This window comes from Dermochelys coriacea, chromosome 6 (genome assembly GCF_009764565.3).
Source record: "Dermochelys coriacea isolate rDerCor1 chromosome 6, rDerCor1.pri.v4, whole genome shotgun sequence".
NCBI lineage: Eukaryota > Metazoa > Chordata > Testudines > Dermochelyidae > Dermochelys > Dermochelys coriacea.
The window spans coordinates 7,484,783-7,555,753 of NC_050073.1; the positions used below are offsets into that span (position 1 = coordinate 7,484,783).

At 46.3% G+C, this 70,971-nt stretch overlaps 3 protein-coding genes and 1 long non-coding RNA gene across 7 annotated transcripts in view; 2 read left to right on the top strand and 2 right to left on the bottom strand.

The window, feature by feature from the left end:
- LOC119857569 (macrophage-expressed gene 1 protein-like) overlaps positions 1 to 2,769 on the top strand; it is a 5,169-nt gene extending 2,400 nt beyond the window's left edge. The window contains exon 1 of the mRNA XM_038406672.2: positions 1 to 2,769. This exon is cut by the window's left edge and continues 2,400 nt beyond it. Within this exon, the coding sequence (XP_038262600.1) occupies positions 1 to 101 (101 nt within the window). The 3' untranslated portion in view covers positions 102 to 2,769.
- Positions 2,770 to 8,719: 5,950 nt separating this feature from the next.
- On the bottom strand, positions 8,720 to 13,013 carry CNTF (ciliary neurotrophic factor). The gene is given in 3 exon segments (XM_038407367.2): positions 8,720 to 8,923; positions 8,925 to 9,232; positions 12,900 to 13,013. Coding segments are annotated over 3 exon segments (582 nt in total). The 3' UTR covers positions 8,720 to 8,763.
- A 2,347-nt stretch (positions 13,014 to 15,360) lies between these two features.
- On the bottom strand, positions 15,361 to 46,185 carry ZFP91 (ZFP91 zinc finger protein, atypical E3 ubiquitin ligase). Of its 4 annotated transcripts, none has more exons than XM_043516003.1 (11): positions 45,681 to 46,185; positions 44,256 to 44,281; positions 30,239 to 30,451; positions 29,905 to 29,941; positions 27,910 to 28,002; positions 26,880 to 27,008; positions 21,179 to 21,229; positions 20,627 to 20,705; positions 19,923 to 20,037; positions 19,253 to 19,352; positions 15,361 to 19,043 (listed from the first exon to the last, which is right to left on the bottom strand). In XM_043516003.1, the coding sequence occupies exons 5-11, from the start codon at positions 27,981 to 27,983 to the stop codon at positions 18,533 to 18,535; spliced, it is 1,059 nt and encodes a 352-aa protein (XP_043371938.1). In that variant the 5' UTR covers positions 27,984 to 28,002; positions 29,905 to 29,941; positions 30,239 to 30,451; positions 44,256 to 44,281; positions 45,681 to 46,185; the 3' UTR covers positions 15,361 to 18,532. The 4 variants fall into 4 exon arrangements, with proteins under 4 accessions (XP_043371938.1, XP_038261905.1, XP_038261904.1 ...); XM_038405977.2 differs by having other exon boundaries at positions 27,910 to 27,999; positions 45,100 to 45,838; XM_038405976.2 differs by having other exon boundaries at positions 45,100 to 45,838.
- A 7,161-nt stretch (positions 46,186 to 53,346) lies between these two features.
- On the top strand, positions 53,347 to 57,814 carry LOC122460537. Its single transcript, XR_006281905.1, has 2 exons — positions 53,347 to 55,454; positions 55,678 to 57,814. It is a non-coding gene; the product is annotated as an uncharacterized LOC122460537 (long non-coding RNA).
- The last annotated feature ends 13,157 nt before the right edge of the window (positions 57,815 to 70,971 follow it).

Below are 70,971 nucleotides of genomic sequence, written 5' to 3' on the forward strand. Positions count from 1 at the left end.
AGAGCAGAGGGTACCAGGAGGTACAGCCCCCCAGCCATCTAGTAGAAGAGCAAGGGAGCTATGGATCCACCACAATGTCTCTTGGGACTAGCTCAGCCTGAGAGCCTGGGAACTGGGCCAAGGACTCTCCCTGGGGTGAGTTCTGAATGGCTCACAGCTCCTGGGTGAGGGGTACGGGACGTGGCAAGGCTGGGGGAGCAGTAGCTTTTAATCACATGAATGCATTATTGTTGCAGGCTGCGCTCAGGCAGCTCTCTGATGCACCCAGGGACGGTAGCGGCACCTTTAAGAGAAGCCCATTTGTCTAGAACAGCCCTAGGAACCCCCTATCAACTGGAAGGAAGTTCCTATGTTTAGCCAAAGGGGGGCACTGTTCCACCAACCAACAAGGACAAAGGAAAGTAGGTGTCTGCCAGTGAGAAAATCTACCTCTTAAAGGGGAAGGGGCCACATATATATATGGATCCCAGGATTGCCAAGCCCCAGGTTCAAAAATCATGAGATTGATTAAAATAACGTTTTGAGGGATTTGTTTTTCTTTTGTCTTCCTGGGGGTTGCCAGTGTTGCGGGGTCACGGTTCTGAGCACTTCCCCGCCACCCACAGGGCTGGAAACGTTATTAAAGAAAGGAAAGCTGAGAATCTCAGGGATTCGTGGGCCTCGATAAATGTACTAAATAGCGTAATGAAGCCAGTGAGCGTTGGCCAGGTGAGGATCCTGCCCGCCCCTACCAGCCCAGAACAGCCTCTAGGGGATTCTGAGCCTGGCCAGAGACCTTCATCCCAGCTCAAAACTTCGTCATCTCTCTTGGGGCTGCCATTCTGCCCAACAGCTGCCACAAGCCTCTGCTGTGGGCCAGGGCTGAGCCTGCAGACCCTTATAGCAATACTGAGGTTCCAGATGGAGGAAACCTGGGCGGATTTGGCAGCTGGGGGGAAGATTGTGGGATGGTCGGGGAGGGGTTGGGGATCAGGGTTACTTGTCAGTAGTTTACAGGAAGATTGGGACAGTGCTGGGGAGAGGAGGGGGTTAGGGGCTGTGATGGAGGTTGCATTTTGTGGGGGAGGGGGTGGGGAACAGAAGGATTTTCAGTTGCTTGCGGATAACTGGAGGAGGTAATGGCGAGTCAGGGAGGCGGGGGGATACGAGCAGCCCGTAACAGAAGAGCCATCAGCTTGGGGTAGGTGGCAACCAGCTATGGGGGCTTGGTGGGGAAATGGGGAATTTGCAGCAGGGGATGGTGGGAGACATGGACGCTGGTGGGATGGGGAGCAAGTTAGCAAGCCTGAGGAGGCCAAACGACAGCACTCTAATGGTTAATGTTCCAGGCTCACCCAACCACGCAGTTTCAGGGCTTTCATTTCAGTTCTCTCTCTTCCTTTTATGTTTGGTTGTTTTTTCTTGTGTGGGGGCAGCAGGGACAAATGGATGCTGTGGTGTAATTTGGGGGTGGGGTGAACAGCTCAAAGCCAATTACATTGCCATACACCCGCCCTTATACCTCTTCCCCCACAGAGGTGAGTGTGTGTGGCTGTGCCTCTCTCAAACCCATCATTGGGTCATGCATGGTTGGTTTTTTGCTAACCAAATAAAGGCTGCATGCACACGGATGTATCCCTTTAAGTTACTGCCCCCTCCCTGGCTAAGGGAGGGTCTGACAGAGGCCCCAACCACAGGCAGGCAGCACAGGTCGTGACCCCCTGCCAAACCCTTTCCAGGAGGCTGCAGAGGCTAGTGGTTAGTGCTGAGAAGCAGGAGTTTGCTTCTGGTCCCAGCTCTGAGTTGCTCAGCAGCCCCTTGACTGCTAACCTCTGTGCCTCTGTTTTCCCCATTAATCACGGGGTGATACTTGGGCAGGGCTATGAGGCAGATTCACTCCGTGTAGTTGTAAAGTGTTTTGAGAGGTTGCACTGCAGAAATATTTGTCTTTTCCTCAGCACCCACCAGGGCAGTGATCCTGGGGGAGTGTAACCCCTGTGAATATGGCGCAGGGCGGAAAATTTTAGAAACCACTGTTCTAGGCTGACTATTCTGCATTCCCATGTGTAGACAGGGGACATGGCAGGCTAAGGCAGGCCAAGGCAGGCCCAGCACTGCGGTCTAGGGGAGGTAATAAGACCCTGCCCACCTGTATTTTGCCCACCTTCCTTTCCCCAAACTACACTAAACATTTCAACTCCTGCTAAGTCCAAAATATTGTATGTGTCCACAAAAATTAAACCCCCCCAAAAAACAAAAGTACTCTGTCTCTAACAAAAATTGGTAAAGCAATGTTTTGGGGAGTGAAAAAGCAAAATCATGATATGCCATTTAGGTTCAATTTCTTTCTGAATCTGTTTGTTACATTCAGGAAAAAATAAGACAACATTCTACAGGCCAAAACAAATCACTCCAAGATCCCCTCTACGAGAAGCAGAGATCGTGAAGTGAGATTGTAAAATTACAGCGCGCCAAATTTCATGGGTCAGTATTAAAATTTCTCCAGTCACAGATTAAATTATTCCTTCTAATTTTTCAAAAGCAAAAAGCCAATAACCAGTCAGATCTAGACCATCTCACATCTGTCAAAATATTTCACAGAACAGTTCAACCACATAGTACAAACCCAGCCATGGTAGAAGGACAGTGGTTAAAGGTGAGAGGAGAAGGAGGAGAGTGGGCGAGTGAATGTGTGGCAAGGTGGTATGGTCTCTTTTACTTCTTTGTAGAAAAACCACATAGTAGCACATTGTAAGGGATGAAAACTAGAGAAAACCCTTTGTTAGATACATAGATTTAAAGGCCTGTGTCAAGGTTCCTTCCCCACTCTGAACTCTAGGGTACAGATGTGGGGACCTGCAACCTCCTAAGCTTACTTTTACCAGCTTAGGTTAAAACTTCCCCAAGATACAAGCTATTTTACCTTTTGCCCTTGGACTTTCGCTGCCACCACCAAATGTCTAACTGGGTTTTTGATTAGAAAAGAGCCGCTTGGAAACGTCTTTCCCTCCAAAATCCTCACCAAAACCTTGCACCCCCCTTCCTGGGGAAGGTTTGGTAAAAATCCTCACCAATTTGCATAGGTGACCACAGACCCAAACCCTTGGAACAATGAAAAAAAAAAAAGCATTCAATTTCTTACAAGAAGAATTTTAATATAAGAAAAGGTAAAAAGAATCACCTCTAAAATCAGGATGGTAAATACCTTACAGGGTAATTAGATTCAAAACACAGAGAATCCCTCTAGGCAAAACCTTAAGTTACAAAAAAGACAGAAAGACAGGAATATCCATTCTATTCAGCACAGCTTATTTTCTCAGCCATTTAAAGAAATCATAATCTAACGCATATCTAGCTAGATTACTTACTAAGTTATAAGACTCCATTCCTGTTCTGTCCCTGGCAAAAGCATCACCCAAACAGACCCAGACCCTTTGTTTCTCCCACCCTCCAGCTTTGAAAGTATCTTGTCTCCTCATTGGTCATTGTGGTCAGGTGCCAGGGAGGTTATCCTAGTTCTTAACCCTTTACAGGTGAAAAGGTTTTTCCTCTGGCCAGGAGGGATTTTAAAAGGTGTTTACCCTTCCCTTTATTTTTATGACAGCCTGAAAGGGCTGTTTTTCCATATAAAGAAACAACACAAAGTTTATTTTTCTGCTTGTGTTTTGCCTTCCAAATATCAGGATCAAAGTGGTGTACCTGATTGGGCACAATAGCTGGAAGGAAGGCGCAGATTTGGATTTCCAGCTCTCAGCCCTCAGTTGAATTTATTTTTAACAGAGCTCTTCTCTCCTACCTGTTTGCAAAGCGCTTGAGTTAAATGCATGCTTAAAACAACAACCCACAGTCTGGATAAAAGTCATTTCTCTTCATGATTAATCTGGATCTTTCATGCCAGATCCTACCCCTGTTCACCATCTGTTCAAGGAGGCAGTCAGGAAAACCAGGGCAAATAAAACAGAACATGCTTTTCAAGCCTTCTATACACATTGGGAGGCTGCTCTTGCCCCATCTCCAGAGCAGATGCAGAAGGGGGTGGGGGTGGGAGAGGGGTATAGGCTGAGAACAGTCTTTCTGGGAGCCTCAATGGAATTTACTGAGGGCTACACCCACTTTGGGACCCTGAGGGCTGCCCAAACCAGACACAGCAGGGCTATCCTGGCAGTTGCTCCTCCCTGTTCACAGCTCCCAGGTGGGAGTGTCTGATCCCAAAACAGCCAGATCAATCAGTCCAGTTTTGTGGGTCACATGGTTAAGGGGCAGATCTCAGCTCCCCTCCTGTGGCTGATGCAAGCTTCTAGTGTGACTTTGCCCAATGCCATGCCTCAGTTTTCTCACCTGGAAAATGGGGATCAGGGTCTGGAAAGGGTTTAAGGTCCTAGCCAGACAGGTCTCACTGTTCAGTGAGCCAGCTCCTATAGCATCTTCAGCCACCTGCCCTACGTCAGGCAGAATGGGTCAGCTGCTCACTTGACTTTCACACCCTTTCGCATCCACCTCTGGGTTTTATCCTGCTATCCATCACCATAGCATCTGGGCACCATGTCAAACCAACAGCAACAGTGCAGGCCCTAGTGGGTTTCATGGAGTATCTGCTGCAGCGGCACATGGCCCCCAGCTCAGGAGCGCCACCGGTCTTGGGCCCCCGTCTCCCCGTTAAGCAGGAGCCATTACTTCCTGGTTAGCTCTCCAAGTGCCAAAAAACTGGTTAAATGCAGCCAAGGCTGGGAGGGGTGGGAGAGGAGACCCCAACTTTCATGGTCGGGGGGGGGCAGTGAGATGAAGAAACTTGTCTGGCCTTCTTCCCTTAAGAGCTCAGCCCCCAGTAGCAAGACCATCAAATAGAGCAACTGTAATCTCAGGGCAGGGAACACGTGGTGCTAGGTGGGTACTCGGTGATGGCCTCAAACCACGTGGCAGGTGGGTAGGAGAACTCCCTGCAACAGCTCCAGGTTCCTCCCCAGCCTTCTACCCTTCTCCCTCTGTCTCAGAGAAGCCCCACATCTCTCTCTCACTGCCCTGGAAGACATTGCTTCCCACCCCCCGGGCAGAGATTTCACTCCACTCCCTCCTATATCCAATCAGTTCTGAGCTGTCTCTCCCCCCATACCTGCCTCCCCAGTGTCAGGGCTCAGCCTGAGCCCATGGCTGGGATCAGCTGCAGGGCAAGCTGCGTTTTCCCCAAGAATTGAAATGGGGGGGGTCAGAGCTGATGAGGGGTGAGACCGTGAGGGTGAAGGGGGGCTGTATGGCACCATAGTAAAAACTGAAAAATGTTTCATGACCATTTTATTAGATTTTAAAATCATCACACAAATTAAAGCTGGCTACTCAAGCCTTCTATGAAGCTTCTACATCCTTCTTGGTTTCTTGTTATAATTTTGCACAACTCTCTTATTGAACTTCTTGAATGCAATGCATTCATCTTTGGTGGCTTCTTGTGTGTCTGGTACTTCCATTCCTTCATAGAATATCAGGGTTGGAAGGGACCTCAGGCGGTCATCTAGTCTAACCCCCTGCTCAAAGCAGGACCAATCCCCAATTTTTGCCCCAGAACCCTAAATGGCCCCCTCAAGGATTGAACTCACAACCCTGGGTTTAGCAGGCCAATGCTAAACCACTGAGCTATCCCTCCCCATTTAATTTATATGTGCATTAATTTATTCACATGATCAGGCAGAAGGCGACTTCTTTCAAAACACAAAGTTGTATTCAATGATGAAAAAGAACGCCCAACTGTAGCTGTTGTGACTGGGAGTAGCAAGAGATGAATTCCTACTTCTTTCAGCCCAGGAAACACAGCATAAAGAACGGGTTGAGATACTAGTGATGATAAAAAATGTTGAAGTCAAATCTTAATTCGTTCGTCTTAGGATATTCCACTCTGTGTTCAAATTCTCTATTCTGTCCTTAGTACCTGGCAGCCCCATTGCGGGTAGTGCCTCACTCCACTCAACTGTCAGTGTTTTATAAGACAGGGATCTGTAAAAGCTACGGAGCGGTTGAGTAGAATCTAGAAGTCGCTGTTGTAGATTTTTAAGAATCAAGTCTGTGTACTGTTTCAGTTGTCTTAAACACTTCTTGTCCTCTTCACTTAAGGATTCAATATAAATCCCTTCATTAGTCAACTTCTGGACTGAAGTCTTTGCTTCTTCCAGTTCTTTTTCCAATGATAGCTCTCTGATTGATCCAAATATAGTTTCTATTACTGGACAAAGATCTACTACCATTGTAGCAGACGCCTGGATGGCTTTGTTTAATGACCCAAGTGGTTTCAACAGTAGATTTACAAGAGAGAGAGAGAGAGAATGTCAATAATCTTCTCTGAATATAGTAGCAAAAGTAATCCACCAGCCTCATGACTTAGATCCATCCCATCTTGGTAGATACTTTCCAAAGCTAGTAATAATGGCTGGAGTAATTTTAAGACAACAGCCAAGGATCGCTCGTGAGAAAGACAGAGGGTTTTCCCAGGTTGGACTAATTTGAACTTCAGTCCCAGTGTATCTTCTAAATTTTCCAAGATAGTCAGCCTTTTTGGACTCTTGTTGAAAAAAGAATATAATGAAGACATTACATTTATAGCTTTTTAAATGCCTTTGAAGAATCTGCAGCTCGTACTAGCGCTAGTTGGAGCAGATGGCCTCTGCAGCGTGTATAGGAGAGACTAGGGTTACATTTTTCTCTGAGCAAAGCTTGTGCTCCACCATGTCTTCCAGAGAAGTTTGCAGCTCCATCAAATGCACAAGCAGCCATCTGTTTGGGGTCCAATTGACAAGCATTTAACACTTCTAAGATGTGGGTTGTCACTGATGCAGCCAATCTGTCTTCTATAACTTGAACATCTAGAAATGCATCTACTGCCCTACCACTGACATCAAGATAACGTACACAATGACTTAGTACTTGATGACCATTTGCATTAGTGCATTCATCAGCCATGTTTGCAAATTTTTTGAATGTAGTGAGAGAGTTCTTCACTTTTTCAACTGTTGAGTCTTTCACTGTTGCACCACATGCGTCTAGCCAGTCTGTTGAGTTTCTTGCAGAAAGATAGTGAGCATTTGCTGGTCTTGTTCGGAACCAGTGTTCAGCTTCAGGATGAACAAGTGACAATGCACTTAACATTGGCCTCCAGTTTGTAGTGTGTGGTATCTCTTGCTTAAATATGATGCCACGGCCATGTTTGTTCGCACGAACTGTGTTGTGTAACAGCCTCATTAACACTCACCAGTGTTGTCCTTGGTCAGTGGAGACTCAGAGTTCAGAGGTGCTTTCTCATGAGTTCACCTCCCAGGTGGGGGGCAAGCAGGCACTTTGCTCTTTCCTCCAGCTGCCTACTGTTCACTCTGGCCACTGTTGTTCATTGTGCCACCGTTCACTCCATCGCTCTGTTGCCAGTGGCCCTGCGCCCTCACCTTCTGCTGCCACCTGCCACTGTGACCTCTGCGAGTTGGTATCTTGAGGTTCCACCCAACTCTCAGTGGGGGAACCTCACTGCTAGTGCAGGCTGGGCGATCTCTTCCACAGAAACACTGTCCCACAACAGGTCTAAGCACTTAGACCTGATTATCAGTGATTTCAGCTGTAGCGGTCACTTAACACAACAAAAGACTATCTATGGAGCCTAATCAGCTCTGTCTTTAAACAGTGGAGAGGGGCAGGTCAAATCGTACATGTGACTCAGGCAGACCATCAAGCAAAACACCTGCCCCCACCCTCTCTCTTGATGCCCTCCATCAGCAAAAACTAAGTACAATTCTACTGCCCTTTACTCATACAATAAGAACAACAACATTTCTTTACCCCCCACATTCAAGTGATTTGTAACCCAACCCCAGCCAAAATCTATCACTTGGGCAACACAGTTCTGTTTGCTGGATACCTAGGTAGATTGTATTTACATTCACACTTAATCTGGCCCTGAAGCCTTTTCCCCCAGCTCATCACTAGCTGTCAGGGAGAGCTCATTTAGACTTTGCTTATAAATCATAATTTGAAATTATTAGCTTGGCCAACACCATCAAAATGAATGCTCTGAAATTGTCATAAAAAACAAGAGTTGTGTAAAGAAGCTAGTCTATGCTCATACTTTTCAAATCTATTATACTTTTTCAGATGCACATATTTTATGACAGGTTTCAGAGTAGCAGCCGTGTTAGTCTGTATTCGCAAAAAGACAAGGAATACTTGTGGCACCTTAGAGACTAACAAATTTATTAGAGCATAAGCTTTCGTGAGCTACAGCTCACTTCATCGTTGCATCCGATGAAGTGAGCTGTAGCTCACGAAAGCTTATGCTCTAATAAATTTGTTAGTCTCTAAGGTGCCACAAGTACTCCTTGTCTTTTTACATATTTTATGATACACGTTATATGCTTTTAAAGTGTGTATTAATGTTTCAATTTTAATTCAAATTTCCAAACAATCACTGCATGTAACTAGTTCACAAAACTTGGGGGGGGTGTTGGGGAAATTCGGGGGGGGGTAAACACCCCCATGGGGGGTGTAGGGAAATCCCTGAGAGGGAGGCAGCTCAATGGGAAAGGGAAGAGGGGGATCCCAGCTGGGACATATGGGGGATCCCTGCAGCAGCCCTGCCTCCTCTTCCCAGCAGGGCAGCCCCCGCCTCCACCCCTCAGGAGCTGCTCCAGGCTCCAGCCGCTTCACAGCTCCATCCCCACAGTGAGCAAATGGGGCCATCGGCTTCTAAGCTCTTGGCTTGCTGAAGAGAGGGCGGATGGGGAGGCCCCATCTACCCCAGTGGCAGGGAGGCAGGTGGCCTCATTCCTTCTGGGCCTGGTCCCCATGGGCAGTGCTAGAGCCCTGGCTGTGCTTGGCAACCTGGCGCAGGTCTCGCACGGACCGCACAGTCCAGTGAGCCAGCTCCTGCAGCACCTTCAGCCCCCGCAGCTTCATGTCAAACAAGCTGCGATGGCCTGGGGCCGGCTGCCTCCCAGACTGGCCTGCCGTGACCCAGCAGTGCCTGCAGCTCCTCCAGCTGGTAGGCCAGGGCCGCCACCTGCAGCAGGATGGACTGGATGGAGGCGTGGAAGTCCGTGTCCAGTGGGGTCAAGTGAAACCTCTGCTCTTCCAGGACCTCACCGAGCAATGTCTGGAATGCCCGGTAGGCCTGCAGGTTGTCGCCCAACCGTGCGGCCACCGTCAGCTCGCCCCCTTGTTCCACGGCCGCACTTGGCACGCCCTCCACCGCGTCCAGGCTGATGGTCCTGTCTAGCCCCTGCCTCTCCACCTGAGGGCGGAGATTCAGTAACAGAAAGATCAGCCCTCCACTCTCCCTTATTAGCCCCACCCACTCCCCTCCCTTCTCCATCTCATCAGCTCCCCTTTTCCCCACACCCACTCACTCCACCTCACCAGCCCCCACAGCCAAACCCACTCACTTGTCCTCACCATGTCAACCACTCGCTCCTTTCCTGATAACCAGAATCCACGCCAGGGAGAAGAGAAATCCCAGTGTCACTGAGACAGACTGTACCCCACGTTCACCCTTTTAACAAGACCATGATAAATGTTGTACAAAGTATGCCTTGTGAGATGGTATTTAAAATCATAATCTGCTGAACATTATTGTTCAGGTAAAATATGTGGCAACACTGTATGTAAAGTTATAAGATTCTACTGTGTAACGTTGCTGTGATATGTTCCAGAGTTAGAAAGGCAGGCCCAAACCAGTTCTTCAGAGACAAAGACACCCTGGCACCCCAGCCATCTATCAGCATAATCAATTGGACAGTCACCTAGTTAAATGGCCATTCTGTAGCAGGAAGAAGGGTGTAAGCATACTTTACATATTGACAATAGGACAACTGGGAGCTTCCGTGTAAACAGACTGCCTGTTGCCTGAACCCCAGTTAGAGGTAATCCTCTAAGAGGGGAGACAGGTATAAGAATGGAGGACACACACAACAAATCACCTCTCTCTCCCCCATCTCTACTCAGGAGAGCTACAAAGCTTGAAACAAAGGAAACATCTTTGAACTGGGGGAGGGGTCCTAGCTGGGAGGCTTTTCAGCCAATCCAGACTGCTGTAAGCATATACTGAGAAAAATCTTTTGTTTTTAAGTTCACTCCACTTGTTAGGTATTAGCTGGTGTTTTATGTTTTTATTTTCTTTGTAACCAATTCTGAATTCTATGCCTCATTACTTGTAATCACTGAAAATCTCTCTCTCTCTTTAGTTAATAAACTTGTTTTAGCTAAACCATTGTTGTTTGGATTGAAGTGTTTGGGAACATCCACTTGAGATAGCAGGGTCTGTGCATATCATTGTCCTTTGATGAAATTACAACCTTTCTATGAGCTTGTATCATCCAGTGGGTGCTGGGCTGTACAAGATGTACATTTCTGGGGAAAGGTCTGCCACTAGGAATTGGCTGGTGTTGCCATGTATATAATTAATGAATGGCTGGTCAGAGCAACCGTGTAATACAGTTGTGGGTGATTTTGCATGCTAAAGGCCGTGTGTGAACAGACCAGGAATGGTGGCTCTTACAGCAAAATAGTGTAAAAGGCACCCCAGGCTGGAGTATTGAGGGGAAACAATTGTCCAGCAGTCCAAATTGTACCCTGGGGAATGTCACAGTCACCAATCACTCGTACACCAAGCCAGACCACAGTACGGCCGGGGAAGGAAGGGGAATCTTTATTATGAACCAGCTTGCTACCGTCACCGCCCTGGGCCTTGGCTGCTCCACATTGTCTGAACAATGAAGAACTGAGCAAGGAGGAGACAAGAGTTTGCAAAATTGTTGCTAGTGAACTCACCAGAAGGGACAGGGTAGCCTGTCCCTGGCCTAGCTTCTGCTGTTTTGGTTTCACCTTAGTCAGCCCTTAGCTGGAACAGCTAGGAGGTAGCCACTGGCTAGTGTTGTGCGTCCCTCTGTCCCTGATCCACGGAGGAGATGGGTCTGCTACCGTCTCCATCTACTCAGGCTGGTTCTTTAGCTGAAGATGTAGCAGGTTACGGGTTTAGCTCTGGAAGTCCCTGTTTCCAGGCCTATTGTCAGCAAAAACAGTAGCCAGCCCCTAGGTGCTGCCCATGACAGTACTGGCCATACATACAGGATAGAGGCCTCTGAAAAAAAATTGTGGAGTGGTGCTGGCTAATCAACTGAATAGAAGCTCCCAGGATGATGCTGTGTCCACAAGAGGTAATGCAATCCTGGGATGCACAAATGGACTCTCAAGGAGAGGGGTTATTTTACCTCTGTATTTGACACTGGTACAATCATTGCTGGAATACCATGTCTGGTTCCAGAGCCCACAATTCAAGGAGGATGTTGATAAACTGGAGAGGGATTAGAGAAGAGCCAAGAGAATGATGCCTTACAATGAGCAAGGAGCAAGAATCCAGGAGCAAGATCTATTTAGCTTAACAAAAAGGTGAAGAGGTGACTTGATCACAGTCTAAGTACCCACATGGGGAACAAATACTAAATAATGGGCTCTTAATCTAGCAGAGAAAGGTCTAACAATGGCTGCAAGTTGAAGCTAAACAAATTCAGGCTGGAAATAAGGAGTACAATTTTACGGATGAGAGTAATTAACCACTGGAACAATTTACCAAGGGTTGTGGTAGATTCTCCATCACCGATAGTTTTAAAATCAAGACGGGATATTTTTCTCAAAGCTCTGCTTCAGGAATGATTTTGGGGCAGTCCTCTGGCCTGTGTTTTGCAGGAGTCTGACTAAATGATCACAATGGTCCCTTCCAGTGTAATCTATGAATTTGGGGGTCACGCCTCTTGTAAGCAAGCACCAAACCAATGGAAAAGCAAAATTGCAGGAGCTCTGCAGGAGTTACCCTCTAGAACTGGCTAGAAAATCCCTGCTGGAAAGCTCTCTGATGAAAAGTCAGGAGCATTCAAGGAAGGTGTGAGGATTAGGGGAATTTACACCAGGGCTTTTCCAGAGCTTGGCATCCAGTGCTCCTGTGATAGTGTCAGCCCATATCACCAATGTGCTGGTGGAAAGCAGATTCAGGACCTGACTCAGATTCCATGAACCATCAGCACTGTTTCTTTCTCTAGCAGCGCCCACAAGGTGACGCCATGCCTGAGGCACCTTGAATATTAGCATCCACCTTCCCCCCTTTTTTCCCCAACCAAGCTTTAGCATCTGTTGAGAAAAACCCAAGGTCCTTCGCCTCCCCCCCACCAAACCTCCCACTGCATTTTGGGGTGAAGGGCAGGAACTTTAACCCATACCCTGCCTGGATTCCCACACCGCCCACAGATGTACGTTCCCTCCCACTGAGGGGTCAATTGGAGACCACTTCAACTTCTGCACAAGGGAAGCATGTGACATGTCCTCTCTCCCTGATCCAGAGGGTGGTGATGAGGCTGTAGCAATCTTTATCTTGCTAGTTCAGTCCCCAGAAGAGTGTGCGCGATGCCTGCTTTTAAGCATCAGTCACCACCTTAGAAGTGGCTGTGTTTCTGCTTCAGGGGTGATAGAAAAGAACAGAACCTGCACTAGAGATGCAGTAGGACAAAGGAGAAGAGCCTGGATTCTCTGCAACAGGTGCAAGAGACATTGATTACTCATCTCCCTACCAACAGAGAGAGGGGAAAAGCACTGGAGGAATTCAGTCTACACCCTACCTCTATGAGGCTGCACAAGGACCCTTTTGCTCACCTGGCAAATTCCATCCATTGGCTGAGTTGATTGACTGAATATCTCGCCCCCCAGCTCATTATAAACCTATACCCAACATGCATCCATATCCAGTATGGGAAGATGCACCCAACCCCCAGGCAGGGAGGTCAAACTAGAGTCACCCCCTTTGCTTTTAAAGACAGTGTTGGTGCCAGAGCAAGGTGCCACCATGCTCAGCTGCCAGACGAGATGTCGCAGTTTGAGCAGCTGAGGGATTGGCCTGAGAGGAAGAGACTCACATAGGACTCCAGGAGGCTGGCCATGTCGGAGTAGATCTTCCCGGCCAGGAGGATGGTGCGGCTGCAGAGGTTGTGGTGTTGAAGGGTCACAGGGGTTTGCTTGGCCAAAGCCATCTGTCCCAGATGCAGATGGCAGCTAAGCCAGAGAGCTCACACAGGTCTGTTTGCGCCACAGCCAAGACAGAAAAATCCCATGCTCAGCTCACACATTCCAGCTCTAGAGAGCATTAGCCACTCACATGCCTCTCTCCCCCCCTCTTCCATCCCCAAGGCCTGGGGAGAGACTGAACATGTCTGCCTTGGAGATTGATAAAGGCAGATTTTTTGTCTCTTAATATGTCCCTCCTCCATGCACCTTCAAAGTTGTCTGGCCCAGAATCAGTCTCCCACTCACTCCATCCTTCCTCCCGCACAGCCCATCTCCCTACAGCTCTAGTCCACTCATCTGCAGCTACATCCATCCGTCACTTGTATGAGGAGTAGTCTATTTTTTTGTCAAGGTCCAAATTTCTCGGTCAAGGTATAGTCAAGGTCCAAACTCCAGAGAAAAGAAAAAAGTAAATAAAAAGATTTTGGAGTCTGTTCAAAATCATCTGGCAACTGGGATTTGGCCCATGGTCCTATTGACTACCCCTGTTGTGTACAGTTGCCAAAGGGATTTCCTGGTAATCCCCCATTGAGATGCGAGACAAAGCCTGATACGGTCCGTTATTTCCCGCATCCTCCCTGTTCTGTCTGGGAAGTTCTCACTCTTTCCTATCACGCTAAGCCAGGTCTAGTGCCCATAACCCTCTTCCCAGACCTGTAGTCATTTCACTAGCTAATGTTAAGCAACGACAAATCACAGCGAGATAAATAAATATAAGAGAAAATAAGCATGCATGCTGCATCCACACTAGAATTTTCTTGTCCAGCAAAGGTGGTCTGATCAACAGCCAGAGACCACAACCATTACACAGGGCCCAAGATTTGCAAATATAGGTATCTAAATAAGTGACTTGATTTTCCAAAATGCTGAGCACCCTATAACTTCCCATGGCAGTCCACAGGAGCTAGTGGCTGCTCAGCAGTTTTGAAAAGAACAAGCTACCCCTTTAGGCTGGTTTTACAATCTTGGCCACCGCTCCCCACTAGGTTCTTCTCCTGAGCCCGTCATTGCAGAGGCAAGGGGTGTTTTCTATCACCATGGGCTGCTTCCCTCCCCTTGAGCTGAGTCTGGAGAGAGCACCACTCACATTGTGGGAGCTCAGGCCCACAGCCCCCAGCTGAAGGCTGGCAAATCCAGGACAGCATGTGCCACTCTGTTTCTGCACACCAGCAGGAGTTTATTTGCACCCAAATATGCACTTGGAAAGCTTGTCTCTCTCCCGAGATTCAAAGGGCCCCAATGCTTTTAGTGGTGACTGTGTCCTTCTAGGCAGAAGACAGCCCTTGCACACTCATGTCACCAAACATCTGATTTCCAGACTTTTGACCATGATGCAAACCCCCTGATGCAAAGGGAGAAAGCCCCATCCAGCAGGCATGGTACTAGTGCCATCCATCCTTACCACCCACATCCCTGCTTATCTGCAGTCTTCTGGGAATTGAATTGGGTATTTACCCTGCTCAAATGTAACTGAAAACTAATGGCTCCCACACTGCTTATACATAACCATGCCCTTCCCCTGTGATCCCAGCATAATCCACTACAACCACTGCAGACAAGCTGCATGCACCAAGACAAACAATTTTTATTGTGTTTTCCTTTATACATTTATTTTGGTTATGTCTTACCCAGATTAAGAGAAAACGAGTTGAAAAGCAGAGTATCCCTTTATTATTACATTTTACATTACCCTTTCCCCAAGTTGGGTTCAGGTAACTTGGGCTCCCCCTCTCCCTGTGGAGATTGCTGTGGGACAAGACTTATAGCAATCAAAGGTTTGTCAGCTTATGCATCTCCTCTCCCCAGCTTCCCCCCCTCAACACTAGAGGGGTGTGCCAATGCAACAGCTGTGTTGCCACCTGGTGGCTACTGCAGGTAGTGCTGCTAAGCAGTATAAAGTTTAACCCCCCTCCCCATTGGCAGGTTTCATGCTAATCCAGGTTGTGTCCCCTGCCTCTCCACCCTGTCCCAGGAGCTGAAGAATGCCCAGCCAGCTTTCAGGAAGCATCAATGCCAGATGGAGTGGCAGCAGATTGACACAGCGAGCAGCTGACGCCCCATGCACAAAGCAAAAGCCCCTCTGTGCAACTCTGTGTCCCGCTATCAAGGTTAAGCTTGCGCGGAAGAAGCAACTCCAACTGCGGAGAGTGCAGCTTACATGAGCGCCCACACTGAACACTAAAAGGAAGGGGTGGGGAGTGATGTTAAGTCAGTCACCACAAACCAGCTTATGTGAAAGGGGAAAAAGAAGCACCCTAAGCCCAGCTCCCCAACGTGCTCCCACCGCCGGAGAAAAAAATAAATACATGGGGGAAAAATACAAAAATGTTTATTGCAAACTACTACAATAATTTATTGAAGCAAACTGCATGCGAGTGGTGGGAGAGACACAGAGGGGGAGAAGCAGCAGGAAGGCATTGAGTGTCAGTTTTCATTTTTTAAACCCGGGGCTGTAACTTACACAGGTCTCTCCTGCCCTGGAGGTTAGAAGGCTGTGTTTAAGGACAGAAACAATTGGATGAGACCAAAGGGGGAGGGAGGGAGAAAGGCTAAAGCCAGAAGAATGTGTGGAATGACAGCAAGGAAGTGACAGGGATAGGAAGGACTTCAGAGGCGAATTACCCACTCGTTGCTGCCTGCTGGAAATGTGAGAAACTTTCCCTCTACTGGAGAAGTTGAGCAGTCCACATTCTTATTTCCCACGCTGGGTGACTGGGCTGCATCATTCTGCAGGTAAGTCATGGGGCAGTCTCCACAGCACGCTGTCTAGCTATTGCACCACCCCAGAGTGAGATTTCCACCCAACACAGCATTTTAGTGCCATCCTTAGAAATAAAAGGAAATTGATAAGGCTAAGTTCTCCTTTTAGTGTTCCCTGGAAGGCCCGGTCTACACCAGACTTCAAACCAAGTGATGGAGGGTTTCCACAGAGTTCCCGCAGAACTGGTCTGTAGCAGGGTCTGGCTGGCTGACCAGCCAGCCAAAGCTAACCTGCACCACAACAGCTTTTAATCATGCAAAGTCAGGACCTAGAATAGAAGAGTTTTGAACACAGGTGTCAGGAATTGGCCACACCCGTGCTGGCCAGCAAAACCACATATCAAGGGCTAGTTGAAAGCTCTCCATCAAAACTGGTTTTGAGCAAATTATTTAATTCAATTTTCTGCAGAAAATTTCAGCTTCCTGCCCAAAAGCCAAAATCTTCAATTTGGAAATGTTAAAACCGTTTTGATGTTTATAACTGAAATGAGACATTTCAACATTACAAATGAAAGTTAGTTTGATCTCATTTCAACATTAAAGCACATCTTCCTAGGGTGCTGCGAGTTGTAGGTCTGATGCCATTAGCCCTCATTCCATTCTTATGTTCTCAGATGGACTACATCTCCCAGGATGCACCACAACCATGTCACTAGATGACACACGCAACCAATCAATCAGAAAGAGGGAAGAATATGGTGCATCAAGGGAGATTCAGTCTAACCAGGGAGCCAAGCCCATAGGGTGACCTGCATCAGCTCAGGCAAACACAGTTTAATGTTGAACTGACCCAAACTGAAGTGAATTGTTTCACAATAGGTTTGACATATGTGGGTCGACCTGACCAGAAACAAGACAGTTTGCTGTGATTTTTCCAAAAGATTTCAGCAGTCAGCTTGTTTCCAGTTTTCAGACAAAATCAAAACGTTGTGGTAAATCTCCAATGCAAAAGAAGTTCTTCCAGTTTGTCAAAATTTTCTGCAGAAAAACTCCATTTTCCAACCAGGTCTACAACAAAGAAGTTTTACTGGCTCGGTGTTTAAACAGGGTATTGTAACTTCCTTCCAAACCACATTGACATGACCAGATTATTCATTGCTTTTTCCAAAAAGCAAACTGTAAGGTCACTCGGTCACTGCACAAAGTTTGACAATGGACAGAGCAAAGATCTGTGCTTAATACTTAAGATACATTATGTCCTAAACCTTTCTGAGGGACAATAGCTTTCTTAATTACAAGGCTATGTGTGCCCATCTCTCGCTCTTGGGCAAAACCACACCACCATGTCCCCTAGAAACAAAGAACATTTGCGAAAGCTGACCTTGTAAGGAGCACGTGTAGAGGGAACACACCTCATGCTCTGTCCCCAGGGGTGTTCATGCAGGAAGAGAAGTTGTCATTCCCGCAACCAGATGTCAATCAGTCTGCCTCTATTCAAATCAAGTGCAAGATAACTAAGCCCAGTTTTTTCCCCCTATAGCTGTATCTCTTTCAGGAAAGGAGAGGCAGAATTGGATGGGAATGTGATACCCTGCACCACTTAGTTACACATCTGTCACAAGACTGGAACAAGTTCCTTGGCTAACAGTGCTAATTCTTCCAATGGCAGGGAGTGAGGATGAATCAGTGAGAAAAAAGGGTTAATGCAAGGAGCTTGGAATAAACTGGGGAGGGAGACACACCACTATATAAGTTGTTCCTGCAGTTCAGAGCCCTAAACTAAGCTAGTCATTCCTCACCGCCTACCCCACCCCAAAGCAAACAACTGCTCCAAAACTCCACAATGCAAATGGAGTTCCTCCAATGGGGTCTATCACACTGACCTGTTTACAAACAGCTACTCAGCTTCCGTAGTGCTTTCTTCACCCTGATTATCTTTGTGGTGGGGATCAGCCCTATAGCTGCTGCTCCAGCATGGCTTACCCCTATGAGTTCCACTGATGTAAAGGAGCCCACTCTGGAATAGCCCAATCCACCCCAAATGTAATTAAAAATACCAGACCCTCTGATCAATAAATAAGGACTTTCGTTACCACCACACAAAAACGAAACATGTTCAAAGTGCAAATGACTGTCACCAATTTGAGACTTCTCACTGCCTCTCCAACACAGGGCTCTCGTACAGAGCCAAGCCCCAGCATATCAGCAAGCGAGCACCATCTGAGCGCCAGGGCGTGCCCTCTACTTCCCATCAGTGACAGAGGGGAAGGGTGTGAGAGGCAGGAACAGGTGCTGTTTTACAGCTCACCCTGCTGAGGGGCCCTAAAGTGCCAAGCCAAACTCCCAGACCCAGGAGGAAGAAGACAAGACTGCAAGGATCAGAATGCAGCAATGCATAGAAGTTGGGCAGAGGGAGTCCTAAGAACGAGAAGCTGGTCCAGAGCCCAAACTCCTTCAAGTTTGCAAACAGGGATTTATTGAGGAGCAGGGAAGGCGCCTGGGTTTGGGGTGAGTGAGGGCCTCTGGCTGCTTCCCTTCACTCGGAGAATTCCTTTGCTCTGTCTCACTCCAGTAACTGTGGCATCCCCTTTCTGAAAAGGGACAGTAGGACAGAGAAGGGGTCAGGAAGAGGGGTGCTGTGATCCACGCTGGAGGGGAGCAGGCCCTTCGCTTATTTACTAGTATTTTAAATTTGTTTAACTTCTCTCTTTTTTTAATAAGTTTCTCCATTTTTCTTTTAAATACAAAGTCCGAGTTGTCCCAACAACCACGTGCTCCCTGCCTGCTAAGGTCCGGTAGAGTCAGAATCTTCAATCAGAACCTCTGTGGTGGCTCCCAGAATCTCCGTGTTCATGACCAGCCCTTCCGTGCTCCCACTGCTACCGCCACCAACGAAGATCTTGCCATCGGCCATCAGGCTCATGCGCTCAGCCCCACTGCAGTACGCCTTTGGCATCCCGTCGGGGTTCAGCAGTAGGCACTCGCCAGGGGCAGTGCTTCCCAGGGGGTCAGGGAGGAGGGGAAGGCCCTGGCCATCGGTGGGTGGGGCAATGGACTCTGGACTAGTGCCCAGGATGTCGGTGCTGGTGATTAGGGCACCTGCATTGGCGGCTAGTGCTTCAGCAATAAGCACCTCTGGGTGGCTCTTGGCCTTATGTGCCACCACACTGTCCTTCTTCTCAAACTTCTTGCCACAAATGTTGCAGGAGAACTGGTAGAAAGAGTCTGCATCATGCTTTTTCATGTGCCAGTTCAGAGAGGCCTTCTGCCGGCAGGTGAAGCCGCAGATCTCACACCTGGGGAGTGGAAGGAAAAAAAAAAAGAAAGGTCAGTATGGGAACAGGACACACACAAGGAGGGGCAACAGAGAATGCAGGCATATGAAGCCCAGACGCAGAATCACAGACAGGCACATGAGGCAAAGCCAGCTGTGGCCAGGGAAATGTGGCAAGCTGAAGGAGGAAGAGGCATATTTCAAAAGGCAAGACAACGTAGGAGTACTCACTGTAAAGGCTTCTCGCCTGTGTGGATCATCCGGTGCACTGCCAAGTTGTGGGAACTCTTAAATGCCCGGGCACAGTATTCACAGATATAATCCCTTTGATCTGTAAAGCAGCACACACATCTCATCTTAATACTTGCATCTGGATCAGAACCACATTCTTGGGTTGAAAGTCCACTCATCTGGAAGTTGCCCTATGACCCCACTTTTAATTTTGAAGGTTCTCGGGTGAAGCTACCTGAAAGCGAGGCAGCAATTTGAGTGTTAAGAACTGTCTGATCCCACCAGGACTAATGAAGGAGGAAGCATCTCAGGTAGAGCTGATGGGCTTGAATGGGAGTCCTGACCAATCCCACATGCTTGTCAAGGTGAAGCTTGACAAGAGCATCTTAAATGTGAAGAAAACAGGATGACACTGTTGCAAAAAGGCAACCTATATGCCAATAAAATAATGCTACAGTACAAACGCAGAGGCTTATTTCCACCTACTCGCACTGTCTAATGGGTGTGCACAACCAATCGGCAGCAGTCCCAGCAGGAAGGGAATAACCGCCAGCCATATGCGCTCCCTAGGTTAACCTCTTCCTCACCTCAGGAGAGGTGAGTGTTTTCCCCTCTCCATCCATCCATGGGATGATGGGTTGGATTCAAGTCTCCCCACCTTTCCCAGTACCTGTGTGGTGTTTGGCATGCCGTAGCAGCTGCTTCTGGAGCCGGAAAAGCCGTCCACAGGAGGGATGGGGACACACATATTTCTTCTTCAGCAGATGCTGATATTTGATGTGATGCTAGGAAAGATGACAAAAACGTTACAAACCCTCTCCCTGTCTGACTAAAGGAACTGCTGAAAATCAGATCCCAGGTGACAAGATAAGTTAAGCAATGCGACAGACCGTAAGGGCTACAATCAACCTCCTTGTGCATTGCAGGAGAGCTAACAGGATGCAATTATACCAGGCTCTGAGGTCTGATGAAAAGCAGAAATACAGGTGAAGAGGCACATAGGGTACAGTTACAACCGGGCTGGGCTTAGCTTCATTACTTGTTACTGGCTAGTAATAACACCTAGCTCTTCTATACTGCTTTTCATCAGTAGATCTCAAAGCGCTTTACAAAAAGAGGTCAGCATATTATCCCCATTTTACAGATAGGGAAACTGAGGCACAGGGAGGGAAAGTGACTTGCCCAAGATCACCCAATGGGCCTCTGCCAGAGCTAGGAACAGAACCCAAAACTCCTGAGTCCCAGTGCAGTGCACCACCTCCTAAACCAGTGCCTCCCTTAGCAAACTATATTAAAAAGGAACACTGCAGTGCAAGATGAAAGAGTGGCAGCTCCTTGACCCCAGATCCAAATGAGCGGAAGAGCCTGACTGACCTGCAAATAGCGAGGGTGGGCGAGGACTGTGCCGCAGCCTTCCATCTCACACCGTACATACTGTATTGGAGGCTTCTTCCTAAGAAGTACATGGGAGAGTAATGCACAGGGAGGTTAGTTGGAAAATGTGAATTAGATGCCGTACAAGATTAAACAAGAAAGCCATTGCAGTTCACCAAAAATGTGGAAGTGACATGGTCTCCGGATCAACTGTCTTGTGAGTCGGCACATTTCAACTTGTGCTCTCCCCTGTAGCTCTCCACCCCTAGGACTGCTCGTGGGTTTTAGCCACGTGCTCATCTCCCAAGAGATGACAGTGACAGAGCACCTGTAGCCTTATCATTGGCTTCTGACATGCTACCGACCAACTCAAAATGACCTGACTGCAAGAATCCATCATGGTGGTTTTAGAGTGAGCTACAATTATTTCTAAACTATGCCCAATAAAAACATGTATGAAAATAGCTGGTTCTGAGGGGGTTCTTCACACAAGAAATGGAAAGGACTAAAATCTATAGCAAAGAAGGTGGAGAAAAGGTAAATCACACTCACCTTCTTTTAGGCAGCCGTGGGCTCTTGTCATCTTTTCTCCTCCTTCCCCTCCTGTGACAGGATTACAGAGATAGGATTAAAAATTATTCTCCTTTGCAAGGCACACCTGAGATGGAATGGGGAAGCCTTCTCCACATGAGCAATCCAGAGTACGACTCTGTGTCATGGAAGAAATACACCATATCAAAGCCTCAGAAAGTCCCAGTTGGGGGGTGGGGTGGGGGTGGGAAGCAGGGAATAGCTTCCACAGGCCTGATCTAAAGCCCACAGAGGTCAATGGGAGTCTTTGCACTCATCTCCACAGCCTTTGGATCAGGGTCATATAGCGTATATGACCTCAGATAACCAGCATCTATCCAAACTTTAAGACACATGTTTCAGCCCTCAGCACGCTACACTAGAGGATCTCCAAGTAATAGGGGTTTTTCTTCCACTGGGAATGTTCCACTCACACAGGGATGTTCCCTCCATAAGAACTATTAACAATAACTTTGGTTTTTGAGTAGCAGCCGTGTTAGTCTGTATTCGCAAAAAGAAAAGGAGTACTTGTGGCACCTTAGAGACTAACAAATTTATTAGAGCATAAGCTTTCGTGAGCTACAGCTCACTTCATCGGATGCATTTGGTGGAAAAAACAGAGGAGAGATTTATATACACACACACACAGAGAACATGAAACAATGGGTTTATCATACACACTGTAAGGAGAGTGATCACTTAAGATAAGCCATCACCAACAGCAGGGGGGGGAAGGAGGAAAACCTTTCATGGTGACAAGCAGGTAGGCTAATTCCAGCAGTTAACAAGAATATCAGAGGAACAGTGGGGGGTGGGGTGGGAGGGAGAAATACCATGGGGAAATAGTTTTACTTTGTGTAATGACTCATCCATTCCCAGTCTCTATTCAAGCCTAAGTTAATTGTATCCAGTTTTTGTTATTAAATTTAAATTTTGTTATTAAATTTTTGGTTTTTGTATTCTTATGCCACCAGAGGGTGCCAAACCCACCAATCCAGCTATGTTCAGTCCGTGTAGCTAGCTTCTATACCCACTGCTCTGGATCTCAAGCAGAATGAAGAGTTGAAAGATCAAAAAAGGTCCTCAGGAAATTGTGCTTTTTCACCTACTGTTTTTCCCTGCAGCCAAGTATTCATGTCATATAGATCAATTATTTGTTGTGTAGCACTCAGAGGTCATCAAGATGCTAGATACTGTACAAACACATACAAAAGACGGTGCCTGTACCAAAGAGCTCACAGAAAATCTTTAAAACATAGTAGTAGTCACAAAACATTTCTGTGTAGTGAAAAAGAAATAAAAGCTGTTAACACACAGGCACCACAGAGAACCAAAGAAATCAGAGCCTGCACTGACAGCGATGAAGGGTATAGCTTAGATGACCTAATAGAAGAAGTCGCTCTGATTCAGGATTCTCTGATGTGACAGTACCTGGGACTGTCAAGCTTCTCAATGACACTATCAAGTTTGCTCAGTTTATAGGAGGTGTTTTTAACTGTCCAGAAAACAAGTTGGGATCTGAAAGTTAAGTAAGGTCCCTTTTGGCTTGTATATAAGCACAAGAACTGCTGCTCTCAGTGAATGTTAATAGCCAAGCTAATCTACTGAAGCCAGGTCACTCTCCATTGCTATCTGCTTTGCACAGTTAACAATCATTAAAAAAAATAGCAAAAACCTCGTGTCAGAAAAGCAATCAGGTGTGACTTGGATATAAGATGATTTGGAGTAAGACAGCTTTTGTTAAAAAGATATATTAAAGGACTGATATGATGTATATCGTAAGAATCTTTTCAACTCTAATGGTGTTGTTTTGTTGCTTTTCTCTCAGCACTTTCTAGTTTACAATAATTGAGCACTCAAGAATTGAACACGGTAGCCCATGCGATTGTCCAACTGTGACAAATGGGGTTTTATTCACCTTGTTATGTTGTACGCGAGTCTCACTGTCCTATACTAATACTGTGTACCTTAGTTTTCCTGTTTACTGCACCGTGGTGGGAGTTGGGTGTGTGATTTTTACTGAGGCCCTCTGCGCAGGTGAGGCTGCCCAGCTGTTTGTATCTATGTAATCTGAGACCCAGGAGGGGGGATGCAACCAGGTGACAAAGAGAAGGAGGAGGAGCAAACAAGGGGGTTGTCAGGAGGTCAGGTCACTGGAAGTCTGCATAGAGGGACTGAAAGAGGGGGAATTTAGGGCATCTGGCATCTTTAGGGCATCTTTCCGTAATAGCAAGTTCTATTCTACTTTGTGTTCTTGTTGACTGATAAACCTTCTGTTCTACTGCTGGCTGAGAGTCACGTCTGACTGCGGAGTTGAGGTGCAGGGCCCTCTGGCTTCCCCAAGAGCCCTGCCTGTGCGGACTCGCTGCGGGAAGCGCACGGTGTGCAAGGGGATGCTGAATGCTCCAAGGTCAGACCTAGGAAGGCAAAAGCTGTGCAAGCTTCTTGCTCTGGAGACAGTACGTCCAGAGAGAGGAGTCATGCTCCCCCAGAGTCCTGACTGGGTACCTACGGAGTAGTTCCAGGAGCACTGACCCGGTGACTCTGTGACACCAACACACATCCAGACACAAAAAGCTAAGCGTGGTTCTGCTCTGAAGAACAATTGTATAAAAATGGCACCACCTTATGCAACAGACCTGCCTAAATTAACTTGTTACTTCTGTTAACACTGCAGCACAAATACATTTATAGGAGAGAGATGGATTCTTTCCTTTTTTCAGAGTAGCAGCCGTGTTAGTCTGTATTCGCAAAAAGAAAAGGAGTACTGGTGGCACCTTAGAGACTAACAAATTTATTAGAGCATAAGCTTTCGTGAGCGTGAGCTGTAGCTCACGAAAGCTTATGCTCTAATAAATTTGTTAGTCTCTAAGGTGCCACCAGTACTCCTTTTCTCTTTGTGGATTCTTTCCTGGCTCACAAAGCAGAATTGTTAACAACATTGTGTTTGCTGAATTTTTGTTGGCAGCGATATGTGAGCTAGTAAGAACCCACAGGGACTGTTAAATCTCAGAATGAGCTCACAGGAATGGCATAATTTTAATTCCTTAAACCGAGAGTATTTGATCTGGAGTCACTGAAGAGATCAGGGAGCCCCACAAAGCCAGGGTTTAGAAGAGTTACTTTTCTGAGGACTACTGTACTTCAATATTAGAGTTGCAGAAATATAATCAACCACAGCTTAACAGATACCACAGTTGGAGACTGAACTCCACATACAGTTGATTTTTTGGCAGTGCAGTCCAGCAGAGGAAGACCTGCTCTTCTCCCTCTCCCATCCAGAAGTTCTCTTGAGATTAAAATGCCCTTTTTTATGTCATGCTAGAGCAGGGGTCAGCATCCTTTCAGAAGTAGTGTGCCAAGTCTTCATTTATTCACTCTAATTTAAGGTTTCGCATGCCAGTAATACATTACTGTTTTTAGAAGGTCGCATTCTATAAGACTATAATATAACACTAAACAATTGTTGTATGTAAGGTAAATAAGGTTTTTAAAATGTTTAAGCAGCTTCATTTAAAATTAAATTAAAATGCAGAGGCCCCCAGACTGGTGACCAGGACCGGGGCAGTGTGAGTGCCACTGAAAATCAGCTTGTGTGCCACTTTTGGCACGTGTGACATAGGTTGCCTACCCCTGTGCTAGAGTAAGGCCTTGATTTAGACCAGCGGATCCCAAACTTTATTGGTTCATACACCACCTTCTGAAACTGTTGGGAAGTGAACTGATGGAACACTAAGCTCGCATACCTCCAGTGGCACATGAACCACAGTTTGGAAACCCCTGAACCTAGATCAGTGGTTTTCAACCTGTGGTCTGTGGACCCCTGGGGGTCTGCAGACTATGTCAATTTCTAAAGCAGTCTGGCACTTCCATTCATAATTTTTTAGGGGTCTGAAAATGAAAAAAAAAAGGTTGAAAACCACAGCCCTAGATGCATCCCAGCTGATTTATCTCAGTTGCTAAAGAGAAGAGCTTCTTAATGTTTAGCTCAAGAAGCCACAGGGCAAGGAAAACAATTCTTGAAGCTTTTGAGATTCCACAGAAAGTGCTTGCAAGTTACTTTCATATTTACTTTTTTTAAAACAACGGGATCGTGCCTGCTTGTTGCAAAATTTTATTTGCCTCAAGACAATTTGGAAAAGTCTAGACAAACAGTGCATGGCAAGCAGGGGTGTAAATCTACAGCATACCAGCCTTCTGAGCACTAACTGGCCATGGAGACCCAGGTGCCATGTACTAAAAGTTCCCTAGTGCATTCTGATTTACCCCACTTTGAAAATGGAGTCAATCAAAGTGCTAGAACTAGAACAGTTAGTGTACTGCAGCAGGGTCCATACAGCCAGCTGGTGTGCAGCTGACTAGTGCAAAGGAGATTTATACCCTAGCTTGATACAAACTATTTGTTCATCTAGGGCAGTGGTTTTCAATCTTTTTTCATTTGCGGATCCCTAAAAAATTTAGGCCATGAATACTACGTGCAGTTCTGGTTGCCCCAACTTGAAAAAGATACATTAGAAATGGAAAACGTACAGAGAAAAGCAACAAAAATGATTAAGGGTATGGAACAGCTTCCACATGAATAAAATTTAAAAAGACATACTATTCAGCTATGACAGAGGTCTGTGAAACCATGGTGTGGAGAAAGTTAATAAGGAAATATTTACCCCTTCACAGGAACTAGGGATCACCTAATGAAATTCATAGACAGCAGGTTTAAAACAAACAAAATGAAGTATTTCACATAACACACTGTCAACCTGTGGAACTCGTTGCTGGGGATGTTGTGAAGGCCAAAAGTATAATTGGATTAAAAAAAGAATTAGATAAGTTCATGGAGGATAAGTCCATCAGTGGCTATTAGCCACAATGGTCAGGGATACAACTGCATGCTCTGTCCCTCTAAGCCTCTGACTGCCAATTGCTGGGACTGTATGACAGAGGATGGATCACCTGATGATTGCCCTGTTCTGTTCATTCCCTTTAAAGCACCTGGCATTGGTCACTGTTGGAAGACAGGATATTGGGCTAGATGGACCATTGGTCTTACCCAGTACGGTCATTCTTATGTTCTCTGCTTTCCCACATCCAAGCATGCCTGCCTCAGATATGAAAGAGGGGCACCTCTCCCATAGCAGTGTGTAAACAGTACTCATGTCTTCCTGGATGCACGTTACAGAAATAGATCTGACTCTTCCAGACTAATTTCTTTAGGCAGTCTCTTCTGCATTGGGCTTAAAAATGAGCTAAGGAGCCACTGAATAACTGCTCCATCTAACATGGCTTCTAATATAGTTTAGATGACCAGCAAAGATGGGGCCAATAGAAATGTGTTTAAAAAACCCACAAAACTTAAAAAAAACAAACCACTTTTCACGCTATACTGCCTCATCCAGACTGTCTTGTAACATGGCGTGGCCAGCCAATTTAGCTTGAACCATACTGAAATAGCGTTCTTTAATGTCTCCTTGCCCAGCAGAGACAGGATCTTAGAAGAGGTGATTCCCCATCCACGGTAAGGAATTTTGATCCTTTCACCCTACTGATTTCAATCACTTTTCAGGTGAAGGGGAAAGAACCACTCCTGCCTCCCACAAAACTCTGAGGGGAAGCATAAGACACTGGCTAGAATGCCTATGCAAAAACATACATGCAGGAATAGCTGTTCCTGGAATCTTTTACTCACTTCCTGGGAGGGTCCTCATCTCCCCGAAACTCACTTTCTTCTTTCACCTCCACCTCCACTTTAATCTCCTTCTGTTTCTCTTTTTCTTCCTTCCCCTTGCCTGCTTTCCTCCTTGGCTTTGGAGCATCCCTGCAAAGATACAAATATGATACGCTAGTACTCAGCAGAAATCCTCCATCCATCTTAGTGCCCTCTGCATTTACACTGCAACACCACTGCTCTCCCTCTCGCTCCACCTGAGCAATCCCAGGAAACTGCACAACTTTAGTAAAAACAATGGAGTCCAGTGGCACCTAAAGACTAAGATTTATTTGGGCATAAGCTTTCGTGGGTAAAAAAACCACTTCAGATGCATGGAATGAAAATTACAGATACAGGCATAAATATATAGTGGCACATGAAGAGTTACCTTACAAGTGGAGAACCAATGTTGAAGGCCAATTTATTAGTCTGGGTGGATGTAGTCCACTCCCAATAATTGATGAGGAAGTGTCAATACCAAGAGAGGGAAAATTGCTTTTGGAGTGAGCCAGCCACTCCCAGTCCCTATTCAAGCCCAAATTGATGGTGTTAAGTTTTCATATGAATTGTAGTAACCATACCTAGTGCCTCCCCCTGTCATATTCCTTCTGACCTATGCTTTTAATTAAGGATGATGAGGGGAGGGAGTTCAATAGGCAACTTTGGACTCCTATACAAATGTTACATACACCTCCCTGCAGAGACAGGGATATCTCAAACCAAGGTTCAGGGAGAAGCTGGTAGTCAGTGGCACTCAAACCCAAGTTGCCTGAGCTGTTCGATAAGATAACTGTCCTGTTAGCTCTAAGCAATGGAGACTCATCAATCTGGACTAAAAGAGAACCATCTTTCTTTCAAAATATATGCTATAGCTCAAATAAAGTTCTAGACTTGATGTAGATGCTATGTGGTGAGGTTCTTTGGCCTGTTTTCTGCAAGAGGTCAGAGTAGATGATCATAATGGTTCCTTCTGGTCTTGCAAACTATGCATGTATATAATCCAGCATACCTTTCTAAATGGGGTTTGTAGGTTTCGTCTCTTGGGTCATCTTTGAAGGGAATCTCTTCTTCACTGATCAGCATCTCCTCCTCTTCATCACTGCTATGATGGAGAAGGCAAAAGAAGAGGTAGTAGAACTGTTTATATATGAAATAAGTCATTGCATGACACTCCCTGGAATAGGGAAGGATAGCCTTCAGCCAAGACTGTTTAGGGAAAATGAACAGACTATACAGAATAAGGAAGGGGACATGTGACATGACAATTTCCTCCTATATCCTGGCCAAACCTTATGAAGTTAAGTTGAACCTTACTGAATTAGGTTAAGTATCTTGGGAGTTCACCATGTTGAAAATATACCCGTATCATTATTTCTGTATTATGGAACATCTGAGGGGGGTGGGGTAGGGGGCTGACTAATGTAAGCTCTGGGAGGGGTTCTGAGCTTCAAAGGACTATCTGAAATAATGTGAATTTTTTAAAGTGGGTTTCCCAGGAAGTCCCTAGGGGGAGGTGTGTGCAACTGTAAACTCCTCTGGAAATGCACTGAACTCAGCCTTTGAAGCTTCCTGAGGAGGAGAAGACCTTTTGTCTGCTGACCACTTGTTATATGTGAGGACAGATTAAAAGGCCCAAAGTGGATAAGAGAATGACTCTTAGATTCATGGAAGTCCTTGTTCTGAGTCAATGTGGTTATGAATTTGTAACCACTGGGGAAAAAAAAATCCTGGTGTGGTCTGAAGAACTGCCAGAGCCCTTGCTGGGGTTGGGGAATCTCTGGAAAGCTTGTTAGCATGCATGTAGGTTCTCCTATTGTTTTCATGTTCTAGGGAATACTTTTACCTGAAGAATATATGTGGCTGCTTAGAAAGAGCAGTGTGGTAACTTAATTGTGGCAGTGACATTGCTTACAACCTCTGAAGAGAAAGCCAAGACAGCCTGCTAAGGCAGTCTGCCTTTGGGGGAAATTCAGTGTAGTCAGGGAGCTGTGCAGCCTGGGAATACTCCAGAGTTGGGAGGGAAAGCAATATGGGTCTCCTGCAGGAGAGAGGACAGGTGGGGAGCCAGAAGCCTGAGAGTGCATGCCCTTTCTGGACCATGGAGGGGGGACTATAGATGCAGTTGCCCTGCACTGTGACAGTATGCATCAGAGACAGCTTCAACATAGACCCTCTAGGTACAGCACATCAGACTCTAACAGCCTGATGGGAACACGATCCTGCTTTACCTTTTCAAGATTTACTAGGCTCTAGAAACAATGGGCCACCAAGCAACCTGATTATAGGATCTATTGAAGAAGGAGTCCCATTGCTATGTAATAAGCCTGGATACAATCCACACTGTACTATTTACATCCCCACACCATCACCTCATCCTCTACATTAGTGATTTTAAAACTGTGGGTTGCAACCCAGTACTGGATCATGGAATGTAAGGCACTGGGTCATGGCGGCTCTGGTCAGCACCACCAACTGGGCCGTTAAAAGTCCCATGGGTGGTGCTGACAGGCAAAGGCAGGCTAGTCCCTTCCTGTTCTCACACTGCACTACGCCCCGGAAGTAGCCAGCAGCAGGTCTGGCTCCTAGGTGGGGGGACCACGGGGCTCTGCATGCTGCCCCCGCCCCGAGCACCAGCTCAGAGTTTGGAGGGGCGGGGGAGAGGAAGTGTCCGCAGGCAAGAGCTGAGCAGAGCTGCTTGTGCACCTCCACCTAGGAGCCAGACCTGCTGCTGGCCACTTCCAGGGCACAGTGTGGTCTGCAGCGCCAGGATAGGCAGGAAGCCTGCCTTAGCACCCTCACTGCTCCACGTTATAAGATGTCACCACCAATCCAGGGAAGTGAGGAAAGACCCAAAATTGAATGAAAATGGAAACTGAACAGGTCCTTCCACAGCAAGCTCAGGATCCTTTAGATTGAAGAGTTAACTTTGGAACCATTCAAAGTGATACACATCTTTTCCCCATAGCCTTAACCAAAAAGAAAGGCCCAAACCAGAGCATCCTACCTGATTCCAGTTGGAGACTGATGCTCTTCCGTGACCTCTGAAAAGAAAAGCCACCATTAGGTTTTTAATCACTGTTCACAAGGGACACAGACCAGACTGCAATATGCATATCTGTCTGGAAGTATTTCTGCCAATGTCCAGCACTAGGATGTGCTGCAGTTGATGAGAATATGCTCAAGATAGCAAGGCACCATGCTTTTTGCCAGTGGTCTCTAACACATTGCTTGTGTTTTGGCACCAGTCTCCCACACTTAATTTATCAGCCTCAAACTGTCCTGCTGGCATTGTTCACACTTTAATCCCAATATTTCCCACTCCCTTAATTGCTACATACCATACTCAAGCTGATCAGTGTTTGGTTCTGATTTGCAGATGAGCTGCAGGGATCCAGTCTTGGACCTGGAGCTGCGTGAATTTTCTGTGTCACGCTGGCGAGCAGCAGCTGTCCTGCTGCTGCGCCAGCCTCGGCCAGGCCTGGCTGTACTGACGGGAGACCCGTGGGTGAGGATGGTGGAAACCTCTTCCTCCTCCCTCTCTTCTTTGGGATCTATGAAGGAAACACACAAAGCAATTCCTAGGTTAACAATGAACACAAACCCATCTCTACACTTTGCTGGCCATATCTCCACCAGTTTGTTGCTTATTCAATAATGGAGATGTCATTCTATCTTCAGTAAGTGGGTGGAGGGCTGAGGATCTGGACTATAACACTGCAAAGTGATACAGATAGGCTACAGGCCAGATCCTTCACCTCACAGAGAAGAACTCTTTGTACAGCATATCTTATCACACTTTTCTACCCATAAAAAGAAAAGGAGTACTTGTGGCACCTTAGAGACAAACAAAAAACAAAAACTTACGCTCAGCTAAATTTGTTAGTTTGCTTTTTCTACTATATGCATCCGATGAAGTGAGTTGTAGTTTATGAAAGCTTATGCTCAAATAAATCTGTTAGTTTCTAAGGTGCCACATGTACTCCTTTTCTTTTTGCGGATACAGACTAACACGACTGCTACTCAAAATTTTCTACCCATTTATTTTCTCTGAAAGCCATCCTGATCTCTAACTCAGACTAAAGAAAACAAAATAATCTGATGTTTTTTAAAATTGAGTTTCTCAAGCTAAGGCTCACATGGAAAAGACTTATCACAAAAACTGCCACACTGGGTCGGAAAAAAATCATCAATCTAGCCCAGTATCCTGTCTCTGACAGTACCAGAGCTTCAAGGTGAGTTTACAGAACAGGGAAATTTTGAAGAGATCCACCGAACTTCCACTCCCAGCTTCTGACAGTCAGAGGTTTAGGGTCACCCAAAGCATAGCGTTGGGTACCTGACCATCTTGGCTAATATCCATTGATGGACCTATCCTCCATGAACTTATCTAGTTCTTTTTTTAACCCAATTATACTTTTTGGCCACCACAGCATCCCCGGTAATGAGTTCCACAGGGTTACTGTGCATTGTATGAAAAGTACCTCCTCCTGTTTGCATTAAAATTGCTGCCTATTAATTTCATTGGGTGGCCTGTGGTTTTTGCATTGAGGGAACGGGTAAACAAAACCCCTCTATTTACTTTTTCAAAACCATTCATGATGTTAGAAACTGCTATCATATGCCCCCTTAGCTGTGTCTTTTCTAAGCCAAACAGCCTTAGTTTTTTTAGTTTCTCCTCATATGGAAGCCATTCCATGCCCATGATCATCTTTGTTGCCCTTTGTCCTCAACCAACCATCATTCTCCTATAATTTATTATAAAGCACTAAAACAACAGATTTCAGTAAGCAAGTTTTATGAAAGACCTGCAAAAGTTTGACCCACATTGAAAATCTTGTTCATAGAATCCCCAAACACTGCTGTTTAAACTGAAATTTACACATTACAAAAATCGAAGAATCTGAGCTGAGACTTGCTGGTTTCTACGCAAGAGCAAGCAACAACAAAATCACCTGTAACAATTTTAACAAGCCCTCGCATTCTTAACCTGCATTTTCACTCCTTTATAACTACTATAAGTTTTTCCTTTTGGGCGGATGCACTTCAGATTGATCCCCAGATGTAAATGTTTGGGAAGTCAATAAAACTGGTAGAACAGTTGTGGGAGCAACTTTCAGAAAAACCTTTTGTGCCCCAGTAACGCCAAGTTTTTTGGTTTTTTTTTCCATTTCCCACTTGCCATCAGATTAGCCCTACTGAAGCCATGTGCTTCTTCACAATTAGTGAATCCTGATGTGCAGAAGAAATTAATTGTTGGCTACGCTCAGGTATTGTGTTACGGTTTTAGAACTAAGTGCAGCTCTCCAAGAGACCTGTAATCCAAATTGAGCATCCATCCTTTCCTTTTTACTTGTCCATTTTAGCTGATTTGTATGTACTGTCTTTTCTAGGAAAGTCTGGCAAAGCGAATAAATAACCTAGCTAAGCAAGCAATTTAGTTGCCCAACTGTAAATACCTAAAAGTGTTTTCCATTTGGACCTGCAGAAGAGGCAGTCCTAATTTTGTAACGATAGGCCGAGACAGGATACCTGATCGAATTGGCCCTGTCAACACTGGTTCTCCACTTGTGAGGTAATCCCTTCTCCATGTGTCAGTATGATAATGTCTGCATCTGTAATTTTCACTCCATGCACCTGAAGAAGTAGGTTTTTTACCCACGAAAGCTTATACCTAAATAAATCTGTTAGTCTTTAAAATGCCACCAAACTCCTTGTTGCTTTTGTGGATACAGACTAACACGACTACCCCCCAATTCTTGACGGTTATTAAGTGCATCTCTCCCCAACAGTCAGCCTCTCTTGATATGAGGGCTGAATTCTAATAGGAAAAGAACAGCCCATATGCATGTGGGCGTGAAAACCATCAAAAGCACCATTCTGATATCTTAATTCAAAGTCCCAGAATTAATGAAGTCTGATGGGCAAAGTGAACCAGCTATCATATTATTGTTCCCCAACTCAACCATCATGGATCTTCAATATATTCGTATTCTTCTGCACTGCAACCGATTGGTCCAATAATTCAAGAGAGTCAGGTCTCCTGTGAGAAACCTGTGTTCCATAAGCACCAGCTGGGATTTCTACCAGGACGCTGTCTCTGGAGTCCCTATGTGAGGTATTATCTGTTATATCAGCCTCTGGCTAAGAGCGGTCTGATAAAACTTGAAGCTCTACTCTCCAGATATTTGAAAAAGGCACTTACTGATTTCTCCTATTCCAGGGCCGCCTCCTTGTTGTAGAGGAGGTTTGTAGGAGTACTTCTCTACTGTATTCATTTCTCAGTCTCTTTTTTGGAGTCCTCCAAAGTTAATAGCTCAAATGCTTGCCTCTACTGCTACTCAGAAAGCTTTCTTGACAACAGCAATACTGTGAAACTGACATCATTCTTGACAGTTTCACTGCTGTCCAGAAGTAGGGAATAGCAACTGTGAAACAGACAAGCATTGGTAATTTCACTCTGCTGCTAGTGAAAGTTTAAGCAGTAACACAATAGTTCCCTCTGCATCCTTACGATACAGTCCCACAGAGAGTCGTATTCAAAAGTCCCCACCTAGCCACCCAGACATAAGGTAGAGAAATACATTTTTTTCCTAAAAGGATGAAGACTTGGATTCTGCAGAAATTGTGGCTTAACACTTCCAATCCGACCAGGCAAAATTTCCCTGGATCTCTGGCAAGTGGATTTTTCAAGCCCCTCTGCCAATGGTTAGAGTAAGTAATCAATGACTGGGGCTTAGACCTGTATGAAGTTTTGCAAGTTTACTGTGAAACAGTGAAAAAGATGTATGTAAAACAGATAAATTGAGCAAGCTACAATTTCAGACCTACCCCATTTCTCTGCTGCCCAGTTTATGTTAAGATCTCTAGCCCTAATTCGGCTTTACCTCTGTCTCAATTCAAAACACTCATTTTGGTGGAGATACCAAACAGTCCCTTCATTTGAATACTTTAGAGGAATCTCAAATTATTCCATATCTAGTGCCACTTCTATATAAATATTAACCCTTGTTCTGCCTCTTGAAAAATGTTTAACCACACTGTAGATTGGACATATGTCCTACACATTTATTTGGCTGGCAGGCTAGCAAAAGCTAATATTTTAAAGTTTAATCCAGTGAATCAAGTTGAAACAGGCTTCAGAGTTACCATGTATAAAGTACACTCAAAACAACACGTGGCGATTTCATGGCACTTGTTCAAAATAAAAAATGTTTAATAAGCCATTTCCTGATTTCTCATTTCCATACGTTCCTCTGCTTTAGTATCACTTTGTTTAGCAAATTCATTGCTCTTTGCATGTTAAGCTGGCTTCTGTAGAGCCAAAACACAAATATTTGATGAATACTGGGAAATGATAAGTCAAATATTCTGTTTTACATTAAAAGCTGTTGTGAACTAATGTACATCTATTATTTTAAAATCATTACAAACCCCAGAATTCACTATCCTGGGATACATGCAGAGCCATGTGTGTAAAAGTCGCATCTGTGTCATGCAAGGTGCAGCTGCAACAAACATTCAGCCTTACTAATAGATGAACTCAGAACAGATGTTCACTGCAATTCACCAGTCGTAAAGAAGAGATCCCAATGAACCACGGTAGGATTAAGCCTTTTCTCCTCACAGTGCTTAGCCATTTTTGTAGAGGAAAAGAGTGGTTCTTTTGAAGCCAGCCTTTCAATTCAGTATTCATGTGTCCCTAACAATTACAACTCTGCAATCGGTGTCTATAGAGCTGAGAATCCTTTAAAGGAAAAAGCAGCACCTTCTTCCACTGTCATATTCTTGTCTAGCTCACATAACCCAATGTGTTAGAGGAAGCTATTACCCTTCCTCTGGAGGTGCTGCAGATATATTACAACTCCACCTAGTGCTCCTTCTCTGCTTTGAGATTCACCTACCCCTGGACTGGGCCCTGGGCTACAGCATCCTGTGTATCAACCATGCTTATCAGGCAGGTCTGAGTGAGTTTGGCACCCATGGTTCTTCCCTTTTGGAGTCTATGACCATTGGTGTATAGTGACCAAACAGCCTTTTTAAACCAAAGGATTGTTTATTTTAACAGTAGGAACAAAGCATTTAGACAAAAAAGAATTAAAAAAAAAAAACAGTCTACACTCGTGTTTAGTCTTACCCAAAGGCTTCCCATCTCCTGATGCTGACCTGGGCACATGGTGACCTTCTTCAGACACCTCCACAGGTGCCTCACTTTGATTATCCTGGACAACTACCCCAAACACCTATCCTTGTCTCCTGACAGAGTCCCTTCTTTAAATTCTGTCTCAGTGTTTTTGGTTTCCAGGTCCTTCCCTATCCTGGCATTATCTCTTAAGTGTTTGCCAAGAAGCAGCTTTCATCTTGAGCCATTCCTCCCTTTCCACTTGTTTACCCTTACAGTCCCCTATTACAAATACATTCACATAGTAAACATCCCAATAATCAGGTCAACATACTGCATTTGTAATTTACTGAGTAGCTCCACTTCCACCACAATAACCATTAAACTGTTTTAATTACTACAAGCAAAGAAAATGCCATCCACTGAAAATAAGGGAGTTAGCTGCACAGATTTGTTATGAAATGTTTATTGTTCCATGCCACGTTAAAGGAGAGCGAGCTCTGGACATTCAGTGTTTCACTTCTCTCAAGTGAATGCGCTCAAATAACCCTCCATACTCAATACAACATCTGCTGGGCATCATGAGTCCCAACTCTAGATGCACAAAGTAAACAGTTTTTTTTTCTCACTGTGCAAGTTCTGATTTTGGGGCATTTTTCACAGAGATCAGGAAGTCCTCTCCTTCAAACCCCAGATCATAGAGTTATTCAGTTTATTTTAAATGTATGCAAGAATAGCTGAAGCAGCCAGATATCAAAAGGGTTAAATGCTGAAGTACTTCTGGCAGCCCTCCACTCTGCTACTGCTTGAGACAACTTTTTCCTTCTGAACCTCAGCTTTCTGCAGCATGGCAAAAAAAAAAAAAAAAAAAAATCTAATTCCCACAGCTTTCATGACAATTCACTGGAAGGCAACAGTGAAATTTCCACAAGTTTAGTACACTCTCTCATCCATCAGTAGCGTACCATTGTCTGATACCAGCTTTTTCCTTAAGAGGAATTTTCCAGGAGCTTGGTCTATCTACATTCCTGATCTCTTCAACCAAATGAAGTATGTAAGAGTACCATAGTGCATCTGTATTTTAACATGCTGGCTGACCAAAGAGTCCCAGCAGAAGAGAAAGACACTCCACAGACAAGTGCTTCTTGAAAAGAAAGTGAAATCCTGGAGAGTATCAGATACTGGACAGAAAAAACACAATTCATCATAAAGACCAAAAATGGGTTAAAACCTTTATTTCTTGTCTTCTGAAAAGCCAATGTAACTTGCTCCATTGTTAAGAGTCACAGTCTCCTGTGGAACCTGAAACTGAAGCTTTAGCTTGACTTCCAAATGCACCAGAAATGTATCATTGCTAAAACTTTTCAGCTGCTGTTAACCAGTGACAATAAGCAGGTTCAATGAATCATGTGATGAGGGAAGAGTCTAAATCAGTACTTTACAAGTGACTGATTCAAGGGATATTTGCACATTAGAACTGGCTGAGGACAAACATGCAAAGTCACATTCTGCTTAGCTTGGTGGGCTATCTTGATGGTGTCATCCCCATGCACCAGCTCCCAAGAGTGAACAGTTGAGATTCCATCAATTAAAAACAAAAATTCCAATCCTCCCATTAAACAGAAGAATGATGAGAGTCAGTAGAAGGGGGAAGGGTTAAAGAAACAGGCAGACAGGGAAGAAAAAGAAGGAATGAAGAAAGTGAGTTTTAAGTTGCTCCTTTCCCTCAGTGTGGCATGGTACCTTTTCAGCAGCAGTTTGGGGACCCTTTCAACCACTATCACTGTAAGATCTAAAATGGCAATTGTTTAATTTGCTATATTTAGTTTTTACAACAGTGTTATCTTTTAATCTTGAATTGCTGATTTCAATGCCAGTGGAAGTTATACAAAGTTTGCAGGCCTTCCCATTATAGACCCATTTTCAGATGTTTATGAACTTTTATTTCTGACTCCTATTTAGGATAGAAACATTTTATGCTCCGCCTCGGCCCAAAGGTAATTTTGTTGCAAAAATACATTTTTCTTTCTCTCTCTTTTTTTTTTTAAAAAGTTGCAACAGTATAACAAATATGCCATTTACCTATACGTTTCCCCATCTCACCAGGTACAAAAAGCCCAAACCAACTAAACTTGGTTTTTAAGTGAGGGGCAGGACCTTTGTTAAATTTTAAAAATTTCATCTTTATATTATGAGTGTTTGAAAGTGACATTCTACGCATACACAGTAGACAATCAGAAATTAACCATGGACAATTAAGTGTAAATGAAAAATGACTCACTTGTGCTTTAGAGTTTCAAGTGAGATATTAATCTGAAGACAAAACTGTATTAACATAGGCTAGCTTTCTGGGACATACGTTTAGACTCTTAATTAGTACAATCGCTTGACTATGAAGTTGCATTAAATACGATTTCACTGTACTGCTGTGGCACAGCTAGGAAATGAGACTGAAAATGTGTCTAGTGTAAGCCCCTATTTCCTCTGGTTTGCAAGTGTGTCAAACACTTCAGAAACTTTACTTTTTTGGATGCAACATAAAGTATATTTAAGTTCAAGAATGAGCCTGGCTACTGGAGTTATTCAAGTCCAATACACTTTTTCAGGCTTAACTCATAGTTTAAATTTCAGTTTTCAAATTTGTGATGACTAACTCCTAATGAGACCAGTCATCATTTATAAGTAAGTTATAAGCATCTGAATATTCCAGTGGTCCTTAAGCTTCATTGCACCCACAACCCCCTTCCGAGAACAAAAATTACTACACTCCACCTCTAACAGGTCAAATCCTCATACAATGTCCATACATGTACTTCACATATCCTTTTTCATTTTTGACTGAAAAATCCAAGGAAATCCCATTAATGCAGTGGTTCTCAGCCTGTGGGCCCCTTGCAGCCCAATCTGCACACAGCTGCAGCCCATGTGACATCCTCAGGGCCATAAAGGTAGTATATATATTGTGTGGATGGGACCTACATAAAACAGTGAGTGAGCTGCTTACATGACCCAGAATGATAAATAGATTGAGAACCACTGCATTAATGCAATATGAAGGCCGCACAGTTAAACACAAAGATATAGAAAATGCAGAGTTAAATTACACACTCAACCATAAAGGTGACCTGCAAAGGAAATAAAGTGGTCTGAAGCCCCTTTTTTCTCCTTTTTGTAATGTACAAAGACTCAAAAGGTTTCCCAAGATGACTTTCTGGCTTGTTTTTTCAGTTAGAAATTTAGATCTTGTCCACACTGACAGACCATAATAACTAGAGAACTATGACATCACAGGAGAACTGAGCAACTGAGATTGGAAGGGATTTTTAGTCAGGTTGTTTTAAAATTTATCATCCCTTTAACTCCAATATGTAATGAACACTTGGGAGAAAAGATACATTTGTAATAAGATTTGTCATTCTTCAGTGGTAGTAAACAAGAGTCTCATTAACACCTTAATTCTAGGTCCCCACCCCTCTAGCACTATACCCCCGCTCCAACTAAGACATAAGCATATAATATATATCTGAGAGTCTCCAGCAAAACACAGAGACCAGACTTGATATTTCTGATAGTTCTAAGGTTAAAAAAAATCAGACTACACCTTTCTTTCAGGCCTTCATTATACATCATAAGTAAGGCTATGTTTTAGTCATGGGTATTTTTAGTAAAAGTCATGGACAGGTAACAAGCAGTAAAGAAAAATTCATGGCCTGTGACACATCCATGACTTTTACTATATACCCCTAAGTAAAACTTGGGCCAAGGCAATCCGGGGGCACCGCAAGTGATGGCCCAGGCCCGGCTCCCCAACCACTGCTGGGGGGGGGGGAGGGGAGGGGAAGGGAAGAGAAGAATGCGACCTGGGACCCCTGCTAGTGCTGGGGGGAGGGGTGGGTGCCAGTGTGCGGCCTGGGACCCCCACTGGTGCTAGGGTCGGGGGGGAGGTTGGTAGGGCTGGCAGGCTCCCTACCCAGCTCCGACCAGCATGTTCCTGCAGCTGCTAGGCAGAGGGACCAGGAAGCTCTGCGCGCTGCTCCTGCCACATGCACTGGCTCTGCAGCTCCCATTGGCCAGGAACCGCAGCCAATGGGAGTGGCGCCTGTGGGCGCAGTTAGCATGCTAAGCCCCCAGTCCCTAAAACGTAAGAACGGCCATACCGGGTCAGACCAAAGGTCCATATATCCCAGTATCCTGTCTTCCGACAGGGGTCAATGCTAGGTGCCCCAGAGGGAATGAACAGAACAGGTAATCACAAAATGATCCATCCCGTCGTCCATTCCTGGCTTCTGGCAAACAGAGGCTAGGGACACCATCCCTGTCCATCCTGGCTAATAGCCACTGATGAACCTATCCTCCATGAACTTATCTTGTTCTTTTTTGAACCCTTTTATAGCCTTGACCTTCACAACATCCTCTGGCAAGGAGTTCCACAGGTTGAATGTGCAATGTGTGAAAAAATACTTCCTTTTGTTTGTTTTAAACCTGCTGCCTATTAATTTCATTAATAGGAGCTGCAGGGACATGCCGGTGGGAGCCAAGGAGGCCCGCCCCTGCCTGAGATAAGTGCCAACCCATACCCCAACCCCCTGCCCCAACCCTGAGCCCCCTCCCACACCGGCAGCTGCAGAAGTCACGGAATCTGTGACAGACACACAGCCTTGATCATAAGTAAAAAAGGGCAAACCCAGTTTTTAAAAATATCCTACAGGTCACGTTTAACTATTCCCTCTTGTTTCTAGCATTACAATACTGTCTTTTGTAGCCCCTGTCTATTTCTCAAACAGAATAAGTCTTCTCTGAGCAACTTTAGAAACACAGATGTAACAAGTTGTAGTACTGTGTACTGTAGTAATACAATTAGGAAATATCTGTACACAAAGTAATTTTTGTATTAAATGCAAAAAAGTAACAATGCGAAATTAAAGTTGCAATATCAGGGCACTCAAGTCACACTGGAAAAGTTAACTGTCATATTAAACATCTTGTATATTTCATGGTATATCTTAAGAATGCTATTTTTAGGGGGGGTGCAATGAATAAGGGAAAGGATAGAAAACTGTATAAACATTGAAAGTGCTTGTGATAACACTGGCAGAGCAACATTAAGGGGATTTTGTGACTCAAGTGTCTGATCTTCCAAACTTAATATTGCATGAATGCTAGTTTCTTTTTCCAAAGGCAAAAAGAAAAGTAGGCTTCTTGTATGGCTTACAAGCACTAATGACTGAAGGCAAAGCATATGTATTTTGTGAACCAGTAACTGAGACCTTAGGCTACATACAAATGCAAAGAATCAATCATTAAATGCGAAGTTACCATCTTCACACATTTCCACTGCAAGCACTTTGTCTTGAAGTTTCAGATATTCATGTCTTTTCCCCCCAAACTTAGCAAAGCACTTCATGCTCATTTAAGACCTTATTTACACATCAAGTTTTAAAGTTCAGCTGCTATCCCCCCACCCACCCACGTTAGCCCACATAGAAGAATCTTTCTTTTAAGATAAGAAAAGGACTTAAAAAAAAAAAAAAAAAGAACACCTTTCAGAACTTCTTACTGGTGAAAGGTTTTTACTCAAACTTTCCAAAACATTCAGCTTCTGGCAGAAACCAGAGGTAAAATTTTAGCTGAAAATATATCAATGACTAATGCCAGATCAATGGCGGGATTGGATTTAGAAAGAAAGCTACTTTGTAGCTTCGAAGGGGTCACTACCTGCATGACTGACAGGTTCAATGTATGAGGTCAATTTTCAATTCAGAGATGATGGAAAAGCAAGAATCAAAATTTAATAATTAAATCTACAACCCAGTAGCATTTTAGTTGGAACTGCAGTTTTAACATTTTTTCATGAGAAGAATATCTAAACCTGTATGAAACTGCACATGAACTATAGTACACAGTTTGTCTAGAACTTTATGGATATTAGGTTTATGAAAACTGACAAAATTTAACATCTACATAAAAAGGACTTACTAATTATACTGAAAAGAACAGTTAATAAAACTATAGTAGTACTTGTACAAGAACATCTGAAAATACATTCATCCCATAAAATTAGGATTCTATTACAGTTGCATGATAAAGCACACAAGCTAGAAAATACAACAATTAAGGCTGACTTCGTAATTTTAACTGCCTTCTTATGTGCTAGTTTTGTATTTGTGATTGATATCAATCATGAAATACAATACACACCTTCTTCAACCTTAACCTTCACAATCTTGCTATCAGGTGCACACAGGCAGACCTCTGTGCCTATGCACTGAAATAAATGAGCCCATAGATACACATTACACTAACTTTTTTTATTCTTTTACCCAATACTAGTTTTACTGGCATAGCAATTCCTTATGTTTTTTATTGATAGTGTAAGTTCACTTGTTTTATTTTAATAATTCTGCCATCTCATGGTTCACCCTGCTGGTGTGTGATATCCCTTCTCCCACTCTTTGTAAACTCTGCAGGGTAGCAGCAAACTACTACTCTATGTTTGTGCAATGCCTAGCACAAATGAGGCCCTTATTTTGGTTGGCCTGGAGGCACTATTGTAAGAAACATAATAATAATACTAATAATTCTGTCTGCACCCATTAACTATACATTTTCTTGGCAAGCTACAGCACAGATGCTTGCACCTCTAAGTACAATTCCAAGTATGAAGAGCTTTTTGAGCTAAACATTTTGGTGACCTATACACTGCAGAAAATTTACACTTCTGCTCAGTTGAATACCTAAGATGCTCATTATATATATATGGTTTACTGTGTACTTTTCAACTAAGTGATTTTCATGAACTGTTTGTCTGTGTATGGCAGACAAGCAGTCATTACAAGATGCTGTACACATTTATCTAAATCAGCAGTTTCCAACCTGTGGCCCGCAGACCCCTGGGGGTACAGACTATGTCTAAGATTTCCAAAGGGGTCTGCATCTCTATTTGAAATTTTTTAGGGGTCTGCAAATGAAAAGTGGTAGAAAACAACTGATCTAAATAAAAAAACCTATATACAGTATTGTATTTAATAGTATGTGATAATTCAATACCACCATAATGCAAGTACATAAGGACGCACAGTTAAATTCCACATATAAACTTATTGTTAGCATTTATTGACTTAAATCTTTAAACATGCAACAGCTTCACTCTCCAGGACTTCAGAGGTCTGCTGGCTAGCAAAAACTACCACTATACCATGCAAGTTACACAATGTGATCTATTTGAATAAGGTCACCAAAATATTCTAGTCAACACATCTTAGGTGGGAGCCTCTCTCCTGCACACAATGAGCTGTGTGGCTGAGAAGGATGCTGGCATCTTCTTATACTATAAAGCTAAGGTGAAACTGACTATGGGTAATTTCCCCAGCCCCAAGCATCCCTGTCAATGCACAGTAATGTAGCTGACTGGACATTTCCATGTACTCCCAGGTTCACTCAGTAGAAACATGTAAGTGTATAATATTTGTACTATCATAGGGTCTGGGGTCCCAGCCCTGCAGTAGAAACCCATTATGCTAGGTGCTGTTCAATCACTGAACATAGTTACTTTCATGCATGCTTTGAGCTACAAAAGGATTTTAAGAGGCGAAAAACTCAAAGCAAGTTTTCCTATCAAACGAGGTTAGGCACAGCTCTTCAGTTAGCTCTATTTCCATGCCAAATTTCAAGCTATCCATTTTGGCTTTAGGGCTGGTTCATAAAGAAAAAACGAGAATTTCAATATGGAGAATTTTCCCCCCGTTTTCACATTCCAGGGCAGCTAAAGCATTCATTGCTCAAAGTTTAAAAAAAATAAACTTTAGAAAGAGACTAAGCTTGGGAAATTTCTATCTGAAACATGGAAAAGTTTCAGAAAGTTTTAAGCAACTGAAAAAAAGTGGAATCATTAGGCCAATTTAGCAACATGATCACTTAAAAAAGCCTAAACATTTAATAGATTGGGAGTGACTAGATAAAATAATTTACATAAATGTTCAATTATGCTTCATACATTCAGAAAACAGCAATGATATTCCCGTTACACATTCCAGCAACCTTAACTCTGACTTAGAAGGCACTAACTCAACCCACATCACTAATTATGTTCTTTACATAGTAAAATGTGAACATGTATTAGTGGTGTATACGCTAAATGAATTCATAAGCACACATTGCAAATCAGCACAGAATTAATTTCCTGCATGGTAGGTAGAAGAGTGACTTATTTTAACACCCAGCTGGACTGAACTCTGAAGAGGCCCCTGGTTTCTCCCTTCTTAAGGTCTCATAATACGCCTGGGATCTAAGGCTCAAATTGCTTGTTAATAACATTGCATCTTACAATCCTTCCTTTTCCTCCTTGGCTATTTATTTGTCTGTCTACAAACGGCAACATAGACTACTGCCAATAGGAAGTTGCAGCACATCATTTTACTAGAGATGTCCCAAGGTTTTTTGGGCACAAATGCCTACAAATCAAAGTTAAACTGAATGCTGCAGCAGAGAAAACTGAACTGTTTGTGCATGTATACAGTCTCTGCATTCTGGGTTTGCTGGGAGATTTTCATTCTGTGAGGCTCTGTCCATTTCAGCCAGCAAAACACTATGTAATACTTTGTTTTATAAAGTGCTTCAAGAGGAAGCAGGAGTAAGCCTCTGTCATACCCCTGCTCCACCATTGTCAGCCCTGTGTATCCATGTGTCAGCTTTTTGCACATAATGTTTCTACTCCTCCTATGCTGCCCCTTACACACTAAATGCTCTCCATGATTTGATCCACAAGGGCGCTACCTTCTCCTCCAAATCTCTCCTCAGTCATCTCTGCTGCAGCACCTAGAAGAAACCTACTGTCATCCATGGAGAAGCAGATGGGGCTAGATGACAACATTTACAATAGAAGGTAAATACATATGCATATACAAATATATACATTGGAATGCATCCATCTCCCTCCCTTTCATGTATCACACTAGGGCCTGATCCTGTAATATGATTTCACAGAGACTGTTGAGAACCAGGGCCTTGTAGCTCTTCAAGTCCAGGACTATGTTTATATGGAGCCTACCTCAATGGAACCCCAATCTTGAGTGGAACTCAATTAATTGCAATATTAAACAGCAAACAAACAAGAAATGTTATCTTAAAATGGAAGATGCATCAGATGGAAGGCTGCCTTAGGGAAAGTCTCCCTTTCCCTGACGCCACATGTTAATCATAAGGAACAAATCAGAATGAAGGAGGCATTCAGATCTTACCTTTACCAGCTACTTTATGCACACATCTGAAAGAAATTAAAAGTAAATATAAGTGACAGATTTCTGCTGCCATATTACACAAACTAACATTTAACCCCATTAAATTGGAAGGTGATCTCAATTTCCAAACTGTGTGGGCAGTTCCTAGAAAAAAATAAAATAAAGGTTCCCTTATTCTTGAAATGCTAGTTTTTAACCACTTTCAAATAAAACTCCATTGCATCCCTCCCTCACTGAATAACATCTATGGCTTTCTTAGGGTGATACAAAAATGCTTTTTGAAATGCATCCTAACAAGAGAACTCTTACAGCTATAGACTTGCCTACATGAAAAAGTCAAACAATTCTATCCGAGGCATGAACTGAAACCTCAACCCGTGCAATTTTATCACACAGACAAGGCCTAAGAGCCTTCATGCATCTTTCAAGCCAGCGTACCCCTCCTCCCCATCCCCCCAGCACTACAAGTTTCTGCCAAATTATCACCATCTTCATTCAATGCCTTTGACTAGCAATTCAGTTTTTGCAGAATGGAAAAGGCTGCGCTCTTCCGAGGAGAAGACCCTCTTGTACTGTGAGTGCCCATGAGCACAGAAAAGTGAAGTACAAGTAGATGATGATAAGGCTAAAGAGCAGAGTCTCCCCCCTCCCCCAGTGTGCGCGCGAGAGTGAAGGGGAGACCCAGAGACATCCCCCCCCCCGTGTGGTGAAACAGGGGAGACCCAGAGCCTCGTGTCGTCCCCCCCCCCCAGTGTGTGTGTGTGTGTGTGTGTGTAGGTCCAAAGTCTCCCCCCCACCCCGCATCAGGCGATGTCCCGGTTTCTCCTCCGGGCCCGGTACTCACACAGGGCGCGAGGTCCCCTTCTTGCCCCCGGCTCCCTGCGGGGCGGCAGCTGCCGGCGGCAGCTCGGGCGGGCGGGCGCCGGGGCTGCTCCTGCGGCGGCGGGGGTACTCAGCCTTCCTGCGGCGGGACGCGGCGGCGGCGGCGGCGGGTCCCCCCACAGCTTCCCCGGCGGCGGCCCGGCTCCGCTCTCGGCCTCCCCTCAGCACCCGGCTGCCCCCGGACTCCTCCCCCTGCTCGGGGGCGGGGGCGGGGGCGCGTCGGCGGCCGACCGCAGCGGAGGGGGGCCCCTGGGTCTCCACCTGCTCCGCTGCGCCCCCCGGCAGCTCGGTCCCCCCCGGCATCGGGGCGGCGAGCGGAGGGGGCCGCGGCGGTTGCTCCTCCTTGCTCCTCCCCGACGGCGCACCGCCGCCCCCCCCCCCCGCCCTACGCTGCCGCGCCCGCTGAACTGCAGCCAATTAGGAGGCGGCGTCGGCCTCAGGCCGGAAGCAAGACTCCACCCTTTCCCCGCCACCCACCAATCAAGCAGCAAGGGCTGGGGCGCGCCACACCCCTCTCCAGAGCCGGCCACTCAGCAGCCTCGCCTAGCTTCGTCCGCGCGCCGCTCCGTTGACCAATCGGCGAGCGCCGCTCCGCGGGAGCGCGCGCGCGCGCGCGCTGTCGGTGTGCCCAACCGTGGCGCCCGCGCGCCCCTCCCCCCTTCCCCCAGCCGATTAACAGTCGCCTCTCGCGCCCAACTCGGTGACCTTTTCACCCACTCTGCCCGGGAACCCCTGTCGCGCGCGGCTCGGGGGAGGGTGGGCGCGCGCACCGCGCAGGCGTAATCGCGTCGCCCAGTCTCTGCTGTTACGATCGTGCTTCCTACCGCCCCCGCCGCAGCCTGGGCCCCTCTGGTCCCCCCGAGTCCCTGGTCCGTGGGAGAGGCCGCGAGGGAGCCGGTTGCCCCCGAGACCCTCCCTCTCTGGCTCTTGCACCGTTCCCGCCACACGCGGTGCCGGAGCGGGGGAGGAGTTTTTTTGGCTGTCGCTTCTCCTTTAAGAAAAAAAAAAAAAAAGCCCTGTCGGGCGGCGGGTGAAAGTCGGTTACAAAATGGCGGCCAGCGCAGGGGGGGCGCGGCTTGCTGAACGTTTATCCACTTCCGCTCCCGCTCGCGCATGCGCCCTGGCTCCAAGGTAGGGCATTGTGGGAGTTGTAGTCTAAGAATTCAAAGGCTGGGAGTCGGCGCGTAGGAGACATTAACCTGGGAGCTGCCCCGAAGGCTGCTGGGAAATGCTCCTGCTGAGGTCATCCTTGCACAAGGTCTGCCCCTGGGGGCAGTGGTAGCTCCCAGAACATGTCTAACCTCCTTTGGCTGCAGTCCCTGGGGCCTCCCACCTGGTATCGTCCTGGGCACAGGGTTCATGCGGGCGGGGGAGGCAGCTTCCCCTGGCAGTGCCTGTGCGATGGGACTATCTTGGTGACAAATGAGCACGACTGCTGCGGCCTGGCCCAGGGCATGGGGCACAGCACTTGCACAATGGTGCCCTAGGGCAGCCAGCTCCACAGAGAGCACCTTCAAGCCCTCCAACAGCTGCTCTCAGAGAGAGACTCTCCTCAGTAGCTGGCCAATGGGGCCATGAAGGGGCAATCCACCAAGCACAGGCTTGAGCTGGCCTCTGCCGCTGAGCATGAGCACTGTGTCAGCAATACTACCCATGCTGGTGTAGCACCAACAGACCCCGATCATTGGTGAGCGGGATCGAACCTGGGACCTCTGGAGCTAAATGCCAACTGACTGTTATCTAAGGCTATAGAGCAAACTCATTAATCTCTCTCTGTAAGTGGTCTCGGAGCCATTAGATGGGACAAAACACCACTCCCAGGAGGTGTGTGGGTTACACTGGCACAGACATGGCTTCCAACTAGGCCCAGCATGGCAGCTCCATGGAAGTGCCCCCTGGCAATATCTTTCAAGGCTCAAACCTCAGCACAACCTCAATACTTTTCAGGTCTCAGCTCGTGCAGTAAATGGAACCAAGCTCTGGATTATGTGACAAGGCATCGCTTCCCTTGAAGAGGTGTTAGGTGAGCGCAAGAGACAGCAGCCTTCAGACCTATTTCTGCTGAAGATCCAACTCCAGGCAGCTTTGTGCCAAAGTCTCCACTGCCTTCCTTCCCTGTAGGTTCAGGATAGGAAGACCAATCCAAAGAGTCTCAATGGCAGCATATGCTCTCGGACCTTCGGTTAATTGCTAAGGCTGCATTGAGAACCATCCTTTGTCCTCAGTTCACACTCTCTGTTGAACTCCAGTGTGCTTGGGATACTTCTTGGACCGGATTTGACTTCTGCACCCCAAAAGCCAGCTCACTCATCACATGAAGCATTGGGTTAGATGCTAGTGCCTCCTGTGCAATCATTATCAACATCCTTTAAGGCAGTGTCAACTATCCCAACTTCCTTATCAGTGTAGCGTGCTCAGTCAACTGACTGGAAGCCAGGTGACATTCTGGGGGTTGGTGGCTGTTACTGTGACACATCTGCAATAGATGATTCATCTGATATTAAGTACGTCTCTAGTGCAGAGAAACAGCAGGACGGTTATTTTGCATTAGAAAAATCTGACTTTCCCCCAGTTTTTGAAAAAGCTGGCTAAACTAGCTGATTTTGATTTGATTCTGCTGCAGGAATCTACAAGGAGTATCACTGATAGGTACCTGGATCACAAGCCTCCCTCCAACATTGTTGCCATGCCCTTGCCCGCTATCTTGGACAAGCTGGTGAAGAGAGTGTGACAGACACCTCACACTGCAGTCCCTGTCTCAGACAATGAGAGAAAATACTTACTCTTTGAGGACACTGTTGGTTACAACTCTCAGCTCCCACATGAGCACATGGTAGTTGGGGCAGTGATGGTTAGAGAGACGATTGATCAAATGCATGGTGCCATGACCCAGAACCCTGCACTTTGATGCTTGGATCCATTTGGATAAAGGGTGTACCATTCTGCAGCCACAACTCTTTGTATTATGAATTACCAGATAAACATGGCCAAACAGCAAGTTGAGCTTTGGAAAAAGGTTCTACCCTGGTTAAGTCCCTTCTCCAGGATCAACACCAGGAGTTTCAAAATGAGGGCATGGACCTGACTTGGCATCAGGTCTGAGCAACCTTTGATACAGGCAATACAATAGCGAGAGCTGCTGCCTCTGGAGTGGCCACTCATCAATCTGCTTGGCTCCAGGCCTCTGGCTTCCACCACGAGATCCAGAAAAATCATGAGAACCTACCCTACACAGGAGAGAACTTTTTTGGGGGAACAGATGGAGGTCACTTTACAAAAGTCAAAGGAGAGGCAGGCCGCCCTGCAGCTTCTTAGGTTTGTGTACTGCTCCTGAGGGCCCCCACCTCCCGCTCCATGGGGTTCAGAAAGGGGAGGCTCCTCTTTGTAAGCCAGTTTTTATTTCCACATTTGGTTTCAAGGGTGTGCAGTACCCCTCTATGCAGGGTGCCTAACCTCAGAAGCAGAATTTGTAAGGTACAGCATCCCCTTTCTACAGACATCAAAAACCAAAGGGAATTTAAAGAATTCCAGAGCATTTAGCCAGCTAACTACTTTCAATAGCCTGGCAGGATCTTTGTTTGGTGGCAGCAGAGTTGATAGCCTTTTATTCCCAAAGGTCTCTGGTCACTTTGGATGCATAGATCCTGTTCTGTTCATTCCCCCTGAAGCACCTGACATGATACTGGGCTAGCTGGACCACTGGTTTGACCTCTTATGTCCTGAGCATTGTTTGGTGAAGCCACTTTGTCAGGTTTTCAAAAACCCTCCAGCTTTCTTCCCTTGAGAATGCTCTGGGGTACTGTCTTATTATGAAGAGCTGCTGCAAAAAATCCAGTCCCTCCTGGAGAAGAGAGCACTCGAGGCCATGCCATTGTATGAAAGAGGGAAGGGGCTTTATTTCTTTTGTTCCCTAAATATCAAAAAGTACATCTGAGGACCCAAATCTGTATCTGGCCAAAAGACTTGAAGATAGTCATCCTGGAAACCATCCCACTACTTACAAGCAGGTGCCTTCTGTTAGATGATCAGGACCTTGCAGAAGCTCTGGCTCTGTCTGGGCCAGGGCAATTTTCTGGCTCCACTTGTGTCAGCAATGTTGGGAGCCCTAATATAGAGGATGGATAACTGGCATTTTTATAAGTAATCTGCAAAGTTTTTTCTTTGTTTGTTTGTTTTCAGTTTGAGACTCGTGGTCCATAAAGATGCACTTCTGTCCTCATTTTTTTTTTAACAAAATCCTTCCTGTTACACATTTTGAAATTCAAAATTTTTCTCCCTCTCAAGGAAAATCTTAAATGAGAATCACTTACGTTACAGTTATCTCTGGCATCACTGCTGTTTTCCAAGCAGATACAAATAATATGTCTTTCTTTAAAGGTTTGTGAGGGAAATTGACCAGTACAGCAATTTTAAAATAATATTCTGCTACAGCTGTTCTGGAATAACTCTCCCATGCGAATACTCTCTATACCGAAATAAGTGACTTCTAGAATAATTACTCTGTTCTGGTTGCAGAGTAATTATTCCAGAATAGGTTTCAGAGTAGCAGCTGTGTTAGTCTGTATTCGCAAAAAGAAAAGGAGTACTTGTGGCACCTTAGAGACTAACAAATTTATTAGAGCATAAGCTTTCGTGAGCATCCGATGAAGTGAGCTGTAGCTCACGAAAGCTTATGCTCTAATAAATTTGTTAGTCTCTAAGGTGCCACAAGTACTCCTTTTCTTATTCCAGAATAAAATCACTCATTTGAGAATAGAGTGTCTACAAAGGGGGTGTTATTCCAGAATAGCTAAATTATACTAGACTAGCTCTGCCGATCAATTTCCCCTACCTAGATAAGATCTAGGAACACACTTTCTACTTAACACACAGCTACATTGTCCTGCTTAAAGCTATTACAATGCTGCCTCTCAGCAGATTGGGGGTGGAAAAAAGATTCAAATTGCAGCTCAGTAATTCACATGTCCATAGGATCTGTGATGTCTTTATTTTGCAGTAAGCCAAGTTGCTGCTGAGGGCAAAAGGGGGTATCAAAAGGCAAACTTCAAGGAGGAATAAAAGACAGACTAAACTTCTTTTTGCCTTGTTTTTAATGTATTAGGATTTTAACACAGGCTAATGTATGAGAATTAGAAACATTCCAAAGAGCTTTGTGTGTCACCTTTTACACTGTTTTGAATGTCAATTAAACCTACCTATGGTTTCATAACATGGTGTTTATAAATGCCAGCACCATTTGATCTACACTACAGCTCCCAAAATTTCTAACATCAGTTAGACCCAATAGGGACATTTTTAGAAAATATTCCTAGTATAACAGGGCCTTACTTACACATAGGGATACTTCTCAGCTAATGGATGTCTCTCCAGATTCATGGTAGGAAAACAACACAACCAATTTCATGTCTGGTGTTTGTTATCACCTAATGTGTTGACATGAATGCTTGTGTAGTTGTAGCCTGTCTGTGCAGAGGGGGGATGCATGTGTTCTTCTGTTTAGACAATTGGCTGGTCAAGGTCACTATTCTGGAAAGAATCAAAAGATAAAACCACTGTTAGAGACACTAGATAGTTTAACACAAACCCCAGAGTACCAACTCATCCCCAACAGGAACCTACCCCAAACCTTCCCACCCCAGGATAGAATCTAAGACAGTAGCAGCCTAGGGGACAGGATATCATAGAATATCAGGGTTGGAAGGGACCTCAGGAGGTCATCTAGTTCAACCCCCTGCTCAAAGCAGGACCAATCCCCAACTAAATCATCCCAGCCAGGGCTTTGTCAAGCCTGACCTTATATCCAACCTAAACCTCCCCCACTGAAACTTGAGACCATTACTCCTTGTTCTGTCATCTGCTACCACTGAGAGCAGTCTAGATCCATCCTCTTTGGAACCTCCTTTCAGGTAGTTGAAAGCAGCTATCGAATCTCCCCTCATTCTTCTCTTCTGCAGACTAAACAAAGCCAGTTACCTCAGCCTCTCCTCATAAGTCATGTGTTCCAATCCCCTAATCGTTTTTCTTGCCCTCCGCTGGACTCTTTCCAATTTTTCCACATCCTTCTTGGAGTGTGGGATCCAAACCTGGACACATTACTCCAGATGAGGCCTCACCAATGTTGAATAGAGGGGAATGATCATGTCCCTCGATCTGCTGGCAATGCCCCTACTTATACAACCCAAAATGCCATGAGCCTTCTTGGCAGCAAGGGCACACTGTTGACTCATATCCAGCTTCTCATCCACTGTAACCCCTAGGTCCTTTTCTGCAGAACTGCTGCCTAGCCATTTGGTCCCTAGTCTGTAGCGGTGCATGGGATTCTTGCATCCTAAGTGCAGGACTCTACACTTGTCCTTGTTGAACCTTATCAAATTTCTTTTGGCCCAATCCTCTAATTTGTCTAGGTCCCTCTGTATCCTATCCCTACCCTCCAGTGTATACTACCAGTTTAGTGTCATCTGCAAACTTGCTGAGGGTGTAGTTCACACCATCTTCCAGATCATTAATGAAGATATTGAACAAAACCGGCCCCAGGACCGACCCTTGGGGCACTTCACTTGATACCGGCTGCCAACTAAACATGGAGCCATTGATCACTACCCGTTGAGCCTGACGATCTAGCCAGCTTTCTGTCCACCTTATAGTCCATTCATCCAGTCCATTCTTCTTTAACTTGCTGGCAAGAATACTGTGGGAGACCATATCAAATGCTGTGCTAAAGTCAAGGAATAAAACGTCCACTGTTTTCCCCTCGTCCACAGAGCCAGTTACCTCATCATAGAAGGCAATTAGATTAGTCAGGCATGAATCCATGCTGACTGTTTCTGATCACTTTCCTCTCTTCTAAGTGCTTCAGAATTGATTCCTTAATTTTCCATGATTTTTCAAGGGACTGAGGTGAGGCTGACTGGCCTGTAGTTCACCGGATCCTCCTCCTTCGCTTTTAATTAAAGATGGGCACTACATTAGCCTTTTCCCAGTTGTCCGGGACCTCCCCTGATGGCCATGAGTTTTCAAAGATAAGGGGCAATGGCTCTGCAATCACATCCGCCAACTCCTTTAGCACTCTCGGATGCCGCGCATCCAACCCCATGGACTTGTGCTCGTCCAGCTTTTCTAAATAGTCCAGAACCACTTCTTTCTCCACAGAGGGCTGGTCACCTCCTCCTCATGCTGTGTTGCCCAGTACAGTAGTCTGGGAGCTGACCTTGTTCGTGAAGACAGAGGCAAAAAAAGCATTAAGTACATTAGCTTTTTCCACATCCTCTGTCAGTAGGTTGCCTCCCTCATTCACTAAGGGGCCGACACTTTCCTTGACTTTCTTCTTGTTGCTAACATACCTGAAGAAACCCTTCTTGTTACTCAGAACATCTCTTGCTAGCTGTAACTCCAAGTGTAATTTGGCCTTCCTGATTTCACTCCTGCATGCCTGAGCAATATTTTTATACTCCTCCCTGGTCATTTGTCCCAACTTCCACTTCTTGTAAGCTTCTTTTTTGTGTTTAAGGTCAGCAAGGATTTCACTGTTAAGCCAAGCTGGTCGCCTGCCATATTTACTATTCTTTCTACATGTTGGGATGGTTTGTTCCTGAAACCTCAATAAGGATTCTTTAAAATACAGCCAACACTCCTGGACTCCTTTCCTTCCCCTTCATGTTATTCTCCCAGGGGATCCTGCCCATCAGTTCCCTGAGAGAGTCAGTCTGCTTTTCTGAAGTCCAGGGTCCATATTCTGCTACTTTCCTTTCTTCCTTGTGTCAGAATCCTGAACTCAACCATCTTATGGTCACTGCCTCCCAGGTTCCCATCCACTTTTGCTTCCCCTACTAATTCTTCCCTGTTTGTGAGCAGCAGTTCAAGAAGAGCTCTGCCCCTAGTTGATTCCTCCAGCACTTGCACCAGGAAATTGTCCCCTCACATTCCAAAAACTTCTTGGATTGTCTGTGCAGCTCTGTATTGCTTTCCCAGCAGCTATCGGGGTGATTGAAGTCCCCCATGAGAACTAGGGCCTGTGATCTAGTAACTTCTATTAGTTACCGGAAGAAAGCCTCGTCCACCTCATCCCCCTGGTCTGGTGGTCTATAGCAGACTCCCACCATGACATCGCCCTTGTTGCTCACACTTCGAAACTTAATCCAGAGACTCTCAGGTTTTTCTTCAGATTCATATCGGAGGTCTGAGCAGTCATACTGCTCTCTTACAGACAATGTAACTCCCCCACCTTTTCTTCCCTGCCTGTCCTTCCTGAACAGTTTGTCTCCATCCATGACAATACTCCAGTCATGTGAGTTTTCCCACCAAGTCTCTGTTATTCCAATCACATGCAAGGGCTGGTGTCAGCTTGAACCATGCAACAAATATTGAGTTTTGTGGCTGCCACAATATTGTAGTGCCCATGGTACATGTCCATGTAAGACCACTTTAGCGGACCCTGAGATCCCAGTAGAATGTGGACTTTCGTATTACAAGTGATGGACTGTCTCCGGGCCTCTCTGGCCTGGTGGGGGTCTAGGCCCAGTCCTTAATCAGGAAGGTCTTTCAAACTCCTAACGTTCAAACTGTAGTGACCATGTATTCATCAAAGCTGAGAGACAGAGTCTATGCCTGCCCAGAAAACTCAATCTCTGTAGGAAGAAAGTCTATATGGTAGTGTTTTGGAGACAGGCATTAAGGGTTTTCAGAGATGCCAAAAGGTGATCCCAATTCATATGGACAATATATGGCTAAACTGTGCCTTAATGAGACAGTCATCATCCTGCCATTCTCTCCATGCCTTTAAAACCAATGAGGGTCGTCTTCTCCTACCTGCTGTTTAAAAGGCTGTGGCAGATTCCATTAGGACTCTTCTAAAGGCCATAGCCCAGATTTTTGCTTATTTTCACATCACTTCCCTTGGCATCCTTCTCACTAAGAAGACAATGACTAAATGACTGATTGCATTTGGCTCTGCTGTGACCTGGCTTGAAGTTAAAGGGGCATATCAAGACTCAAAGATGATTCAGAAATAGATGTATTCGAGGTAGCCCCATAGGCCTTGTTTCATATTCGTACAAAGCACAGTTGCTTGGATTTGTCCTCTACTAGGAATTGCACATGGTCCTCTATTCCCTTCAGAACTGGATTGCAAAATAGGGCAGCCCCAATTATCCTGCCCTCTAGCATCTTTGGGTCTTTCAGCACATCTGATGATCCTGTGCTGTATGCAACTGCCTGAATCTGAGGTCACTAGGCAGAAGTTCAGCACTGCTGTTTCAAATTTGGTGCCTTTGGCAGCAAGGTCAGGGCAAGGAATGGCGCAAAATGGTTTGGAATGGTAGTAGTCCAAACCAAGCCCTGCTATTCCATGAATCTCACTCCCAGCCACCTCCTCTTGGATCTAAGAGGGATATCTTTTTGAGATGGTGGCTTCTGACTTTTCATTTTCTACCCAGGCCCCCTGGGTTAACTTGTCTTATATATTTTCTTAGTTAAATTAAATATTGTGGTTGATTTATTTTGAGGAGAGTCAGCTTTTCTGCTTAATCAGGAACAGCCAGAAAGGGTCAACATTCAGCAGCCAGGGACTGGGTGGGTGCAAGACCAGGGGTTGTGTCTCATGTTGCTAGCCTCTAATGCTCTTTTTAGGGACTAGAAGAAATGAAGAACTGGGCCATTCCATCAGTCTCCTACTAGGGAGCTGAGACCTAGAAATGGGATTCTTTTAGAAAAGCAGAACTATAAAGTAAATCCGCCCCTTCCCCAGGTTGTGAAGGCTCTGCATAGACCAATAGATAGTTGGGAGCCTCAAGGAGGTGTGGACCTGAGCAGATTCCCCAAGCACTTTAGACAAACTCACTGGTAAGGATAAAACATTAAAATAAGTTTATTAACTATAGAAAGATAGATTTTAAATGAGTATAAGTGTTAGGCACAGAGGTCAAAATTGGTTACATAAATAAAAATAGAATCACAGTGTAAATTCTAACTTTAACAGACTAAGCAAAATTTGAATCAAACAGCTTTTCTCACCCCACTGGATGTTCCAGGCAGTTTACAGTTCTTAATACACAGTCTGAATTTCCTTCTCCGCCTGGGACCAATCTCCCCAGTTCAAAGTCTTTGTTTTCCAAATGATCTTCCAGGTGTAGAGATGGGAGAGGAGAGAGTCCAAGTGGTGATGTCATTGACCCTCATTTATACTTTCTCTCTGCTAGAAAGATCCTTGCTGTGACATAGGTGTTAGGTAGCACCCATTGTGTATGTGTCCTCTTGGAGGAGTCTCGGGGAGAGTGGATTCTTCTTGATCAAGACATGTCTGGCAGGTCTTGATGTAAATCGGTCTTGTCAGTTTTCAGAGGGGTAGCCGTGTTAGTCTGTATCAGCAAAAACAATGAGGAGTCCTTGTGGCACCTTAAAGACTAACAAATTTATTTGGGCATAAGCTTTCATGGGCTATAACCCACGTCATCAGATGCATCTGATGACGTAGGTTTTAGCCCACAAAAGCTTATGTCCAAATAAATTTGTTAGTCTCTAAGGTGCCACAATGACTCCTCGATAGTCTTGTCAGTGTTAGTTTCTCCTTTGTTGCCACTGAAAGTCTGGCTGTGGGCATTTCCCACTTACCATATATTTCAGTAACAAACATATAGCAGTACTTCATAACTTCACATACAATGATAGTACAGACAATCCAACAGGATAGTAATGTTCAACAGATCAAGACTTTTTAAATGATACCTCTCAAGGCGTATTTTTTACAAAACATATGAATATGGGGGTGCCAGGGTGCTTTTCTGAGGTACAGAGTGTCACATCTGGGCCTTACATTTAAACCTCCCCCCATCTTCGAGGGATGCCCTCTGCCAGCCTGGGTTTGTTCAGATGGGCTGCATAGAAACCTGCCATGAAGTTAGGGGAATGGACTTGAGACACTGGTTCACAGAATCGCTCTTCTGGGCCATAGCCCTCCTAATCTACAAGGTACCCCAGTGGTACCTGTGTTTGATTTTTCGAGTCCAATATCTTGTGGCTCTCAAACTCCTTGGATCCACACTGGAGGGGGTGGTAGTTGGGCCTGGTGTGTGAAGGGGTTGTCCACGTAGGGTTTTAGCAAGGGTACATGGAACATTGAGTGTATTTTGAGGGATCTTCGTAATTGAAGCCGCAGGATCACTGGTTTGATTATCTATGGCTCAAGGTATCAGTAATCCAGTTTATGACATGGCCTGTGTTTGTGGAGGTGTTGGGCTGGGAGCCACACTTTTTCCCTGCTGGGGAATGCCAGGCCTTCCTGGTGTATCAGTGTATCGCTTGTAATCTTCCTTGGTCCTGTTCAGATATGCCTTCAGTTCTTCTTGGACCTGGTTGATCTGGCATACCCAGTCGGCAGCCACAAGATTGGTGAAGGTGACATGTATGGCAGGGAGAGATGGGGGTGGAAGCCACAGTTTGCATAGAACACACATTGCCTAGATTTGCTGGCTTGGACTGACCATCAGTTTATGGGTGATAGGCGATAGATATATAAGCATGAACCCTGAGCTAACATAGGGTTTTGCGCCAAAATCATAACAAAAACTGTGGACCCCAATCAGTTGTGACTTGCTCCATGAGTCCATGGAGATGGATGACCTGAGTCACCAGGAGCTGGGCGGTTTCTTCTGCAGGTGTGCAATGGGAATGAAGTGGCCATTTTTGGCAATTAGTCAATCATGGTAAGGATTACAATATGTCCATTAGATACAGGGAGCTCGACTTTAAAGGCTTCCCAGGGTCTGTATGACACTGTGGAAAAAGAAAGATGACCTTGCTGCGGCGTGGGCCAAGGGATGTGCTGGCCGCTGCTTCCTGCAGCCCCCATTGGCCTGGAACGGCGAACCATGGCCTTTGGGAGCTGCGATCGGCCAAACCTGCGGATGCTGCAGGTAAACAAACCATCCTGGCCCGCCAGCGGATTTCCCTGATGGGCCATGTGCCAAATGTTGCCCATCCCTGCACTAAGGTATCACCACTGATGTATCAACACTGTTGCAAACATAATGTATCAACACTGTTGCACGTTGTGATAAATCTCATACAAAGTATGCCTTGTAAGGTAACATTGGAAATGTTGTAATCTGTTGAACAATGTTATTCTGTTTATATGTATGAATTATCATTGTACATGAAGTTATAAATCTTTGCTGTGTGTTTGTATCTCAAACATGTTGTGTTCGTGGGTAACATCCACAAGACAGATTTACATCAAGACCAGCCAGCCATGGCTGATGGACCATTAAGGAGAATCAACTCTTCCAATGGACGCCTCCTGAGAACACATCAAAGAGCATATGGACAATGGAGGCTCAGTGACTCAGCAGGGCACATTGATGATGGGATCCTTGACTCCATGTTTGAGACAGTAACTTTTCATGCACATGGGCTGAGGATATAAATGGTGAGATCATCCCCTAATCTCTTTATTGCTCCACAACTCTGGACTATGATTTCTAACAAAGGGAAGATTTGAACAGTGGACTGAGGACCTCCAGTCTTTTGGGTGATCAAGAGAAATTTACTGCAAGCTAGCAGATTTAACAGCACTACTGTTATCCTGATCCACAAATTCTAAGATCACCTGTAATGTGAGATCACCTGATATGATTAATTTAATAACTTTCTTCTCTCTTATAATAATAAACTTTTAGTTTAGTTTACTAAAGGATTAGCGACTAGCATGGTTTTTGGGTGAGATCCAGAAGTACATATTGATCTGGGGTGAATATCTGGTTCTTTGGAACTGGAAGAACCTAATATATGTAATTTCTTGTTTTAATAATAATTTATCACAGAAAGCTGGTTTGTCTGGGTGGTGCCTGAAGGGCTAAAAGGCCCTGTCTTTATGGGACTGAATGGGACTGTCCGTGACTGCATAACTAGTGCAGTATTTTGGAAGCACACATTTGTTACTGGTTTGGTGAAATCTTATGATAGAGTATACCCACCAGTTTTGGGTACATGCCCTGTTTTCTGGCAGTCTGACCTGAGATTGGTGCTTTTAGATGTGTCCCATATCAGGCAGCATGACAATCTGTATGGGGTTTCAGAAGGCATTAGGGCACTGAGCAGTTTTGAGTGTGGCATCTTGGTGTGGCATCTCTGACAAGAATCAACATATGAGTGGGTCATGCTCATTTGGGGCCACCAGAAGGAGTAGTCAGCAAAATGGAAGGTCTTGAGGTGACCCAGATGACGGCGAACAGTGAATCATGTGACAACCATAGTGCTTCTAATTGAGTGGGTCCCAGGAGAACATACAAGTGGCCCTTGACATTCTGGACCTGGTGTTGCCCATGGTTTGCTGCCTCAGGTTCCTTGGGAGGGGGCTTCTTTCCTGCAGCTGAGTGGATCAGTGACATGAGGTCTTGGGGAATTACAGCATCCAGGAAATTCCAGGGTTTAAGAATGTGTGGGGCTCAGCTTGGGGGAGGGGAGAGGGGTGCCTTGGCTGGTGAGATATTCCTCTTTTTGGGACAAGGCATTAGTGGTTTTGTTCTAGGCCCCCAATTGTTACATGATGGTGCAACTGAAGTATGTAAAGAGTAGGGCCCAGTGCAGCTTCCTCTGGTTCAGCACCTTGGCTTGGAAGAGGTACTTTAAGTTTCTATGGTTTGTGTCAGAGTAGCAGCCGTGTTAGTCTGTATTCGCAAAAAGAAAAGGAGTACTTGTGGCACCTTAGAGACTAACAAATTTATTTGAGCATAAGCTTTCATGGAGCTACAGCTCACTTCATTGGATGCATTCGGTGGAAAATATAGTGAATACAGCATCCAATGAAGTGAGCTGTAGCTCACGAAAGCTTATGCTCAAATAAATTTGTTAGTCTCTAAGGTGCCACAAGTCCTCCTTTTCTTTTTGCGGATACAGACTAACACAGCTGCAACTCTGAAACCTGTACTGGTAAAGATCATCTTGAGTTGTTCAAATGCTCATTGTACCTCCTGAGACCAGATGAAGGTGGTGGTTTTGCAAAGAAGTGCTGTCAATGGGGCAGTTTGGCCTGAAAACCTACAGATGAATTGCCTATAAAAGTTAGCAAACCCAAGAAAGCATTGTAGTTGCTTGATGTTTGGGGGTGGGTGGGGTGCCCAGGTCTGTTCCACCTCCACCTTCTAGGGATTCATTTGGTGTCCCTCAGAGGAAAGGAAGGAAGGAAAGTAGCCCAGGAACTTCATGGAAAACTGGTTGAAGCTGCACTTTTATCAGCTTTCCATATAGGCTGTGTTGGCTGAGCCATTCCAAGACCAACCAGATGTGCTAGGTGTGTTGCTTGGGATCCTCGGAAAAGATGAGGATATCACCTAGATAGACTATGATGTATTGGTCTAGGACAGGGATCGGCAACCTTTGGCATGTGGCCCATCAGAGAAATCTGCTGGTGGGCTGGGCCAGTTTGTTTACCTCAGGAAGCAGCGGCCAGCACATCCCTCGGCCCACACCGCTTCCCGCAGCCCCCATTGGCCTGAAATGGTGAACCGCAGCCAATTACAATTGGCCAAACCTGCGGATGCTGCAGGTAAACAAACCATCCCGGCCCGCCAGCGGATTTCCCTGACGGCCGCGTGCCAAAGGTTGCCGATCCCTGGTCTAGGATGTCAGGGAAGACCTCATTCACAAAGTGCTAGAACATTGCAGGGACGTTTGTGAGGACAAAAGGCATTGCCAGGTAATTGTAGTGGCTATACTGGGTTCAAAAAGCTGTCTTCCACTCATCCCCAGTTAGAATCCAAACTAGATTGTAAGCTCCCCACAGGTGAATTTTTGTGAACCCAGTCCATTCATACAAAGTCCAGTAGTTCCAGGATGAGTGGAAGGGGGTACCGATTCCTGATTGTTGCCTGATTGAGGGCCCAGTAATCCACATATAGGCGCAAGGTTCCATCCTTCTTTTTGACAAAAAGAATCAGAGCCCTACCCGGAGAGGAAGATGGCTGGATGAAACCCTTGGCCAGGTTCTCCTGGAGATAGGAACACAGGGCTGTCAGCTCAGGTTCCATCATTGTGTAGATACAGCCAAATGGCATCTTGGCAGTCATAATGTCAGTGTGATGGTAGGGTGTCAGCATTCTTCTTCTCGAAGATGTCGAACTCACTGTATTTAGGGACAGTGTCAAAGTCTACTCTGGTCTCATCTTTCCCATGTCCAGGGCCTGGTGTGTAGTGTCTTGGTTCTGGGATTTGTTAGGTGGTGCATGAAGGCAGACTTGCTGGCAGAACTTGGAGCAGAAGCTAACCTGGCGTTCACACTGAAGGATGTGCAGATCATGAGCTGCCAGCCACAAAATGCCAAGGATTATGGGAAAGTGTGGCAAGTGAATCATCCCAAACTGAAGCATTTCCCAATGGTCCCAAATGGCAACTTCCAGAGGAACTGTCTTCTCTGTCACTGGCCCCATTGACAGGAGTGAACCATCTATAGTTTCAACTAGGTTGGGGACCATTTTTTGTTGTACCAGAATATCCAAGGCTTGGACTGTATTGGCATCTGTGAAGTTGTCTGCTGCACCAGAATCCACCAGTGCCCACTGTAGGGGAATTCAGTAATGCTCTCGTGGAACATGGAGGCAGATCTGGACTTTGAGGCGCGGCAAATGTTCACCGTGCCTGGGGTGTGCCTTGGTGAGGAGTAGGAGGGCATTATCTCAGGGCTTGCCCAGGTCAACCCCTTCTACTGGGCCTGAGCATAGTCATTTCCCAAACTAAGTCATGCTAGAGCTTGTGATGGGCTGTTGACAAGAGTATGGCCAGATCCTGCACAGTAGAAACACAGCCTGTGTTGGTAACAGCACTCTTTTCCTCAGAGGTCACATGGCAGCAGGTGTTATCCAGTTGCATGGGTTTGGGGTCTAGGTCAGAGATAAGTAAAAGGGATGCCTGGTGGATGACAGCCCAACTCCTTTCATTTCCTCATGTTGCTTGTGGAGCCTATTGTCTATGCATATGATGAGGTCAATGAAGGCATCTAGGTTGGTTGAAACCTCCACATGAGCTAGCTCATCCTTAATCTCCTTGCATAGTCCCCACCAGAACTGGTAGAGCTGGGCTGCTTCGTTTCACTCAGTGTTGAAGACTAGTTGCCGAAAGAAACCTATATAGGAGAAGACCAATCCCTGCCCCTCCTGGGATTTGCACAGGGCCGCCTCCACCAAGTGGGCATGATGGGGATCATCAAATATGGCAGAAAATGCCTGAGGAAGGCATCCCCCTCAAGCAGAGTAAGGCTTGCGCATTTGAACAGGGGTGAGGCTCAGTCCAGCGCATCTCCCATCAGAAGGCTAATAAGTTGCTTGGTCAGTGGGGTAGGATCAGGGGTGGAGCAGAAACAGCAGGCAGCATTGGCTAATAAACCCCCTGAATTTTTGATCTTCCCCATTAAAATATTCTGGGAGCGGGACTGGGGTCCTGGGTCCAGGCATGTAGCCACAACACATACCTGGAGTGTAGTGTTCTTGTCCCACAGCCATACTTCCTGTGTAGCATCTGGTTATCTGCAGCAAGCTGTGCCAGTTGGCTACACACTGCCATGTTTTCATCATGGAGCTAGGTGGATTGCCTGCACAGAGCTTGGTTCTCTGTTGTGACCTGTGCTACTTGGGCTTGCAGCATGGGGACTGCTTTCTGGGAGTAGTCAACCCATTAAGGAGTCTTCAGTACCCTCTGGAATATGCCAGAAAGGGAGTGCCATGCTGCCTCCATGCTCCCCCAGGATAGGCCTTCATCATGGGCTAGGTTGGTCCAGACAAACTGTCAAGATCCTTACAAGGACAGTCAGGACCAAAGGTCAGAACAGGGTCAAACCTGAGGTCAAGAATAGCAGAGAAATTAATAGTTAAGTTCCAGGCTGGGGTTAATACCAAGGATCAGAGTCCAAGTCTGCTTTCTGAGTCAAGGTCAGGAGGTGAGGTCGAAATCAAGCCGAGGTTGAAGCGAAGATTTCAGGAGCCGAAAGCAGGAATGGTCATGGCAGAAGATCCCCGCTGTTGCCTGGACACTGCGTGGAACACCCCTTGGGTTTATAGAGAGCAAGGTCTCGAGCCATGAGGCTGCAGCCTGTCGGACTCCTTGAGATGGGGCTTCCTGGGGTCTGTGTCCTCAATGGGCTGTGGGTGGTGAAGTTGATTACAGCAGCGGTTGGGTGGCAGTGGGGAGGGGTTCACTGCCTGGTAGCTTTGTAGGCCTGGGTTTGAGTCCTGCTGGTCCTTGTCCCTTTGGGGATGCAGCTGCATGGAGCTGTGACATGAGCAGCAATGGAATGTTAGAGAGACTAGTTCCATGGCCGCTGGGGATGGCAGTTGTGAAGGGTGGGGCTGTCCCAGGAGTGACAGCTGAGCAGGGGTGGGAATGAAATGCTGAGGTCTGAGGCTGTGGTGAGGCTGAATAGTTTGTGATGGGAATGCACAGTTCTCTGCTCTCAGTTCAATTTTCTCCTCCCCTGGTCAGCCCCTAGTTGCTGAGCATCTTAAGGGGTTACCTTTCCCCCCACATAAAACCGTGTTCTTTCCCTGGCTGGGAACTTGATTAGGAACTCAGGCCTGGGATCTCATGGGGGAGAGAAACTCATTGCTTTAGACTGGGGTGAAAAGTTTACAGCAAGGGATTGGGTAGCATTTGATCTGGGAACGAGGAGTACTGATTGTGCTTTAATGAACCATTCATGCATTGGGTTTTGAGGGGGTTGTTGGGTTGTTGTACGGAGTTGTGGATGACTCTAGCACTAGATCTCAGGTAAGGATGGTCATGACACTAGATTGGGAGTGACCTTGATCTTGAGGGACCCAGGGTGTAGGATTAGGTGTGCCTTTGGCCCTAGAGCTTGGGGTTTGGAGTACTGATTCAGCAAGCACTCTAGCATTGTATTGGAGGGGACCAGGGCCTTCGAGGGTGGAGGCTTAAGCTCCAGGTTTAGTGTAAAATGACTAGATAAATTTGAGATACATTTAATAAAGTCACACTGAGTGTTGGGGTGATGTTTGAGCTTCAGGGCAGAATTTGGTTTCAGAGCAGAATTGGCTTCAGGGCAGAATTTGGTTACAAGAGTCATGAATTTGACATTCCCTCATGCCCCTTTCTTATCCACAGTCTCAGTTCATTATCTGTTAATCCCCATTACAGCAAATTGTACACACAGCTCAGCGTGAAGAGAGAGTAAAATCAGGAAAGCATTTTTCTGAGATTCTGGTCTCTCTTGTGGTGCTACCCTGATACCCAGTGGCTAGTTCAGGTAATGCAAAGTGCATTCCCTATTAAAATGCAATACATAGAATAAATTGTATGCACTACTCCTCCTACTGACTGGGAACAATAAAATGAAGCAACATTTAGGGGGAGGGAGGTAAATTGTTCTTGTCAACTTCTGAAGATAGGACAAGAAGCAATGGGCTTATATTAAAACAAGGGTGGTTTAGGTTGGATATTAGGAAAAACTATCTACTTGTCAGGGTAGGTTAGCACTGGAATAAATTGCCTAGGGAGGTTGTGGATCTCTGTCATTAGAGATTTTTAAGAGCAGGTTAGATAAACACCTGTCAAGGATGGTCTAAATAATACATATTCCTGGCATGAGTGCGGGGGGTGGGATTAGATGACCTCTTGAGGTCCCTTCCAATTCTACGATTCTAATGTAAGCAGGGTCTGAATGAGCTCTCCCCTGACAGCTAGCTGGGGAGGGGAAAGGCTTCAGGACCAGTATCCAGCAGACAGAGGAGCTGTGCTGCCAAAGTGGTCAGCTTTGGTTGATGTTGGGTTACAAATCATGTAAGTACTGAATGCAGGGGTAGTGAAATGTTATCAGTGTTGTTATCTTTGTTGTATGAGTAAAGGAAAGCAGAACTGTGCTTAGCCTGTCCTGACTAGCGAGTCATCTTCAGCTGAAATGAACTTGCTAAGCCAGGGCTCCAACCCCTGTGAAGGTAAGAAAGGGTGGGGACAGATGTCCCTGCCAGGAGGTGTGGGCTCTATCTCAGAGCCCCAGGCATGGTTCTGCCCCGCCCAAAGATAGAGCTAATTAAGGCTTCATGAGCTTTTTGTTTTGTAAAGTGATCACTAGAGCTGGAATCACTTGCTGTGGGCCAGCATTTCAGCCCAGCCTGCATCAGCAAGGCAGTTCTCCCACTATGAGATGACCATCACTAGGAGCTGGGTGAAACTTCAAAAGATTGCAGAGGTCACTGCAGAGGTCACAGCAGAGAGGTGGGAGCAGAAGGTGACAGACGGGTGGGACGGCCAGCAAGGGTGGCCAGCGGAACGGCAGCTGGAGGGGTGGCCAGTGGAGCAGTGAGTGGCTGCCAGGGTGGCCAGTGGAGGGAATGGCAGCTGGCGAGGTGACCAGTGGAGCAGTGAGTGGCTGGGCGGGGCAGCCAGTGGAGGGAATGGCAGCTGGCGAGGTGACCAGTGGAGCACTGAGTGTCTGGGCGGGGTGGCCAGTGGAGGGAATGGCAGCTGGTGAGACAGCCAGTGGAGGGAATGGCGGCTGGCAGGGTGGCCAGTGGAGCAGCGAGCGGCTGGCGGGGCAGCCAGTGGAGGGAATGGCGGCTGGCGGGGCGGCCAGTGGAGGGAATGGCGGCTGGCGGGGTGGCCAGTGGAGGGAATGGCGGCTGGCGGGGTGGCCAGTGGAGGGAATGGCGGCTGGCGGGGCGGCCAGTGGAGGGAATGGTGGCTGGCGGGGCGGCCAGTGGAGGGAATGGCGGCTGGCGGGGTGGACAGTGGAGGGAATGGCAGCTGGCGGGGCGGACAGTGGAGCAGCGAGTGACTGGGCTTGGCGGCGAGTGGAGCAGCAAGCAGCTGGGCGGGGTGGCGAGTGGAGGGAATGCCAGCTGGCGGGGCGGCCAGTGGAGGGAATGGCAGCTGGCGAGGTGGCCAGCCAGGGCAAGTGCTCAGATAGCAGAGGTCTGGGTGGTGGGCTCACACAGATGCACCTCTGGGTCCTCATTGAACAAGGACAATCACTGTGAGTGGGGTCTGGTGAGGGAGCAGAAAGGGGCACAATAAAGGAATTTTAGGTTGTAGAACTCCAGAGCATAAGGCAGAAGACACTGCTCCACGCACTCTGGGGTGGGTGTTTTGCTCATGGTTTTATGTTTATGAATCCTGCTTGCGGCATTTTTCCTAAATAATGTTGGGTTGCTTCCCTCCTTTCATTAAAAGTTTCTTTTCTACACCCAAACGCTGTGCTTGTGAGAGGAGAAGTATTGCCTCCTAGAGGTACCAGGGGTGGTATGTAATTTTCCCAGGTCACTGGGTGGCGGCTTGAGCCAGTTCTGTGCTGTATTGTTGAAAAGGAACCCCTAGATATTGAACCAGGCCCTGGTTGCTGCCGACTCCACCTGGCAGAAGGGTTACACTGTGATAAAGTAAAACTGCCCACAGAGGTCAGTACCATTGCCCAGAGTTATCTGAACCCAAAGCTATGGTAACTAGTCTCTAGTTTTCCAGGCAGTGTCAGAAAATATCAGTGGGGAACCCAGCTCCTCCATCTGATAAATGATTGGTATATACAAGAGTGCTTTCACCCAAAAATCCTTGTTTTTATTGAGTACGAAGCACCCATGAAAAATAGCAATAATCTAGAGCACCCCAGGCTATAGTTAACCAAAGTCTGAGATGGCGTTGAGTGATTCAGCAGCAGGGTTCTGGTGGCCAGCCTTCCTCCTAGCGGCTGGGGAAATAGATGTCAGTGTCTCCTTGCTCATAGAAAAGCCAAATTTCTCCAGTTCCCTGAGCCTCTTCTCATAAGTCATGTGCCCCATGTTAGGATATAGATATTCAGGCCTGTCTGTAAAGCTTATACTTTAAGAATGTAGGTATATGTTTATCATTTAGCTAGTTACAGAGGTATAAAAGAAAGAATCAAAATCACTGTCTGCCTGTGTAAAGGCCTTCTCTGACTGTGCCAGTCTGAGGTCCTGTTCTTAAGCTAAGGACTTTGGCTAAGCAGTGGGAGCAGCCATAAGCTGGGAAGCGTACGGGGTCACATCCTCACACATTTCAAACCAGTCATATTGAAATAAGGCAATCTGGGGCTGTTAGTAAGGTGATCCAATCTATCATCTCCAGATAAAGGGAAGAGCCTAGAAGATGTAAAAGGAAATTTAGTTTGATAGTTTTCTGTTTGGTAAGAATTCACTTATCAATAGACATAGTAGGAAACCCTTAAAACCGAATCATAGAATATCAGGGTTGGAAGGACATCAGGAGGTCATCTAGTCCAACCCCCTGCTCAAAGCAGGACCAATCCCCAACTAAATCATCCCAGTCAGGGCTTTGTCAAGCCTGACCTTAAAAACCTCAAAGGAAGGAGATTCCACCACCTCCCTAGTAACCCATTCCAGTGCTTCACCACCCTCCTAGTGAAAAAGTTTTTACTAATATCCAACCTAAACCTCCCCACTGCAACTTGAGACCATTACTCCTTGTTCTGTCATCTGCTACTACTGAGAACAGTTTAGATCCATCCTCTTTGGAACCCCCTTTCTGGTAGTTGAAAGCAGCTATCAAATCCCCCCTCATTCTTCTCTTTTGCAGACTAAATAAGCCCAGTTCCCACAGCCTTTCCGAGTAATTTTTGTTGTCCTCTTCTGGACTCTTTCCAGTTTTTCCACATCCTTCTTGTAGTGTGTGGCCCAAAATTGGACACAGTACTCCAAATGGGGCCTCACCAATGTCAAATAGAAGGGAACAATCACGTCCCCCAATCTGCTGGCAATGCTCCTACTTATATAGCCCAAAATGCCGTTAGCCTTCTTGGCAACAAGGGCATACTGTTGACTCATATCCTGCTTCTTGTCCACTGTAATCCCTAGGTCCTTTTCTGCAGAACTGCTGCTTAGCCACTTGGTTCCTATTCTGGGGCAGTGCATGGGATTCTTCCATCCTAAGTGCAGATCTCTGCACCTGTCCTTGTTGAACCTCATCAAATTTCTTTTGGCCCAATCCTTTAATTTATCTAGGTCATTCTCTATCCTATCCCTACCTTCCAGCGTATCTACCACTGTCATAAATATAAAGGGAAGGGTAAACACCTTTAAAATCCCTCCTGGCCAGAGGAAAAACCCTTTCACCTGTAAAGGGTTAAGAAGCTAGGATAACCTCGCTGGCACCTGACCATAATGATCAATGAGGAGACAAGATACCTTCAAAGCTGGAGGGTGGGAGAAACAAAGGGTCTGGGTCTGTCTGGGTGATGCTTTTGCTGGGGACAGAACAGGAATGGAGTCTTAAAACTTAGCAAGTAATCTAGCTAGATATGCGTTAGATTATGATTTCTTTAAATGGCTGAGAAAATAAACTGTACTGAATGGAATGGATATTCCTGTTTTTGTGTCTTTTTGTAATTTAAGGTTTTGCCTAGAGGGATTCTCTGTTTTGAATCTAATTACCTTGTAAGGTATTTACCATCCTGATTTTACAGAGGGGATTCTTTTTACTTTTTCTTCTATTAAAATTCTTCTTTTTAAAAACTGAATGCTTTTTCATTGTTCTTAAGATCCAAGCGTTTGGGTCTGTGGTCACCTATGCAAATTGGTGAGGATTTTTACCAAACCTTCCCCATGAAGGGGGGTGCAAGGTTTTGGTGAGGATTTTGGGGGGAAAGATGTTTCCAAACGGCTCTTTTCTAAAAAAAAAAAAAACCCGGTTAGACATTTGGTGGTGGCAGCAAAAGTCCAAGGGCAAATGGTAAAATAGTTTGTACCTTGGGGAAGTTTTAACCTAAGCTGGTAAAAGTAAGCTTAGGAGGTTTTTATGAAGATCCCCACATCTGTACCCTAGCGTTCAGAGTGGGGAAGGAACCTTGACAATCACTCCTCCCAGTTTAGTGTAATCTGCAAACTTGCTGAGGGTGCAATCCATGCCATCCTCCAGATCGTTAATGAAGATATTGAACAAAACCGGTCGCAGGACCAACCCTTGGGGCACCCTGCTTGATACTGGATGCCAACTAGACATGGAGCCATTGATCACTACCCATTGAGCCCGATGATCTAGCTAGCTTTCTATCCACTGTGACAGGGCAAGGCCAGACGGCTATAGAAAAGTAATCTTATTGGGATCCGGGAAGTGGGCAGGCGAAGCCAATCCACCGCTAAAGTATCCCCCCCAGCCTAAAAGGGGGATCCACAGGACCTAGATACCAAAAAATTCCGGGGGACAACTAATGAAAAAACAGGGACGGGAGTGTGGTCAAAGGGTCAAACGAAGGGAACCGGACAGGGACACCGAGCAGAGAATCTTGGACAGCGCCCACTGCTCCTCAAAGGCGTCAAGGGAGTCAGAGGATGCCACCCAGAGGAACTCTGCCTGGATACGTGAACGGACCGAGGATCGGAAATAGGCCCCACAGTCAAAGGGGATTCCATCGGCCAACCTCCTCACTCTGGTTTTATAGATGGCAATTTTAGCTAGGGCCAGGAGGAGGTTGACCAGGAGATCCCGTGACTTTGTGGGGCCACAGATAGGGAGTGCATAAATAAGAAGGTGAGGGGAAAATTGCAACCAAAAGCATAATAAAATATTGGTGAGGAGCTGGAATAGGGACTGCAGCCTGGCACACTCCAGGTATATATGTTCCAGGGTTTCCCTCACACCGCAAAAGGGGCAGGTGTCTGGGATTGAGGTGAACCGCGCCAAGTACATGCCTGTGCTCACGGCTCCGTGAAGGAGCTGCCAACTGACATCCCCGGCGGGCCTTGGGACTAAGGTGGAATATAGGCTGGCCCACCGGGGCTCCTCAGCCTCCAAAGGTGACAGGAGGTCCTGCCATTTTGTATCGTGGCGGGACATGAGGGTGAGGGCGTGAAGGATGTGGAGCACAAGCGTGTATAGATGTTTTCTTGGCACGGTTTGAAAGCAGACCGGCTGCATCTTGTGCAGCCGGCTTACAATGAAGGGGTGAGGGGGTCGGTTCGGTCCACGGGGCAGAGGTCCAATTAAAAGGTCCAGCAGGCCTGGGGTAGGGGGTGGGTGGGGCGTGCCCTCATGCAGGACCCGGTCGAAATAAACCCGAGCAGCAGGCAGCAAAGTGGCCTTCACCTCCTGAAGTATGCGCCAGGGAGTACAAGGTCTGGAGAGCCCCATGCGCTGAGTGAGCGTCAGGGGATCCAGCCAGTCTCCTCGGTCATAGTCCAGGAGGTCTCCGACTCTTGTGACCTCTGCCAGGACCAACCTCTGGCGCACCGAGCGGGACTCCGCCACCTGCATACGGAGCTGGGGGTTGTGTAGCAGGGGCTCCGCGAGGAGATCTGCCCCCTCGGTGGCCACCATGGACCTGGTCGTTTAAAAGAATTTCCAGGTCCGGAGGAGGTCCTGGTAGAAGACCGGCAGCCCAGAGAGGTCTCGCAGACGACTTCTCGGATGGAGATAAAGGAGCTGCCGGTCGTATCGGAGCCATCAGAAGCGGCGCAGGAAGGCGTGCGCCAATATGCTCCACGCTGGACTACCTGCACCATAAAGGAGCCTCTGCAGGGCCTGGAGGCAGAAGACATGGACCTGAGTAAGCAGACATTTCAGGCCCTGCCCTCCTTCCTCCAGGGGTAGATGGAGAACCCCTGCAGGGACCCAGTGTAGTCCTGACCAAAAGAACTCCAGAATTGATGTCCGGAGGTTGGCCAGGAAACCCGGGATTGGGACCAGGGTGTTGAGCCGGTACCAGAGCATGGACAGGACTAGTTGATTAAGCACCAGCGCTCTCCCTCGAAGGGAGAGGCACCGGAGTAGTCGTATCCATTTCTGGAACCGCTCTGTCACCCCGCTCTCTAAATTCTGCCAGTTCTCCGGCGGAGAGGGATGTGTGGCAGAAAGGTAAACTCTGAGATAGAGCAGCGGACCCATGCTCCACCGGATGGCCTGAAGCGCGAGTGGGAGGGAGCTCGCCTGCCTCCAGTCCCCTTCCACCAAGTCAGAGCTCTGGACCCAGTTGACCCGTGCGGAGGAGGCTGCCGAATAGATGGCCTGGCAAGCCTCCACCCGCGCCAAGTCACCCGGGTCCTGGACCACGAGGAGCATGTCATCAGCGTATGCTGACAGGACCAGCCACAGCTCCGGCTCCTGCAGCACCAACCCTGTCAACCTCCTACAGAGGAGACAGAGGAAGGGCTCGATCGCCAGGGCGTACAGCTGGCCCGAGAGGAGGCACCCCTGCCGTACTCCTCGCCCGAAGCTGGCCGGTTTGGTCAGGGTCCAGTTGAGCCTGACCAGACACTCTGCGGAGGCGTACAGTGCCCGGAGAAAACCCACAAACTGGGGTCTGAAGCCAAACGCTTGCAGAGTGCTCAGAAGATACCCGTGATCCACCCTGTCGAACGCCTTCTCCTGATCTAAAGACAGGAGGGCGAACGAGAGATCATCCCTACACCCGAGTTCCAAAAGGTCCCGGACCAGATATAGGTTGTCGAAGATGCTGCAGCCCGGGACGGTGTAGGTCTGGTCTGGGTGGAACACGTCTGCCAGCACGGACCCTAGCCACAGCGAGATTGCTTTTGCCACGACTTTGTAGTCCGTGCTGAGGAGCGAGACGGGACGCCAATTTCGTAAATCGCGGAGGTCCCCCTTCTTCGGCAATAAGGCCAGCACGGCTCGCCTGCACGAAAGAGGGAGGACCCTGCTCTGCAAAGACTCGGGCCAGACGGTGACTAGGTCTGGGCTCAGGACGTCCCAGAACACGCGGTAGAACTCCATGGTCAGCCCGTCCATGCCCGGAGATTTATTGGTGGGCATGCAGTGGAGGGCTTCTGAGAACTCGGCCAGTGTGAGAGGCAGCTCTAGCCAGTCTCGGTTGCCCGCGCTGACCGTCGGGAGCTCCTCCCAGACCACTCTGCAAGCG

Bases quoted from the DNA above. Each gene is read 5' to 3' on its own strand.
- ZFP91 (XM_038405976.2), bottom strand. From the start codon at position 45,440: ATGCCGGGGGGGACCGAGCTGCCGGGGGGCGCAGCGGAGCAGGTGGAG. The intron at 29,942-30,238 runs GTATGTAGCAAT...TTTTCTTTTCAG, and splicing joins CACTGATCAGCTTGAGTATG to AGGTCACGGAAGAGCATCAG. The intron at 20,038-20,626 runs GTCAGTCAGGCT...CATCTTTCCTAG, and splicing joins CCCACCCTCGCTATTTGCAG to CATCACATCAAATATCAGCA.